A 72,089-nucleotide genomic window follows, 5' to 3' on the forward strand; every position below is an offset into this window, starting at 1 on the left:
TCAGGTAAAAAGAAAACATGAATCGTTATTACACATAGTTAATTATGTGATGAATTGAATTATCGAGGTAATGATATAGATTAGGTGTAGGGCTGGACAAGCATTGTTGCTTCTCCCTACACATTTTTGGACATGATATGTATATTTAAGTTTCTCATTGAAAGGCTGTTTATTATTCATTGTTGTTTTGGTCTTTCTTTATGTTTTTCTACATATATATTTGATGGACTTTGATGGACTGTAAAATGCCACAAAGATAAACCACATGACCAAAAACAGACAAAATCACCCTTAACAGATGCAGACATTACAGATTATACAACACAAACCCCTAAAAAACTGCAAAACAACCAAAAATACACCAAACAAAGGAGATTCACAATGATGAGACGTAAATAACCACACAACAACCACAAAGAGACACTAAATTACTACTTTAGCATCAGCTCTAGACTTGTTCTGCAGTAAATACACTTGCAGAGGAACAAACACAGTAACTACCATTTCTTTTTTTCTTATTTCAATTGTGCTGGTCTGTTTTATACTTTTTCCTGCAATGACACTCAGGATTGCAGTGAGTCTGTGAATATAATACAACTTGCATTGTTTTGTTAGGGATTAGGGATGAGGGTTGAGGGATGTTCGAAAAAATTGAAAAAGCAAGAGTCACCCCTGGTCAACTGTATATTTCCAAACATCAAATCCAAAATTTGAAATTAGAATATGGTGGGCTACCATAGTCTAGATAGTTAATGGGAAACACTGTCACAACAGATGCAAGCCTACTTTTCCCACCTGGTATTAACATGTGGAATTCACGCCATCGCTGATGTGGTCCAATAGTGCCGGTATCGGCTCAGGGGCCAGAGGACCTTTGGACTAAAGCCTCAAATCCTCAAGAACTCATGCCGGGGCACCATAGCGAGTTATCTGACTGGATGCTTCACCACTTGGTATAGCACCTGCACCATCATGCACCGCGCAAGGCACTGGGGAGGGCGGTACACACAGCACAGCACATCACAGCACATCGCCCAGCCTGCAGGGGAAGTAGACACCCAGCGGTGTCGCAGGAAGTCCCTGAGGGTCATAAAGGACACATCACAACAGCCTGCTCTCCCTGCTGGCCTCTACAGGACTCCCTGGACTCGCACCACCAGACTGAGGAATAGCTTTTCCCCCCAGGCCGTAAGACTTGAATAAATAGTGCAATCAACCCTGTGCAGTTCGACAAACTATGTTTGCATTCAACACACACAGACACACACACACACACACACACACACACAATGACTGTCCAATATCCTAGTCAGCCTTTCACTGTTATTACATATTTATTGGTTTGTTATATATTTGTAACGAGATTTCTTATTCTATTGTTTATTGAGTATGTAAATATGGACTTATTCTCTTACAGTATTTTTATACTATTTGTTGGTCTTTTATAAAATTCCTTAAAGCTTTATTGCAAACATTTGTATTGACTGTACGTGTAGAATTGCATTAGTTGTATTTATGAAGTTTTCCTATTTTAGATTGGAGCTCAGCAAAGAAGATATATCGATAACTCTATATAGAGAATTAATAATAAGTCCAATTAATGTACAGAGAAGGAGTAAATTGCCCTCAGTAAAAACACATATGTCATTTGTGTGTGTGTGTGTGTGTTCATTAGACTGGTGAGACTGTAATGATTGAAATTCTCTGTGTGACTCAGATGAATTAATTACCTTTTCTGCCTCTTTTATTTTTAATCATGGCCCTACCCACTTAACCAATAATAGTATGCACTTGTGACAAGACAATTAATCTCACTGATAAAAGATGCAGCGATGAGGATCTGACTTTGTAATTTCTAATTACTGGAGTGTAAATATGTGAAGTAATGTTACAAGACTGATCCATTCCTCTGTGGGAAGGCTAATGAGGCCAATGTACGTCAGGCTGACTTTGACTGTTGATCACTCTACAGTATCCTGGGAAGCGGTGGGAATCAAACACAATCACATGAGCCCCTCGTCTACATGCCTGCAGATAAACAGTATCCTCCTCCGATCAGCAAACTGACAGCCAGAGAATTGTCGGCCCGAAATGTTCTCTTTGTCTGGCGCCGTGTGAATAGATTGCTTTACATAACGCCCTGTTATCACTCAAATGGAATTCACATGAAGGGAAATATAATTTGCAAATATCAACAAGTCCCCTCCAAGGCACAGACAGAAGGGAGCCAAGACTGAGCTCTGCCACCACGCAACACTTTCTGGAGCTGTTCCATTGCCAATGACTGAGCTGGCAGACACAGTATCCAAGGTGATTTTGTGGGATGTGTGCGGATTTTGTGCTTCACACTAACCAGCTGCGATGAAATGAGGCTCATTTGAATGCGATAGCTCGGACAAATAGTAACAGTTTACGGACTAAGTACTCCGTTTGTTTCAGTGGAGGAGCTCCAGACCCGTCTACGTCGCAACATTGATTAAAGGAAAAGTTCAAAATTTGGTAAAAGATCCTCATCGGGTGTTCTGTATGCTAAGATCATGGTGAGGGGCGTGGTAAGAGTAGCTTGACATAACTACTGGAACCAGGGGGGGAACAGCTAGCATGGCTCGGTCGTGTCAAACTGCAACGTAATCATAACGAGACTGAAAGAATACAACTTACAACGTAAGTGATTCAAAGACGACATTTTGCTCTCGCGTCTCTCCAAGTCTGCTCCCCTCCCTCCTGTCCCACGCTCCAGTCTGCCTCGTCCCTCTGTCTCCGGACCCCTGTCCCGGTGGAAGAGGGTGGTGTGGAGTGCACGGCTGACTCTGATATCGTTAGATCTATTGGCCAAATTTGCAAACCGAAGGAGCAGATGTGGGATCTGACCAGTCTTTATTGCTACGGGTGCGAGCGCTACTGGGCTGTATTCAATTGGGAAGAATGGTGGAAGGTTTAGGATATATGGGAATGATGCTTGACTTTTTGAAGCAGATGTTTACAGTGCACTGTGTGAGGGAGAGGTGGAAGAGGGTGGTAAAGACTGGGGATGTCTCTTCTTGTATCTCCTCACATCACGCTCCATAATTATGGCTGTGTCTCCCTGGCAAAGCATTTTTTTTTGTACTCAGTGGGTGGCGATTGTCCCCGAACCTTGAATAGAAGAAGTTGAGTTAATTAGCTGTGGTATTACTGACAATTATTTACCGTGGGGGTTGGGCTCTGCAGTCTAGTTGTATTCATGTATTGCCATGGGCATCTGGTGTCTTACGGATCAAAATGGGCTTCAATTCAATTTCAGTGGGTTTCAATCAGAGTCGATCAGAGTCGGAAGCACCGAGAAGAAAAATTCACTCTATGCATCACATTGGAAGCTGCATAATGTTAGTGTTTTGGTTTTTTTCAATATATTTGAAACACCAGTGATAAATGGTGATAGAAATCTTTGAAATACAATTGCCGTCTAGTCTCACATGATCAGATCAAAGTATACGGCTGGACCGTTTGTGGTCAATGTGGGAAATTGAAGTTGTTGCTGGTGAAAGCTATTTTACTGACAAAACAGTATGTTGATTAGCATTACCATAGGCATTAGCATTGTGCCTGTGTGTCAGCCCTTTATCTGGATCCCTACTCATCCTACATATGTGCTCACATATACACTTTTTTAATAGAGCTAAATTCCCAATGAAGCTGTCCTCAGTCATTTCTCTTCTCTTGTTGTCAGACAACGGAACAAGTATGAAACAGAGCAATTGAGATGCAACATAATAATTTGGACAGAATCCGGCTAGCAGTTGTCCTCTGTGTCTAGTTTTTATGCTAAGCTAGGCTAACCCCGCCCTGACTCCGGTTCCGTACGATTCTGTGCACACATGGGATCAGTATCCATTTTATTATCTCACCCTTAAAAGGAGAACAAAAAGGGTATTTTAAGAGAATGTTGGACAATTTTTCTTTTTATAAGACACTTTTGTCCAAAATGACATTTGAGGGACAACACTAAAACTTCAATACAGTAAGTTCCAAGTGCTAAATTTGTTCAATAAGACATCAGGTAAAGAAGTGCATGGAAAGTGCCAGTTATACCAGGGTGTTGGAAGTGTTACGAGAGAAGAGATTCGTCTTTAAGAGGTTCTTGAAGATAGAGGGACGCCCCTGCTTTGATACCACAGTGATCTCCAAACACACTCGGTGGAACTTTAAAGGACGCCACTTACATTTACTTTGAAGGCCAGTGTTTCTGTAAATAACAGGGAGTATGTGAAGGGCTGCGGCGTGTCCCGCACAGATATGAATATTTTATTGGGCTGTTCAGGGGTCACTGCACGTCAGCCATGACAGCCACATAAATCAAGCGCCATATCAAGCAGCAAGATGTTCCTGAGGTGCAGCAGACTGTTAATGCGGAGCAACTGTGACCCTTTCCGCTGGTGACACAAACACACAACAGGAATGCAGATAATAGGACTCATTTATCAAGATATTTATGCACTAATATATGTATAAAGTGAAAGAACTAAACAAGCGAAAGCATTTTCAACTGGTACTGCGAGGCAGGATGTGAACTCACCTTGAATTGAGAGCAGCTCTATTATACTAATAACCATCTACTCCTTTTCTCTTTTTTACAACCAGGTTTTTCTTTTGTTTTTTGTGACCATAAGCACTGCCACTTCTAATTTCTTGTATAACGTTAAATAGAGCTCTGTATCTATATTCTATGGATCTATTACTATATTCTAAATTTCTGAACCAATTATTTTAAAGCAAACAATGATATTACTTTATAAAATGCAGTTGACAATAGAGATTTCGGGTTCCTCTGCAGTATAACCATCATACCCAGCAAGAGATTACTGAGAATGTCCAATGGCCAAATGGTAAAATCATATACCACATAATATTAATGTCTCCATATCTGGCTCGGCGAACCTATATTGCATGTTATAGTCTCTCTCTGCCCTTGGTCTCTCTCTATGCTTTCAAAAATACAACAAATATGGAAAGGACATTGTCCAATTAAGTGTTTTCACAACACAGATTATCTCAGATTTTTTTAATCACTTCTAAAAAATAACAATTCCTTACAAACAGCTAAAAGATAATTAAATCATTGTGTGGTATGCATGTTGTGATGGCCTTAATAATCACCAGAGGAAACAAAATTCTAAAATAGCTATTTCTCGACTTCATTAATTCTGCATATTACTTGATTGTTTGTCATTTGGCTTAACATCTGTGTTCGGGTATACTGGTCGTGTTGCTGTTTAATTATTACTGCTTGGTCTCAGGAGGAGAAGAGGAGGCAGAAAAGATCTTGATCTCAATGAGACAAGCTGATTAATTGAATTTACTATAATTGCTAAATGACGGTAATAAATCTTTGGGTAAAAAAAACTCATTCTGTTGTGCATCTTCATGATAACAAATACAATTGAATTTTATATATTTGCTCTTCAATCATTACCCAGTAACCCATAATAACAAAGGGGAAAACGTGTTTGTAAGTATTTTTTCACTGGGTAAAACTATAATGGAATTAAACACCACACTGGGACGGCTGTGGCTCGGGAGATAGAGTGGGTTGTCCACTTACCGGAAGGATCGATTCCCCTGTTCCAAAGTGTCCTTGGGCAAGATACTGAACCCCGATCCTGACGACTGTCAGCTGTGCCAGCAGTGTGAGTGATGTGTGATAGAGAAAGTATGAATGTGTGTGTAAATGGGTGAATGGGAAAAACTACTGGAACGAGTTTTGAGTGGTCACCAAGACAAAAAGAAGTGCTATATAAATACAGACCACTTACCATTACCTCCTTTCTGACATCCTCGCAAGCTGTGTCAGACATCTCAATGAAGGTATACAGCCTGAAGATTGATGACACATCACCACTTCCTTCCACTTTACAAAGGTGAAGCCAACATATCCTGGACTTGGGAGCCACCATCTTGTCCTCGTGATGTCATTTAGAGCTAGAATCTGTGCAGTAGTGGTCATTGAGTATGTGTTTATGAGGTCCTGCCGATACACCTGCCTGAACGAAACCTTCTCCCAGTACTGACCAGTCTCCCTGTCCCCACTGCTGAGAGGCCCCCCAATAGCACGATGCTACCTCCCCCATGCGTCACTGTAGAAATGGTATTAGCCGGGTTATGAACAGTGCCTGTTGTTCGCCAGGCAAAATGGAATTGAATGGTCATGGCGTTCATTTTGGATAAAGCCTTAGTTACGGCTGGATCAGGTGAGTCCTGAACCATCCCTTAGTTATGCTGCTATAGGTCCAGACTGCTGGGGAAATTCCCATCCTGCACTGAGCACTTCTTCCTGTCTCTCTGCCCCCACATTTATTTATTTCTCACTCCAACCGGTCACGGCAGATGGCCGCCCACGTCTGGTTCAGCTAAAAGTTTCTTCCAGTTAATGAGGGAGTTTTTTTCCTCTCCACAGTCGCCAAAGTGCTGCTCATTGTGGGAACTGTTGCGTTTCTCTATAATGTTTTTAAGGTCTTGACCTTCTATGCCTTGAGATAGTGTATATTGAGTTTTGGCGCTATACAAATAAAATTGAAGTGAATACATTCTGAAGCTGCTGTGAATGATGGCCTTGCTATAGAAGATGGATTTATCACAAGTTGTCGAGACAAAGGTGTGTCTGCAGAGGAGTGCTTCTGCCATGATTTTCATAAATTCATCTCATGCGTGTACGCCGGAGCAGACACACTCCTTTCAATCAATCCAGCTGTCAACTGAGGCTTCATAGCGGTTCACATTTTGCTGATGGTATACGCACATGAGCGTAACTCGAAACTTCCACTCGCCAAGTTTTGTATCTAAGTGATTCTATTTTGAGCTCTGAACTCTGCCAAAATGTGGGTGACCTACAACTCAGTAGCATGGGATGTGTTCATGCTTACTACTAAGTGAACACAGTGGTTGTGCCCTTGTCGGGATCTTTTGAGGTGAAGTCTTGGACCTTTTTGTCAGATTCTTTATTGGGATTTGTCCTTCTGTTGTATGGACTTTTTATGTTGTTAACTTTTGATAGGTCTCTGATTTGATTTGGTCTTGGAGTAATATTTGAATTGGTTATAATAGTCTTCTTGTGTTCAGACTTTGGTTTGGGATTTTGGGATTTATATCTCTGTTTGCATTTTGGATTTGTTAGTTCTTATTTTAATTTGAAGCTTCTTTCCTCCTCCTTCACGTTCTTTCTTTGTCTGGTTTTCCCAGTCCTGTGATTCTCTGCAACTGCCTCCTTTATCTATATAGTCTCCCTGTGCTCCCCACTCTGCTTTGTCAGTTTGTTAAAATGTCCCAATACTTTTGTTTTCCTGGTTTGATCCTTTTGCATTTGCACTTTCAGTTTCTTTGCTTGCCTGTGTTATTAAATTCCACACCATACCCACAATGCCATTTGGTCTGATCTGTTGTCTGCCACAAACCAAACGTGACACAGAACGTCCTGCAGCGCCAGTTAAACACTTCACCAATGTTGCATATTCAGTAACACAGGTGATGTAATATTCATGGTGTTAGTTCAGTGATGTGCCATAATCTAACATACATTGGAGGTAGAGGAGCTTTTCAGGAAATGCTATGTTTTTTTTGCCAATCGTGATGTGGTTGGCATCCTTTATATCCTTTGTATACACAATGTATTGCACACTTGCTACCAAACTAATGTCAACATTAAAATGATTGTCATGACCTGCAGGCCCAAGGGGTAACATCCAGCCTAACCCTAAACCTGAGAGAAAAGTTCACACAGACAATTTCAAAAGAGGTGAATAAGTAAAATGCAACTGCTTTCTGTTTCTCCTAAAAAGAAAGGATGATCTTGTTTGCAATATATTTCTCCTTAACTTTAAAACATTACTTTAAACATTACAAAACCAGTAAATGAAGCATCGTTAGTTCATGCAGGACACGGAGTCATGAGCTCAGCTGACATAAGATGTCAGCTACTGATAGGTTTATGTTTAAATACGACCTCCTCCTCACTGATCCCTGCTCAGCTACACTACCACTCATGCTCTGCTGCAGGCAACTTTCCTCCACCACCCCAGCCTCCACCTTTTAGCACTAAGTCCAAACATGGTTGTGGTAAATGGTATTCATCTTGAACAAAATGTATCTTGCCTGCTACACCCACTGGGGGGGTTTGCATGCGTTCCCTGTTTTATCTTAGCATGCTGCGTGGCTAATCCAGGGAACATCCAAAAAAATGGAGCCATCTGTTCCAAGCATAACTGTATTTCCATTTGTGCAATAAAAGGTTAAATCATGGCAAAGTGTTCCTGACTGAACTGTTTTTTATGTTGGGGCTGTGTAGTCTATAGTATGGAATTGCACACTATTTGTATTGCTGTTTACTGCACATACTTAAATACAAACAGGCCCACAGTCGTATACTCACTGTTTAAAGTGAAACACAGAGCACAATCTTCACAGTCATGATATGACTTGAAGAAGGTTGACTGAGTAGAATTCAGAGAGGCGTTCAGCTGATTAGAATGGAGAACAGAGGGTAAAGCTCAAGTGCACAAGTAATCCAGCACACTTAAATTACGCCTTACAACCCAGACGCTTTATGAGCAACACATTCATTGGAGAGTAGTCATGATGTCATCGTGTGCTACATTGACCTGCGGGGACACACATTTCTGTGACTAACAGCAGGCCGCGGTTCACTTTACTGAACCTGGTGTGTGCTTTTTTTACCAAGGGCTCTCCAATAAATAAGTGATTATGACGATCATCAGCCCGAAATGCAACTGGGCCACATGTGCAAGTGGCAGATGGCAGTTGGAAACAGGGTGGGAAAATGGAAACAGTTTGTTTACACACAACGTGCTCAGGCAGAGTATTGAGTCGCCACTTTGGGCACACTAAAAACCCCAAAACCCAAACATTTGAATATCATAAATCGACGCAAGGAGTGGCACTTGTAGTAGGAAATTGATTCAAGCAACCAAAGAGAAAAACACAAACAAGTGGATTTGAAGTAAACAGTTAGGTGAGGAAGCAATTTTAGACACAGAATACTACAAACAACTTGTGTTTTTTGTTTATAGTCCAACATAATGTAACTTACACTTCCGCAAAAACAGATAACGTCAAGCATATAACACATAATGTAAATAATCAACTTTTGGAAATATCACTCACTGAAAAGCTCAAGTATAAAGAACTGATTCAATATTGTAGCTTTAAACAGTGTGTCAATTAAAAAGATGAACGTGAAGTGAAGTAAAAGCACAGACACACAGATTTTCGTTTTGAATTCTCAGCCGTGGAACAACAAGCCTCTCACTGCCCAGCTTCAAAGTACCCTCAGTAAACACGGCAAGCTTTTGTGCATGCCGTCTCTAAATGGATCTCTGCATCCAAACTTGAGGCTGCTGAAAACTGGGTCTCCTCCGGTTACATTTGTTTAGCACTCGAACAGAATCACAATGTCATTTTGCTCAACTTAAGTGAGGATTTCACAGATTTGCCCAATCTAATTACGTATAGTCTGGTGCAAATAACAGAAGATGAGGTAGAGCTGCTGATGATGCTCATATAAAATTGAAGACAACAAAGATAATGAAGGTCGAAGTTATGCAGACGGAAACAATCAAAATGTGGAGGATTTGCTGCAGTAATTCTGCAGCATACTTTGCATTCTCAAGGCCGAAACGCATCGATGTTTCAATTCAATCTCCAACAGTGAAACACAAGCGAGCCACTGCGAGGGCTAATTTGTACAACAGAAACCAAACCGTATCACATTGCACGAGTTTGAAGAAAATGTTAGGATTGTAAAGAAATAGTCTAGACCAAAGATTAGACCAAATCTGTAGATTCCTCTTAAAATGCAGGTGAAAGTCCACCCCCCCCTCAACCCTCTCCTTACATCTTGATTTAACAAAGATTTTAAATTAATTTAAGTGATTCTTATGTGAGATTTTTCGGTACACCATTTGCTGTAAATAATCAATAACTTGACCACTGTGTGTCTGTTCAAGATAAAAAAAATTGTCCCATGCTCTAAATGACCATAAGTCAAATATCAGCAAGGAGCCCTCTGCAATACGTGCAACCAATTTATAGATTTTATACAGATACTGTTTGTGTCGGGTTCAATTGCAGGTAATAATGACAATTATGTATTGATAGGTATCCACATGGGAACCCCGGCCAACCTCTTGGCTTCCCAATCAATAATCATGTACTTCAAGGAGCCTTTACCAATCGTACAGGTGGCAGTTTGTCAGGTTTACCTTTAAACACGTTTGAGGATCTATCTAAGCTCAAGGTTGTTGTCTAAGCCACCAAAGATCTGCTAAGTAGCAACAGGTTGTCAGCAAAGACAAGGGGAACTTTCTGAATGGGGATATCCTGGGAAAAAAAGTCATGTCAAGCAGCCATGCAAAGGTATGTGAAGTGGACGGCCATTTGTGCTAACTGGACAAAGCCTTTTCCACTCTGGTCTCTCAATATCTGTGTTAAACTAGTCATTTGCCTCCTGGTTTCTATGCAGTCATCATCATCAGAGTTGATTTAAGGGGCCAGTGGCACCAGCCTGTCCACGATTTCATCAAAAGAACCCTCATCCCGGTCGAGGGTGGTCATCAGGGGTGGATTGGGGTTTGTGGCCTGGGCAGCCACTCCAGAGCTTTATTGCAGCCCTCCGTTTCGCCTCAATCACCATTGCAGCCCTCTGCTAGATTGACAGCTCTGTATGCAACTGGCGGATCTGTTCAGCCAGGTGAGCAGATAACTGCAGCCACTTACTGGACAGGGTGCTTAAGAGAGACTGAGGAGAAGTCTCCTCGTCATTATTTATCACACCCTGCATGTTTTTAAGGTATTTGTTTAAGGCACTTTAGGTTAATATAAGGGTAAGTAATCTATTAAATGACTAAAATGCTCAAGAATGGTACAGGTCCGGAAATGAACATTATTACAAGAACAATCAATTTTTTAAAATCGATTACAGATATGTATGTAAAAGATAGGCACACAAATTAATTCAAAATGGTGAATCAAACAAGAGAGAAAAAATGAAACAGGCTTTTGAACCCTACACTAACCGGATTTGTGGCACCTAAATTGCGCCATAGCCAATCGACCCAATGGTCTGTTCGTTAAAGCGACTTCTCGGGGGCAGGGGTTGGCTAACCATGGGTAAGGGGTGAAAAAGGACCACATGTGAACACCCCCCACCATATGGATGAAACCTGAGGGTAGCGGCCTGCTGCCCTGTTAAAGCCCAACGCTCCTGTCCAGCAAAGGAAAGAAACACACATCTATTAGGCTGGTAGGGGGAAGAAGAAAAGCCCCATTGCTATACGCTGTGTGAGCTTTTATATACAGGGCAAACAGCCATTGTCAGTAATCCTTTCAAAGTACCACATCATAACAACAACAACATTTAAAAAGGAACTTATAGATGCAAAATCCCACAGATCAAAACACTAAACTCCTCCACATAAACTCACGTCTTCTTGTAATCAACCTGCTAATTGAAAATGGAGATGCCTGTAAATGAGTGCCATAATTAGCCGAGCATTATCATCAGCGAGGGGAAGACTCTTCATAAACACTCCAGTCTCGAGTGCTTACAGCCTCCCTCTGGGTAATTTGGTTCCTCACAGTAAAAGCAGAATGGGAGGGATTTTGCTCAGCACTATATTTACCGTCTTCACCGTCAGCCTCATCACCACCACCATCATATTACCACGAACACATTCGTTCAAGTTTATCAGGTTAATGAGGCCTCTGATAAATCAGATTCTGAATTGCGGGGCTGATGAGACCAAAAGGACACCTTGCTTCACACTTCAAACAAACATGTCCAGTTTACGAATTTTCACAGGCAGTCTTGTGGAAAGATTTGCATGAACCCGCCTTGACTTTGAAGTGAATTCCTTACAGGGAATCAGAAAGATGGAGGATGAAGAAAACTTGTGCAAAATGTAGAAAGCATGTCGCTACAACAGCATTGATCAAATGTCTTTTATAAACAGTTACAGTTGAGCTGCCATTTGTGCTAAACCAGTCTGCATAATGGGACAAGTGAAATTTCCATGAATAGAAAAAAAAAAAAAATCATGAGCAATGGTTCAAAAGGCTACTCTGCAAGGTTTTTATCTTTGCTGATCCAATGGATCTCTCTACTCTGCAGTGCATGAGTAGAGAGGCTCATCAACTTGAGGGTCATCAGTGGTTTGATTCCCGGCTCTTCCAGTCTGCCTGCTGAAGTGTCCTTCGGCAAGATGCTCAACCCGAAATTGCCCTTGAAGGCTGTGTCAACAATGTATAAATGGAAAAAGGTGCTGCATATAGTGGTGCTATATCCATCCATCCATTATCTATACCGCATATCCTTTTAGCTGGAGCCAATACCTGCTGACATTGGGTGAGAGGCAGGCTTCACCCTGGACAGACCACCAGTGTAACACAGGGACAACATATAGACAAAAAAAAACCATTCACACTCACACCTACAGTCTTGACCTCTATCTGCGTTTGGACTGTGAGAGGAAGAGCAGAGAAAACCCACGCAAGCACAGGGGAGAACATGGAAACTCCACCGGGAATCTGCTTGGTGTGAGGCGACAGTGCTAACCACCGCATCACCATGCCGCCCCGCTGTACGAGGTTGTACGTGTGCATTAATGCGTGCATACGAAATGTGTAGGGGACATTAAAATCATATCTTGATGTTAATTTTATTGAGAAAGGTTATTAAACATGAAAAGAAGTGGTGGACTTATGGTGAAGACCCTCTGGAAGTGAACAAATCACACGATACATCAACTTGATCCTCGGCCTTTCAGAAGGATGGAGTTACCTTGTCCCGCGACTGAGTGGAGCACTTAGCTTCCTGAAGTACACAATTAGCTGCAAAAGGTTGTGCAAATTAAAGGGAAAGATTTGAAATGAAATAACCATTGCATTAGAAAAATCCAAATAAGTCTGCTCAACGAAATAATGTCCCTGTGCCCACATGAACAACAGCAGGCCCCCGGAAATGCAACACCTTTTTATCCTAGGACAAGGTCATATGGACGCTGCTAAAAAGGTGATTTTGCAGACAGAAATTTTGTCTCAGTCAGAAATCGTGTTGCTTTCTCTGTGTCTTGTAATGAAATGTAATGTCTTCCTCAGAGTGCTTAAGGACAGCTGTCTGTACGAGGGCGCTCTGCCTTTACTTGGTTCCCCCGAGGTGAACGGCATTGATTTTAGTTGCTGAATTTGCATTTCATATCACCTCTCCTCATTTAAAATGGTGATTGCCGATATCTCGACCAGGACAAATGGCCGGCTGGGGAATTGCTGAGGGCGATACTGATCAGCCACAGAGAGCTAACGAGCTTATCATTGCAATGTAAATAGCGGTGTGTGTGTGTGTGTGTGTGTGTGTGTGTGTCTGTGTGCGCGCATTGATTGCTTTAGGGCCCGTCCCTCCTGTGCAAGTGTCACAGTCAGTAATCAAAGGATAAACTGGAGGAGAATTACAAATGACGGTATCATCTGTGAATGTGACAGTGTTGGCCTGAAAGACTGGGGCTCCGCTGGTGTCGTAATAACACAGAACAAACTTGATATTGATCCCACTTTACTAAATAAAAGTATTCATTTACTAAGCGCACCTACTTGATAAGTCAATCTACAGCATAATTGGGAATAGGAATACACGTAAAGATGATAAACAGCTTAAATGTTACAGTAATGTTTCATCAATACATGCGTTTTATAAACTTTAAGCAATATGTGAGGCAGCAGAAATTAGAACCCGTGCTATACAGTAGCTACTGTTACACAGGGCTGATGTTTTTAATTGAGTAGTAAACACTCATTGTTTAGCGTTGAACAAAAATGTTAATTTTATTGTAATTACAGTGGAGATAGCCGGTGGAATCTGTTATGGAGATTTAAATGGTCCAGATCTGTTTTATTCTCTTTCCCATAGCTTCCACTCTTTTTTAATGACCCTCTTACTCAGGTTGACAGTACACAGAATAAGAACAGAAAAAGATTGCTTAAATCCACCACTTTGTACTGTAGGTCAGAGATCCCCTGTTCTCTGTTTCAATATCTGCGGGTCCGGAGGTTGAGCGAAGAAGCCAAACAGATAACAACCAGAAGAAGGTACAAAATGTCTCTGTTGGATCTTTAGTTAAAACTCATGCAAAAAATGTTGGAAGCAAATTGATCAAGTTGTAAAATGGTGCTTCATGCAGCTACGCACCATTTCCAAACTCAGATAATGTCTCAGTACTTCCAAACGGGAGAAAGTCATCCATGCCCTCATATCCTCACGCCGTGATTACTGCAACTCGTTATATTTTGGCTCAGTCTTCATTATCCCATCTCCAACTGGTTCAAATTGCAGCAGCAAGAGTTTTAACGAGGTTAATAAAAAACACATTACACCCTTTTTCTCCTCGCGACACTGGTTGCCTGTCACCTACAGGATTGATTTTAAAATGATCATGTGTGTGTACAAGGCACGAAGCGGTCTCGCCCCATCCCACATGTCAGGGCTCCTGACCCCATACCACAGTGTCAGGACATTGAGGTCATCTGAGCAGAGACTGCTTTCTGTCCCAAGATTAAGGTCTAAGTGTTTTGGGGGACAGGGCTTTCTCCATCGCTGCCCCAAAACTCACTTCAATGTGCCTAAATTGTTGTGTTGTGTAGTAGCCTATTAGGATTGTTGTTGTTATCTTTATTATTGTTATCACTGCTTATCAGTTATCACTTTTTTTTTTGTAAAGCACTTTGGATCAACAAGGTTGTGTTTAAAGTGCTATTTAAATATAGTTGAAGTTAGATATATTTGTCCAATAGAGAGTAGCTCCACATAAAATATAATGGTATAAGTCCAATTTATGAGGTTAGTTTGTAGTACACATTTTTGCATGGACAGCTCAGAGGGTGGCAATGCAACTATCAACTTGCAATAGTTCTGCCCAAGTTATCATCCATCTCCAGAAATATCATTCTTTCACCCTGCAGGATTTCACTCACAGAACCATCTGATATATTTACCACTGCCAAGGAGGTTCTTTTTTTCTTCGCCGTTTGTCTGGCTCTGAGCAAGATCATGCAAAAACGATGAAACCGTTTTTATAAAATCTTATGTAAAGTATAAAAGCCATTGAAATAGCCGTTCATGTTTTATTTATTTTTTTATTTCTTTAACATTAATAGGGAGTTAGCCTTGTTGCTAGGATGCAGTTGACCCAGCCGCAAACTGAATGAACCACATCCCTGAACTGTTTGCAGTTCAACTTGTCACGTTCAAACTCTCTACCATGCTCAGTTGGAACTGTGTGATCTGTTCTGAGAAGCTCTTAAGTGAGGGCAGTCACACTAATACGAAAATAGTGGGTCCAAGTTCCCCAAAGTTGAACTCCACGTGAAGCCAGGCAGCTTCGACTCAGGAAGGGAACGTTTTATTCGACCCCTTGCACGGATTGGAAGTGAACGGGAGGTGATGGTTGCCACTGCTACGTTATGTGTGACCGTGCATGTTATTGCACAGAATTTCAGGCAAAACAGAGGAAGTGGAGGAAGAGGAATATGAATCAAAAGTAAATAAAGAGAAAGAAATAACGGGGCCTATCCACATTGTTAGCCGGTGAGCCCTTTTCATGTATTGACTGAGAGTGAGCTGTGTGGAGAAAAAACTCACCCATACAAATAACAATCTCATTGTGCCATGGGGTTTACAATTTGTGACTATGTGCTGCAGAGAAATGAGTCCTGTAGTTCAGTTTTTCTGCACATCTGCGAACACAATGCAGCCGGTCGCTCTCTCTCCAAACACCTTGGGTTAAGACCCACTCAATTGTCCTCATTTTCCAACATTGACATTGTGACCTGCCGTGCCACCTACCTGACGGCGCTCGTCTCGGATCCCCTAGTATTTCATTCCACCAATATACATAGAATATCTGATATTCCACAAATAAATCAAATTGTACCTGTATAGCCCATATTCCACAAACCCCAGTTTGTCTCATAGGGCTTTAACGAGGTGCGACATCCTCTGTCCTTCTTTACAAAATTGATGAGAAGGAACAGTTTGTAACATAATGGAAAGTAAATGAATTGAGGAGTTATTGTGTGAGTGTGTGAGTAGGCATATTGTATATCAAGCAGTCTTTTTCAAAATAATAGTCCACGATCAACAGCAACCACCATCATGATCCACCATAATTGCAGACATAGGAAAGTTATAAGAGAAATAACTGCAGTTTAAGAGCATAGACTGAAATTAGCAGTGTCTTCATCAGTTCTGCGTTTAATCAAGTAAACTGTCTTATCTACCGCACCAAACTTGGACCACACTGACTGCTGATGTCTGCATTGTATTAATTAGGCAGCAAAGATAAAGCATTGAATCCAAGCATGTCTGAGTCTAATTGTAGCAGTGTCTCTGCCGCAGTCCTGCTCCAGAGGGAGACGTGGAAACTAACTAACTGTGTTTCTGTGCTGTGATTTTTACCACCCCACTATTTATATCTACAGACACACTGTTCCAGTCAGACAGCAAAGTGTCGCTCTGGGCTAGCATCATAGCAATCTCCTGCTACTTCCACCAGACTGTCAGACTCTTTCTGTTGCTGCGTTGATTTGTGGGATTGGAGGCATCGTCAGGCTCCTCGTTTCCTGAGCTATTTCCTGCTTGAACAAAACAAAAGTACTTATCTTGTCAGAGTTTCTACATTAACTGTACCTAATGTGCGTGTGCGTTTTATCAGGAAACTGCACTTTCCTCGAGAAAGACGCGAGGTTGTTGCTCCTGTTTAGTGTTCCAAGCTCCCAGTCAGTCCGGCCAATTCCCTAAACTACACAATTTGGCACAAAGCACACTCAACGGGACTCAAAGCCTCCTTTTCACACTCGCAGGCACCCAATTAGACCTGAAAGCCATAGGCTCATTAGATAGTCCAGGTTACAGGGTTCTCTCAACCCCCTGACATCTCTGTCACACTAACAAGACAAACTCTGTTAACGCAGGGCTTCCAATTATTCAGAAAAAGATGGCAGTGCTGGTAACAATACAGTGAGCGGCCTCTCGTCAGTAATTTGCAGTGGCCCCTCTCTGTGGACAATGGAAATGTAAGACACCGAATTTTGACTTAATAAAAACACGTGTTATTTATCCTTTTGAAGAGGAGCCCCTAGATATTGTCCGAAACAATCATATGACTTCACCCATGCACGCAGCCCACTTCACAGCTATAACCATGTGCAACTTGCTATTCTTTTCTGTTTGATTGAATACTTCCCTTTTGATTTCTGTGGACACACTGAAAAGAATTTGGTTTGCTCCTGTTGATAAGATCCCTGAAGTGCCTACAGAGTGACATTGCGCCGAAATAATTCCATTCTCAGCACACAGTGATGGCGCACGGGTCAACTCCAAACCCAGACATTTATAAATAACGTATTATTCAACCGGCTGTGATTGTAGTCTGTGTGTGTGTGTGTGTGTGTGTGTGTGTGTGTGTGTGTGTGTGTGTGTGTGTGTGTGTGTGTGTGTGTGTGTGTGAAGAAGGAGAGACAGAGAGAGACGGCTGGCTGTTAGTGCGTTCAGGTGTGTGGGTGTTATGCTTCCTTGCAAATTGTTAGCCTCCGTGGCTTCTGGATGCCTACGTTTCCACACTTGGAAATCACACACCGGAAAAAAAAAGCCACAGCCTCATGGGTTTGAAGACAGCATTCAAAAAAATAACCTTGACCCTGCCCATCACCACAGTCTGTTCTCTTTTGATTTATAATAAGACCAACAAGAAGTTCCATGATTATTTTCCTCAGCCTCTTTTGGTTGGATCCTCTTTATCTCTGAAAACTCACTGAATATTCTGTTTAATGTTTTTAAAGTTTTTATTTGAATGTTTCTTGCACAATTGTTTGTTGCAAAACAACTGCCGGGCGTGCATGTGTTAGTGGATTTGTAAAATAGATGAAAAAGTTTGCTAAATTGTTACTCCTGTGATTGTTGAGAGGTTTGACAATATGCACCATAATAAGCTTTCAGTATGGACTTCATTACCCAGCAGCCATTGCACATTGCCGACTAAAAAGTATCCCTGCGTTCTGATGCTGCTTCCCAAACCAACACATTCCACTTATAGTGTGTTTTGTTTTAACCGAATTTACAAAGAATGCTGAGAAATGTTTTAGATGTCATTCTTGTTGCACTGTTTTCTATTTTTAATACACTTCACTCGTCTCTGGGTTAGTTTCTGTTCGTCCCCTTCCCGTCATAGTCAACGCGGAAGCAAACCGGCTGTCTAAACATGTCCGTGTCCAGCAGCTGCTACAAACCTGTGAGCCATGTCCTCTTCGACATGGACGGGTTGTTATTAGGTGTTTACACGGGTTCTTTTGTGTGTGTTTCATATCTTGTTACGCTGTGTCACGCGAGGTTGCATTTACGCTAAAACTGTGGCGAAACAACTCATTCACTCATCCGGCACTCCGTAGGCAAATACGGAAGTTCAAGACTCCTCCGCACATATCCACAAGTTGCGGGTCACGCCGAACATTGTTGTGTTGAGCGTTTGGAACATTGTTCGCTGCTTGTTAATTCGGCTTCCTTTTTAAAACATCAGCATGTGCTTCATTTCTCTGAAAATACACCAAAGTCCACGGTGGCTTAGCCTGATTTTGACAGTGAATCAAATACCACTAGTGTTTCCACTGTGATGGCAAGACGTTTAAACTTGCGTTTTAATGACAGTAAGAACTTGCTTTATAAGTCATGCGTTTGCCGAATTAAAGATTATAATCTATTAAACCGTTTAAATGGGTTGGGGCATGCTTGGTGATCATATATGTACCTTTTAAGTCTGGCAGCTTCAAAATACCTTTATTTTTTAAATGATGTCAGGTTTGATGGGGGACCTCTGGCTTACCATCGTATGCATATTTAACCTTTTATAACGCAAAAACACCAAAAAAAAAATGCTGTGCTTTTTGAGACAAAACACAACAGTACATTGGATTTTAATTGCAGTTTGAGGTCACAGCCAAAAGTGAGTCTCAGGCGAAAACATTTTGGAGCTGTGCACCAAAGGTTCCATTCATTTTTTGAATCCTGAACGTCATTTCTTTGAGAGCTCCTCATTCTCCTTGTGCGTTTGTCTCACTTCAGACACGGAGCGGCTCTACACCGTGTCCTTCCAGGAAATATGTGATCGCTTTGGAAAGCAGTACACATGGGACCTGAAGTCCACAGTGATGGGTAAGAAGGCTCTGGACGCCGCCCAGATGATCCGGGACTCTCTGGAGCTCCCCATGACGGCCGAGGAGCTCCTCGCCGAGAGCAGGCAGATACAAGAAAGGATATTCCCCTCTGCCAAACTCATGCCAGGTATTCTCGATTTTGCCAGTTTCATTGATGAATTTTAAGCCCTCCTCTTGCATGTGCATTCAATATGCAACATTCCCCTGTGTTATTCAGTACTTCAACTATATTTAACAACTTTTTCCCTGTAAAAAAAGATAGTAATAACCAGCTACAGTAGGTTTTCACTGTGACAACCTAAAGATGACACAGTTAAGGTTTTAAATTTTATGTTGTCATAAGTCAGTCGATTCTCAAAACCTGTGGTCTCCGTCTATACGGAAATCAGAAATGACTCCTGGAGTAAAAAGTGCATCTGTAATAATTGTGTCCATTTGCATTGCATAATGGCGGGGCAATTCAGCAGGTAGCAGTCTCTCATAATTGAATTCATCATTTCATCCTTACGATGTCATGTCGCTATTGTTATATAATGAGAGCATTTCATTTACGTCGGTTATGCTATTGAACAAAGACAAGAGAATCCTGATTGTCAGGGTTAAGCAGAACCATTATGCAGATATCCGTTTTGCTACTCCTTCCCTAAAAAGGCATGGGGACTGTTGTTCGGCTGCTGTGTGCTGTGTTGTACCATTGTGCATTTGCGACGCACATTTGTCAGGCAGACACTGAAACATGGTTCCTGTGGGCAGATGTGATTAAGAGCGAAAGGCTAACAGCCCAGGTAAACACACCCTCTCTCCAAGCTGAGCAAAGGTTCACCGAGAGCCTCACATGCAGTGCATGCTGGTACATTTAGAGTTTGCTTTCTTAGTTAGGGAATTAGATTTCTTTGTTGATAGCAAAAATAGGTCGTGTGAGTTTTAATGGGTTACTTACAGTACATTGTATCTGCAGATCTTCATATCATGTTAATCATTATTCTTCCACCGGCAAGATTTAATCGGTCAAACCCTACATTGTTTGTTTTTTTTTGCCACCTTCCTGCTCACGTCCAGGCCATGTTAGCCGATAAGCTAAATTGGGAAGCAGGTCATATCGCCACCACAACACCAGACATATATCAGATGTGATAAAACCAGATTGCACTTTAATAATATTCAACTAAGCTGAGGGTTATTTCAGCCTCCTCATTGCTCAATAGGAGAGTATTCCCATACTAATTGCTCCTGCCAAGGTCGGCCCACCTCGACTATAAAAGAGTGTGGGTCTCATTTCTAAGACCGTCCCCCTGTTGGAGCCCGTCTGTTTCCCCTCCTGTTATAATGGGTTTTCCAGTAATCCTCCTCCTGTGGTTGTGGTCTGGTCTCAGGTTATGGTTAGGCATAGTTGATGATATGGCTGTGTTCAAATCCATCACCCTCCATTGGAAAAATTGTTACTTTGACATAAGTAAGGGCTCTGAATACTTCTTCCACCACTGAACGCAACACAACCACTCCAACAAAAGAACCGTTTGAGTCAGCGGGACACCAGCAACTAAATTGACTGTTTTTTGTCAATTGAGTCTGGTGGCTTTAAACACTGCGGCTTTTTCTTGTCAGACAAAAAGGAGTCTTACTCTTTAAACAGAAAGGCCTCTCTCTGCGGGAAATCTGTCAGTGGCAAAAACCAGCACTTTGAGTGGACGTTATTGGATGTAGACAGTTACCCTGGTGACTCCATTGCAGCAGCTTGTATCTAGTTGCTGGTATACTTTGTCCCTTACACTCCAAAACACGGGGAACTTTGTTTATTTAAACAGTTTCCCAGTTTATAGCCAACTAGATGTTAGACACATTAGAGTAACTTCTACTGAGCAGTTTGTGACATTTCCCTGTAACACTTTATGATGATATACTTTCAAAGCTTTATTGCTTTATTATTAACAGTATAACCAGGCCTCTAAGAGCCTTAAAAAACACACACATATAGGCAATTGTGGATAATCCCAGCTAGGTTTTAACTTCCTGCTTCTTTTCTTCACGTGCTAAAATACTGCCTCCATATTTCGGGGGGTTTAAATGCATTTTGCAGAGGTGTACTGTTCATTTCTGAGCGTGTGCACCAGGGCAACGCAGCAATCTTCGGGGCAGCAACACGAACAATGGAGTTGTTGCATGAACTCCTTTGCCCACGCCTTGCAGTGGCCTTTCTATTGGTCAAAGTTTAGCGATCTATTTACTTTTGACTGATCCTAATTTGAACAAAGTAGAACACATTCTCTTGGCTGCCTTTGCAATGGGCCGGCCTTGTCTGGCAGCAGCACTGTTTACAGGGTGCACAGGGATGTATTCAGTGTCTACATGTTCTCTCTACCTAACAGGTTAAAGGTGCGTGTTCCTTGAGGGAGGTTTTTATTACAGGTTTTATAGACTCTCATCCTTGAAACTGGAGATTAAAAAGCCTCCCACATCTCTGCTCTGCTCTCCAGGCACCATTGAAATTAAAAAGAAGAATAAAATGTTGTCTGGGACTGAGCTTCACATCAATAGGGGTTTTTATTGAAAACGTTGGCCTTGTCTAGCTGCTATACAGTGTTATTCTAACCGTAAGCCTCGCTTTGAAACATGTTGTACAACCCAGGTGTGGAGAAACTCGTGCACCATCTCCAGAAGCACTCTGTCCCCATTGCTGTGGCAACCAGCTCAGCTGATGTGACGTTCCAGTTGAAGACGAGCCGACACAAAGTCTTTTTCAGTCGTTTTGACCACATTGTCGTGGGTGATGATCCTGAGGTGAAGAACAGCAAACCTCAGCCGGACTCCTTCCTGGTCTGCGCCGGCAGATTCAACCCTCCAGCTCCCCCAGAGAAGGTAAATACCACCGATTACAGACGGACCACATTTTCAATTCATGTGTGATCAGTTCTCTCTGTGGTCAATCCACATTGTGCGTGGTTTTTGAAGTGATATTCAAATGATGTCCAAATGCATTTGGCGTCAACGGAGTTAGTGGCTGTAAGTAGATGTAGATTTCACACTTTCATACAGCATGAAGCATCACAGACCATCCAGGTCCATTTCAAAGTTCATTCCAATGATGTGGTGCCATTGTAAAGGACACTATAACAAACGGCATACATCTATAACAGTATTAGAGGGCCATTTTCACTACTCAGGCTCCATTAAATGAGTGTTTGACAGCCACTGCAACAGGTTAAATGTTATAAATTGTTAACTCTTAAACCATAAATGGGCAAATGGTGGATGGTTTGAGGTGAAAAATGCAGCTATGAAGCAAATCACCCTCAAAGATTTAGAATCTCAAAGATTTAGTATATTCTATTAATAACTGATTCAAAAAAAGGAACAGTTTATTACACGGTTTAACATTTAATAGAAAATTACAAAAGAACAGATTTTGATTTTTAAAATGATTTCAGTGTTTATTAATTAACTCTTATAATGGGAGAGGGATCCCTCACATGTGGCTCTCTCTGAGGTTTCTACGTGTTTTTTCCCCCTGTTAATAGTTTTGTTTTGGGTAGCTCTTGTTAAGTCCTAACAGACAAATTATGATTTGTGAATATGCGCTACACAACTCAAATTTGATTGGTTTGATTGATTGAATTAGCAGCATCCCCTGCTCTGTGTCAACCTATCTCCCCGAGCAGGAACGTGACACAATCATATATGGTGTAGGAGTGAAGCTGTTAAGCTGAGGCACAGGCTCATTATAGACCGATTTTGCTCAATTTTCTTAAAGTACCTTTAAAACATTGGTAGATGTGCTCTTTACTTTATGGTATTTATGCATTTGCAAATGTCATTGCTTTTTTTTTTAAACCGGTCTGTCTAATGCACTGCAAACTCAGTGAGATCTCTGAACTCCAAGCTGTCAGTCATCTTCACCAGCCTCGCCGCCTAAATTACAGCACACACACACACACACACACACACACACACACACACACACACACACAACTACAGTAACGTTACTGCTCACCAACTGTTGTCACTGTTTTCTCTTCCCCCTCTCTCTCTCCCTCCCGCTTTTGGCTGCAGAATTTAGTCTGGTTTTTTTACGATGGCAATAACGGTCCCCACTGTATACCTCGCATTAATTCGCCAGTTGTGTTTCTGAAATGAAACTGAGATAAAAGAAACACACAGTAATGACCGAGAATAATCTATTAAAATCGAATAAATACTGTAGATTCACACTTTATAGCTCATATTCAAATAGCCCAAAAAAGGCAGGTCAGTAATACAACACAGTGAATACCTTCCTACGGCTGCTCCTGTCCATTTTTTGTGATTGCTGTTTAACTCCCATTAATGCGACTCAACATTTTCTGCAGATATATTTCAAATTGAAGTGTACCAGAAATGAGAGCAGTGCTTTGTCCTAGATTAGATCACTGGAAGCTTTCAAAATGCTTTTGTTTGCTGTTTATCAAATGGAAAACAAAGGAATGTAGTTTAGATCCTCTTTATCCAAATAATTTCATATTTCATTTTACTATAATTTATTTTTGTAATATATAACGGCATTCTAGTTTTATCGACCAATCAAACCACTTTACAGTACAAGTTGCAGTTACTCACTCACACTTATACAGAACCTCAATATACAGCGGGTTTTCTATCACACACCATTCCTACACAGTTGGCACAGCCATCAGTGACAATCTGGGGTTCAGCATTTTGCCAAAGGACACTTTGGAATGCAGAGTGGAGGAGCGGGGGATCAAACCACCAACCTTATGGTCGGCGGACGACCCTCTCAACCCCCTGAGCCACATACAGTGTTTGTCCCAATGCTTTTATCTTTAAACAAACAGAACAAAATGTAAAGTTAAGTGATTTTGTTGTTGGTCACTCCCAAATGATGGTGTTTTCTGAAAATGTTGTGTTTCCAATACAACATGTCCTCCACATATTCTACCTTGCAAAAGCTCATGATAGCCTGCTTCTGTTTAAAGTGTTTACTATGCTGCATATTGAGTGGTATTGTTGTCCTGGAGTGCATCGTTTATACATTATTGAAATGAGTAGCTAATATTCAGACCCCCTTTGTGTTTGTGAATGTGGTGAGTAAACAGCAACACCTCTCAGTATAATGCAGTCCACTCCAACACCAATGCAAACTTCCACCTCAGAAATAAACATGTATTTAGAGTATGAAGAACAAAGTGTTGTTCTCTCTGGAGAGATTAAATTATGGTTGAGCTGCTGTATAGGATTGAATTGGACTTTGTAGACGGGCCTTTTTACAGTGCTCGTTGTTTTATTTGAATTTGTTTAGATCATTTATCTATTTGCGGAGGCTTTTCTGTAGCAGCAGCCTGTATGTGTGTCAGGTCATGGGTTGGGATATGATTCACAGACCGTTGGAAAGCTGGGACTCTCTGAATCCCTGTCCAGAAGAGTGAGTCTATCATAAAAAGATGGAGACGCTGGAAGTGTGTGGCTGATGTCGGCTTGATCTGTCGTGCATGCAGCCCGGGCAATCTGATGGTGAGAGCTTTACTCACACTGGACAGTAATCACAGGGTTGACAATGATCTCAGAGAGCTACAGCAGGTAGAGGCGGCGGAGGACCACCTGTCAGCAGTACGTCAAACAACATGTACAGTATGTCCTATATTTAGTTGTATTTAACTGCCTGTATGTCAGCCAGTGGATTTTTACTCAAAGCTAATGTGCTCCATTTTCAGTTATAAGAGGCAGAGCCTGACGTCAGACTGACACGCACATCCACCCTGGCACTTTGATCAAAAGTGGTGAGCTTTCAGGGTTCATGGGCTGTTTAAGATATATTTTCAGACACTCAGGAAGCTTTTGGCAGGGTTGAGTCAGTCCAAAATAGCTGCCAAATATCTCACTAAAAGACACCAAATAACAGCGTGCGGCCTGACCTACTTTGGAGGAAACACTCACACTGTAGAACACGTGTGGAAAACGGTAGTGTTCTGATAATTTGAACAAATCGTTCCTCGGTGCGTGACTTGCCAATTAGACAACTGATTTACATGACTTCATTCTGTTTGAAACTCAGGGTGAACTGTTCTAGTGTTTTAGTTGTGTATATATATATATATATATTTTTGTATGTAACTTTTTCCTTACCCTAGTCGAGGATTAAGGGCGGGAGATGCTGCGGTTTACACCTATTGTGAAGTCCTAATAGGTAAATTCTGATTTATGAATATTTATGTAGAAACAAAATTAGATTTGGCTTTAACAGCGTCACACAGAAGACTGGGTGGTTTTAGATTACACAGATATTCCAGCTAAAATGTAAAAATAAGGACTATGTGTCAACAGAGAGAACCTGTAACTATGATATGACAAAAGTTCACGGTGCTGCTGTTCTCGTAAACCTCCATGGGGGGGCTGTAGTTTATTTGCAGCTTAACAAATGAATCGTTGTTTACCTTCATTAAAATCACAAAAGGGTTCAGATTCAAATGGCTAGTGCTGCGGTGGAGTCTCATCCATCATTTATGGACGGTAAACCTCGGGAACAGGTCTCGCCTCCTCAGAGAGACTGATGAAATAAATGCTCAGTGGAAGATTGCATTGAGTTACAGGAGCGAGTGGAGCAGCAGGTAGCATAGGGGTGATGTAAGGACTTCAGCTTTTTATAACACCTGACGGAGAAGATGGTTCTTCCTTTTTTCGTGTGAAATTATTCCACCTCCACCAGTGCAACAGTTACATTTAAATCTCCCCAGTGGTGGCAATAGGAATGTTGCAAAGCTTTTTGTAAACATTCGGTGCAGAGTAAGTTGGAAAACTTAGCGATTATCATACTGAAGCATGTGTGTGGGGTTCATATGCAAGTTTGAATTATTTACTTAAATGATCCGTGTGTAGAATTTAGTGATGTCGTATGTTCCAGTTGAATACTCCTCATCTCACCCTCCGCTTCCAAACATGAGAGAGAACCTGTGGTACCTTCAGTTGTCATAGAAACTCAAAAGGTGTTTAGTCTGTCAAGTTTGGACTACTCCATAAGGAGGTGATTCTATGATTATTGTTGCCATGACGGAGATCAGCATCCGGAAGACCCCTGAATGTCCGTGTCAGTCAGATATGATCAAATAAAACAATCAAGTGATCTGACGCCAACTTTTTGACATGCAGTCTGACCCAGTTGCAGACCACCGCTGTAGTTTATCCGAAAACGAAGACAATTTAAAATACACATGGCGTCTGTGAAGCCGATCAGTTAAACGGTCTCTGCGTAAAACTATCTTTTGATTTAAAAGTTTGGTTTCTCAGCCGCGCCTCCTGAACTGTGATATAACTCTGAGGTTCCACTGGGTGACCCCTGCCAAAAGGTGGCGGCCCCTGTTTGTGCTTTTAATGCAGAGTGCCATGTAACAATAGCAAGTCTTAAACATAGGCAGAGACGCGACATCTTGTATGAACAAGTGACAGTAATTACAACAGTGTAATGTGAAGGAAAAACCATCACACCCCCACACAAAGTCTTACATTGTTTTCATTCTTTTTTTTGTGTATAATGGCCATAATCATAATCCGTAGTATGCAGGCTTAATTGTTTGCTGATGAACATATCTCTTAAATATTTCAGTTTGTGTTGAGGATTCAGATTCATTTTGTTCGGTCTACAAAAAAAAAAAATGTTTAGAAATGAGACCGTGGACTTCCCATGTCCTTTTGTGAGCATCGCCTTCAGCTATCACATCATCTGTATTCACTCTGGGTGAGGACAGCTTGGCACAGCAATTGAAATAGAAACATGCCCTCGGTAACGTGAACCCTGTCAAGAGAAAGAGCTCTGCAACAGCAGCTCTGCAATAAATCTGTTACAATAACGCTCGGTTGTGTCATTGTCTAGACCATTGTCTAGATATTGTGTTTTATAGTGAGTGTTTATAAGTCTAACATTTGAAATAATTTGTAGTCACTATATGCTAGATTTAGCCTTATGATTTTAATAACAGGAGATGTCACAAATAGAAAACATTTTACTGTCATATACCCTTTTATATATACAGTCTATATCATAGATTTGAGTGCATGGACGGGAAATTCAAAGGACATTTTGATGATGTCCACGGTGTCATTGTACCAGATTTATGATTATCTTGGCCAGAATTATTCATGATGACAATATTATTACAATATCTATATAAAGTTATTATAAATAATAATAGTGATATCAATTATTAAACCAGTCAATTGCATTTTTACTTTGTGTGTTTTATCATATTTCTGGCAAATAATGCACACGTTATTCCAATGTGTGTCTAATGATAGCTGTTGGACTTGTGAAACATGATGATGATGGTCAGAGAGATCATAGATTAACAGATATTTCTATTACATGTATTATTATCATAACAGTAAATAGTTGAATAAAATTCATATTTAAGTTCATTGGCCCTGCTGTAGTTTCACATCTTTTTCTCCCACATACAGACACACATACACAATCACCACTCTGGCTGCACCGTTAGCGTAATGGTTTCCCGCAGATACAGAAACAGAGCGAGGAACATCTTAGACAGAACATATCGGTTTCTAGTTGCTTGCTTTTTGTTTCTTGGGGTGCTACATAAAACTTTCACTCCGAACTCCAACTGAGATGGACAGAGAGAGAAAGAGAGCTGCAAGCTGTAAAACAGCTGTTTCTGTAAAACCCCTCTGCCCATCTCGCAGAGAGAGAGCGAGAGATTTTTGCTTTCAAGTTATAGGTTATAATATATATAACTTATATTATAAGTAAAGATAAAGACGAATATCGAGGATTGCATATTGCAGTCACAGTTGGTAGCTCCAGCAAGGAGGTTGTGTTTGTCTGTCTGTGTTAGTAAACAGGATTATCGTATTTTTTTTATTCCCGTCTTTCTTTAAAATTACGAGATTGGGCATTTCAAATATCTATGTGTGGAGTGGACACAGAAATAACCAGGAAAAAGACAGTGAATCTGCATCTGTCCTGGAGATGGTTTTACCTGTAGTATGGATCCCTGTCAGCTAATATCGGGGTTACAAGGAGTAAATGCATCGAGAGTAACTTGTCACCATGTCTCACTCTCATCCTCCGCTAGTGTCATTTATTTTTGATGGACTCTCATAAAAGATCAAGCACGTAGATGGCAGGACACATCTGATTTAATTACTTTAGTCGTCAAGTGGCCGTAAATACAACTAGACTTGTTGGACACAAATCCGTGTCTCTGACTGTGAAAGATGGTGTCAAATCGACTCCCCATTTACCACCCACACACACTGCCACGATAAAATTCGGACCAAACACTGTAAATAATTACTGGTTTTGTGGTGAGTACCCGTCACATGTCAGTCCTTCTTCGTCTGATACGGTGAATAAAAACAGTCGAGTTATCAAAAATGATCTGGCGGTGATTTTGACCTGAGGTGAGGTTTCACCCAGTTGCAAATCCCTGCTGTGCCCTGCCCACACGGACTGCTACGGAGCGCCGGTCGTCAGTTTGTTCCGTTTTTATCCATGTTTACATATCGCGTGTCCAAATCACACCAAACTCGGCATTGCAATTCCTCCAGCGATTTGCAATAGACATGCAGAGTATCGAGACTACAAGATAAGTGGTTCATAAGATATGAGTTCCACGGACAGAAAGACATTGGAGGAATTAGCAGGTAGATGAAAATGTTTTCAACTTGTGCCTTAGACAAAGTTTGGCGGCTACTACTACTACTAATATACTTTATCTCAAGGCACTTTACAAAGAAGAGAGGAGAGAGATTGACCAGGAACAATTGTGTACCATCATGTTTCAGCTCTGACAAGTTGTTATAATGAAAACAACGAGTTATAATTATGGATGTAAAGAAGTAATTAATGATAGCAGCAACAGTTCATATGATAATAATAATAGTTGTCTGAATCCTGCAGCTCTGGAGTCCGTGCCAGTTTTAAGAGCGAATGTAAATATAAGTGGCAAGTGTAAACTCCTCCTTTTTCCCCCCCCCCACACACTGTAATATCGAGTGTTCATCAATCAGCAGTCCTGCCAACCCTGATGTGATAACCCTTCACCTCAATAAAAAGGGATGGGGGCTGCATATCACAATTTAACTCCAAAATACTGCATTTGTAATTGGCTTCTGGATCATATCATAACAAAGGGGGCCGAGAAAAGAAGACATCATTCAACAAGGGAGCAATGGTGGAATTTTCTTTGTGTGGCATTTGGACATTTACAGCCTAATTTAACAGGGAAATTTGAAGGCATCCAATAGATATATCCTCACTAACTCCTCTGCTCTCACTTTAAAGGCTTTTTTCGCTGCAAATAGGTCTGCCTGTGGCACGGCACACCTGATTTTTTAATCTGCAGCCAGCCACGGCTAGGGCTGGCATTTTTCTTGATGAGATATGAAACCGCGGCTCAGAGGGGGAATCGACAGAGTGTTCAGTGGAATAACGAATGATGATGCGTCACTCCCTGGCTCCCGCTCCGTGACAGAGGAGTGGAGGAGGGGAGGTGAGAGGCAGAGACGAGACCCGGTGCGAGAGAGAGAGAGAGAGAGAAGGAGATCAGACAGGGAGGGGGAGGTAAACAGAAGAAACACTTGTATGGTAATAACACACGCATACTCACGCACAATCTTCCTGCCTTATTCCACTGATGAAAACCCCACTTTTGTTTGTTGTTAGTCATGAAGATGTGAGAAACAGGCAGAGAGGCAGATAGATGTCACACGTTCAGTCCACTCAGACAGACCTAGATTTTGTAATCAAAGGATTTTCTGCACAAATCACAGACTCTGTAACCAGCTTCTCTGTGTTTCCCAGCGCCACTGTTTAAATTATGACTCGCTGTTGGCTAGAAAACAGAGTTAAGGTCAGAGAAGGCACAAGTGAACAAAAAAAAATACAGCACACCCTATTTACAGTAGTTCTGCTGTTTCTTCGTCTGTGGGTTTAGTTGTGTTAGTCGAGACGGGCTAATGGGCTAAACGTGTGACGAACACTTGAGCTGCCGGCATCTTGATGGTCATGCCTCAAGAGACCCTCATGAACTGTGAAGTCCTTCATTAATCACTGTGGGTCCTAGCAAGACCGCAGCACACCAGCTTTGTCTGACACATAAGACATACATGAAGTTGAAAGCAGTTAACGTTAAGTAGGATATGCTGGGAGTTGAGTGGGCTTGCATTGAAAACATCACGCGATAGTTACAAATGATTTTGGATGATTCTGTAAAAGACAGGGTCACGTTCAATGACAACAAATTATTTATTATATATTATAAAATATATGTGCATGGTGGTGTGGTCAAGGTTAGTGAAATATCTTTAACACCCCAAACTCCACATCCTTTGTGTTTACACTTAATACCTAATATCTAGCATTTTGAACGAGGCAACTCGAAGGCTTATTGATTTTGGTTTTATCCCCAGACATTTCCCGCTTACATTTCTAATCAGAATTGTAAATCTATCTCTTTGAATATTTACTCAAATGTGTGAGTACTTCCTCAACTACTGTTCAAATGACTGTACAGGATCTATGGTCATTCCAGATGAGCTCCAGCGATGCTATGAAGAGATGGGAGAAAGATTTTCAGTCTTTACCTCTCATATAACAATATAACTACTGTATTTGCTAATGGTAGCCAGAGCTAGTTAGCTACCTGTTGCTCTGCTTAGGAAATAGAGAACTGCAGATTCTCCCACTCAAATGTCATTGTTATCATCCAGTCTGCAAACAAAGTTTCACTGAGGCAGAATGAATTACACACAGCAATTCCAATATGGTAATCGCCATCAGAAAGAAAGAGAAGAGAAAGGTTAATTGCATCAGTGAAGGGACAGATTTATATCTAATAGATTGTGTTGGTGGTCCTGGGTCGTGATCTTGGTGGTGGCTGAATCGTGGATTATAATTTCAACTAGATTTTGATATAGAAATATGCCTGCTCACATATAATACCATTACTGGCAGTACCTCTACCATTACAGATGTCATTACGGCTCCCATCATCTCTTTCAGACATTTTCTTTTGTGCAAACATTGAATAACCTCTCCATTTATGTTTGACACTGTCTTTTCTCATCAATGTTGTAATGATGCTATTGCATTTCTGTCTCGGAGGTCGCTACGCTTTTTATTCTTTCTACGGTTTAATAGTTCATTACTCTTGCTGAGGGTTAAGGGCAAAGGACGCCGCACCTATGAGACAAACTGTTATTTGTGCATATGGGTTATACAAATAAAATGTTGTGGATTGATGGATAATAATACCTAAAAGTATGCACAAATACAAAAGCATTGGCTAGTAAAACGTTTGCGTGACCTCTTTACACACTGCAATATAGGAGGAATGTGTAGTGTCTCCTATTCAGAATTATGTTCATGGAAAATGTTCCCTGCAGCAAAACAAATACATTACAAAGATGTGATTTAATGTGATACTTGGGAGGCCTGGGGCAGAGCAGCGAAAGCCTCACGTCCCTCACTGTGAACACCGCAGTTCACTGGGCCCCCACAGGTGAGTAATGTGGTGTCGACGCCGCTGTCTGAGCTGACCAAAAGTGAAAGAAAAAGCACCGCTCTCTTTTCCATGGAGAGCCGAGACATTTTTCATAACTCCAAAGTAACGCCGCTGATGAGACAGGAGATTTTACCAAAGGTGTGCTCGGCAGCCTGAATAAGATTAATGAAACATGAAAGTGAGCTAGTTCATGCTCGCACTGAGAGGGAGGGAGAGAGGCAGGGAGAACTAGTTCTTCCGTTGTCATTAATCATACAGGGCATTACACCAGGGGAAGGCTTAATAATCCAGATATTCAAATCAGGTACAATTAAGACATGAACTTTTCTATCTGAACATTAAATTAGCCCATTAAAACCCTGCCAAAGCTTACCATATTTAAAGCTTACCTCCAAATGGACACCGGTCCATAGATTTCCAAATCTGTGAATTATGTGAATATACTGCAGGTGTTTGAAGTCAGTTTAAATTCAACAAGTTTGCACAGAATCCCTAATTTTACAGTTTTGGGTTGTAAGAGTAGGTGTTGTCCAAAGTGTCCCCACGTTCCGTCCCCCGTGGCTGTGGATTTTTTTTAAATGAAGATCTTTTCTTTTAGGATTAGAGATTAGATTTGACCAGATCTTTATTCTTTACATTTCAAATAAAACCCTTTTTCCCATAAGACATGTGAGATGTATGAAAAATGCATGAGAAAGCGAGACAATGTGTCCTTGAGATTGTTTTACAAGAACATTTCATTTTAGTGACAGGAGTGCGGATACAAGTGCACTTAAGCAACTGTGGTGCTAGCTACTGGTGTATGAAATGCTGGTAATGGGGCTGCCAAAGCATCCCTTACATCCACACCTAGGTAAATGGACTGCATTTATGTCGTGCTTTTCTCGATGAACACTCAAATCCCTTTGCACTTCAAGTCATATTCCTGTGCTGTTATATGCTGTGCTTTTATAGCAGACGTGAAGTTTAAGGTTCAGTGTCTTTCCCATGGACATGGCATGTGGACGGTAAAGGTCAGGGAATTAACTGCCAACTTGCTGGTTAGTGGATGACCCGCTCTTCCTCCTGACCGTCCTCTCTGCCATAACAAGCGTTAGGTGGAGTGAGGAAAAAAGAAATGCTTTTGTCCACATTCACTACTAACCGCTCTCCGCCATGATACTGTTGCAAAAGACAGGATTTTTTTTCTCCCTGGTGCCGTCTTTTTTTCCATACAGCAGTCGGACAACGCACGTGTACAACTTCAACACTTATTTACCACACTGCCGTAAAGCGGAATGATGTCATACCTCTCTATAAGCAACAGTAAAAGCAAAAATATATGAGGGTCGACCAAAAGAAATAAAATAAATATAAGTTCATCTTCTGCTTGTCCGCTTTTCTTAGCAAAAGTTCGATTTTTTGTGTAGTTTTGAATCCAGCCCTTAATGAGTTGATTATTTTTGATTTGCATTGAATATGGTTACATCATTTTGTTCTGAACAAATTATACAATGTACATCAGTAAATGTTGTTTACTTGAATTATTTGTAACATCAAGATCTGATATGTGATTTAAGTGTCCCCTTGATTTTTTTTGATTAGTGTACATCTTATAGGATTTGAAATATGTATTTTATTTCATAAAATTAGTTTCCCATTTCACCAAATATACATACTAAACAAGCTTATGGTACTTGCAAAACTAGATCTGTCAAAATGCTACTTGTCGTTTGTAAGTGTCAGAAGAATAAATATTATATTTCATTCCAGACACTAATCAGTGAACCCCAAAAGGGAATGTTGTCCACTAAAGGGGGACAAAAACTAAATTATTACACATTCATTCAACTGTGATATTATCATTTTCTAAATTTCCATTTCATTGTCACAACAGTTGTATCACTAGCCCATTTCAAACCACACAGTTTTGGTGCAGGAACAGTACATTAAAGAAACGCCTGCACTGAGAAATGAGAAAGAGAAAGAACAGGATCTCACACAGGGTGGATAAGGTCTGTGAATTCCCTGTCGAAAACAGGAGCTTTGGATGTGAAGATAATGATGCTGCAACAACATGGCAACTATAATTCAGGACCTGCCCCACCCCCCATGCTTTTATTGGCTTTCATCCCTCAGAAATCATCGAGGCTTTACGAGGATACAGATTCCAAAGTAAAGGTACTCCGCTCCAAAATGAGGCGAAAACAGTGTTTCCAAGCTGCAGCCAGCAGAATCGTTTAATTTATCATTTTAACAATCTAATTTGTCTCCAGTCTGGTGCTTGAACGTGCAACATGGCCAGGGTCACTCGCAGAACAGCCGCAGCTGTTGTAATGGAGAGGCTTTGGGAATGATGCGAGGTATCTTAAAAGGTTTCCATGGAACACAGAAACAGTCCTGAGAGGTTTTAAACAGTGCAGAGGCTGAAAGGTTCCATTTGGTTAGCTTTTGGAATAAACTCTGACAAACTATTATGGGTTGCTGAATGGTTTAAAACACAGTGATGGCCAAGTTGATTTAAAACCACTTAGCCCACACTCTGCAGCCCTCTGTATTCCTCTTATCTACTCGAGCGTATACGTTGCTCGACTTGCATCCGGATACACTGCCCGGTCCCTTCTCCCTGTTTGTATTTTCCTGGCTGGATACTTTATCGCCGCAGACTTCAAATGTGTGGGTTAAGCCTGCTGCAGGGTCCTCCTTAGATCACAAGCAAAGCAAAGGGAGGCAGGGTGGCTGGGAGATTTGCAGACACTCATTTTGGCTCAATGGTGATTTTTTTTTGATTAGGTCCTTGGGCTGCCTTCTGGCTTTTCTTTGAGGCAATTGCAATCTCTTTACACACAGCACAGTGTTAAGTTATCTCCTAATGAAAATGTGCTCAGTAATCGCTGCCTCTGTTGTGATTACTTTGTGTCAGTCAGTAAACATGTCCGGCTGTGTTTCTCCTTTGCCCAGATTTCACAAAGAACCCTTTCAGCGGAAAGTTCGAGCAATCAACCCCAAACAACGGGCGGATTGAAAAATGTATTTGATTCATTTGCACTTTAGAAGTCAATAAAATATGATCTTAACATTAATTTCCATAATTGGGCAGTAATATGATTTGAAGAAATGCAATGGGAATCGCTTGATTTCATGCATAAAGAAAATGGTTTCATCCATGTCCAAATGCAAAAGACCATTATAATTATTTTCTAAACGCGAAAATTGCAAAAATCAACAAACTTGTACACGTCTTCCTTTTGACTGTTTGGAAAACCTACTTTGGAATATAAACTCTTAACTATATAGTTCGGAGCAATCATAAAAGATTGAAAAACATTTAGGTCGCCCTGATTTGAGCTTTTCAGGCTCTTGTAAGGTTTGGAGCTATTGTATTTTTGCAGACAAAACCATTATAGATAAAGCGTTCTTTATCAAATTATTGTTTGAACATGTAGCCTCATAGTTAAACCTCACTAATTAAGTTTGTTGAATTATTTCTTCCATACACATTTCTGTAAAAGACTGGTACTGATCCACAAAATGAGCCACATGCTCAGTATGTCTCAGACAAATATTTTCTCAAAATAATATAGAAATACAGCGATGTATTTCTATATTATAATGTTGGACTTTTATAATTCTACATACACGGTTTTCCCTCATCTTTCCCTGTACTGCAAGTAAGTTGTGCAGATACCTGCCTCTGAGTTTTCTTCAGTATCGTAGTAATCCAGTGATGTGTCTCTTTACAACCATGGTTCATATAGGAGCCTGTGAAGCCAATGCAGCACATTTTCTGTGTATTGTAATTACTACACCAAATGCCTGCATGTAAGGGATTAATACATAAACCATTTTATTTGTCTGGGATGCATACCTCATGTTTCATTCCTGTCGTTGTGTTATTTCTCTTTGCAGGCAGGAATGATTTTGCTTTTTAGTAGCCGTCTTTGGCAGACACATCTTCTGTTTTTCTTGAATCCTGATTCCTGAACACATTTCAGCCAACTTTTTTTACGTTGAAATGCATCTTTGAGAAGTATAAATAAGCCATCAATATGGAAATACTATTGGCAGAGTTGCATAACAGACATTACAGCTTTTTATTCTGGGCATCCATCTCATGTTGATATACCATCTATCTGTTTAGTTGCTTATTGCGTTCATTAGAATTTGGCCTTAGGTAGGCATAGGCCTTGAACCATGTAGGCTGTGTGTGACCTTTTGACATACACACACACACACACACACACACACACACACACACACACTTGCGCTTCCTGAGTTCTTATCCTCCACTGTAAAGGTCCGTCTATCATCAACACTGGTTTCATTTCTGCTCTCCACAACAGAGATGATGAAATGTTACACATCCCTTGCTCAAGCCGCCTCAGGCTCCCGGATCATTTGGAAGATGCGGAGGGCAATCTGTCACTGTCGCTTATTCACTCGCCACTGCACGTAGGACAGAAAAACATGCATGACTCACAAACACACAATTTTATTGGCGTGTGCTCACATGTTATTTTTGACATGCACACGAGTGTGCCAGCTTGGTAACGTTTCCCATCATTTATGAGCCACGCATCCCAGCTGGAATTTTATTGCAACTTTTATTGTCTTACTTTCTCGGCTCTGTTGGGAGCAAAAGCTGCAACAACTGGTAAAGCACAGGATTTTTTTTACACACAGTGAGCAAGTCAATCATAACATACTACGAAGGGTGAAATGTACTGCTTAACAATAACATGATAGTAGTGCCACAGGCATACATTATATCCTGTTGCATTGCAGTACAAATAGAACCATGTGAAAATACTCTTTTCTTTAATGGGTCTTTATTGTTCACCAAACTCCAGACATTTTACTATTTACTATTTTTGAAGACCGGGGGCCGTAAGAAACCCAACACAGTAGCATAGAAACTATACAGTCACTAGCGTTTGGGCTCCACGCCCACTTGCACCTACGCACAACTATGAATGCTCACAATGGCGTAGGCTACGTGCATTGCTCATTCATACTCTACTTTTGTAAACATGTACGATCTCCTGCGAGAGGTAGATGAGTACAAATATTTCAGAACAATCCTCTGTGTTAAATGATTCTAGAATTCCAACACAGATGGCATCTATAAGAAAGTTCACAGTGGCAGACATTTTGACCAGAACTGTGCAAACTTTTTCATGCCACTGCATATTGTTGCTGGGTTATTATTGTGAAGAAATGAGCAGCAGATGGACTTGTTTATAATGTGTAACAAGGCTTCCTATGTCATTAAGGGACCATATGTTTGATATAATAATGTTATTCTTCAAAGTAACCGTTAATATCAGAAAAGGAACAGAAGTAAAAGAGACAATATTCCCCCCTGTTATGTGTTGTGTTAAAAGTATACGATACGTTAGAATGGAAAGACTAAAGGGACATTGAAGTATCTACCTCAATAGATAGATAGATGGACAGATACTTTATTGATCTGAAGTGAAATCCAGGATTTAAGTCGATGCACTTTATCTGACTATCCAAGTTAAACTCATGCAAACCACTTCAATTATTGATTCACCTGATTTCTCCCAGTGGACCTGAACTGGTTTCAAACATCTCAATGAGATGTTTGAAATGAGCTGGGCTAAAACAAAATGCCACGAATGTGTACAAATTATGAATATCTTTCAAAACACCACTGAGCACGTGTTCATTTCCAAAAGCACGAGACGTCAGTAGTGTTTCCTACACAGCACACACTTTAATTGTTTCCCTGGTGGACACGATGACATGTTCAATCTACAGCCATGTTAGACTGTCAGACATGTGGTTGATACATTGCCTTCACCTAAGTGCCACATGCTGACAAAGCTGCTAAGCTGAACAAGCCACAAGTGAAGCGCGGCAGATTTGTCTGTTGATAGTGTAATTCAAAGGGAGGGATTCTATTTAAGACATTATTTTCCCAGTGCTGTAACAATGAATCCACCAGGGACTTCTTGGTAGAGCAGTGCTCACAGCACTACACTAGCCAAGGCCATTATTAGAACAACATTGGAGAGAGAAAGAGTATTGACTCTTCTGCAGTCACATTTTCCAGCTATTGGATGCATTCAATAATTGGTATTGCTTAAATTAATAGATACATTTGATTTCAAATTAGGGTTATACAAGTTAGCACTTGCAGCGTTTTCACACTTGGACTCTTAGTGTGATTTGTTTGGACAGGTGTGAACACTAGTTGCACCCAGATTATGACTAAATCAAGCTCTTGAACAGTTTGGTTTCGGTGGGAGCACGATCCAACCTTGTGTAGTTGTGAGCAAATAATGTTTCGCAAGTTCTATCTTATACTAGCATCAAGGAACAAGGTGCCCTCTTCCTGTATTTGCTTTCTTCCTCATGCCCCAGACACGTCTGAACAATAACTTTAGCAAATACTTGAACATGTAGGTACTTCGCCACCAATGTGTGTGTGTGTGTGCCTGGTACTGAATTTGCTGGGATGCATTATCCATTATGTGACCTGGTATACTTTTGGTCTTTTATCATCAATCACCCGTAAGAGTTTTTATCTAGTTATGAAACTGTCTTATTTTAATATAGCTACAACAGCGGATGAGACAATCAGGGAGAAAATAGGCTTTTTCCATGAAGTATTCTCAATGTCTGTGTTCGGGGGGCGGATTGCCCGTGAGGTCAGAGCAATGATTTACGACAGTCAGGCTGCAAAAAGCCTATGTTTATGCAGAGGGAGCGCGAACAAGCAGGGGAAGCGAGCGGGGCTAGGCGCTAGGCTAAATGCTAGGCTAACCCATTCTGTTCCTCGCCAACTCGACATCTATTACAAACAAGATGGATGAGATCAGAACGAGAATCACGATACATTACCTCATCGCTATGCATCTTGCAAACAGCTGTGTGTAATGGGTGTGGTTTAATATTCCAGCCAACTTTAACCCCCTATACGTGGAATGAATTGGTATTGTCTCAGGTAGGATGTTCCATTTGCCCACAGTAAGATGAGGGGGGGGAGGTATGGATTTCTCATACCTGTATAAATGCATATAATACTTGATGGTTATGTTAAATCATTAAATCAGGTGACAGTGGTAACACTACCGCTTTTATCCACAGAGGAGTGAACATGAACGAAAATGTAAAGTTCCTTCTAGGATCTTTAACCAGGTGAGTCGGATGGGGTTGATCGGGGCCCAATTTGTGTCTCAGCAACAAATGGTCGTGGATTTGTCCTCTTAATCTGAAATCTCCTAGTGGCTTCTTCTTCAATCTGCTCACATATTTAATGCCGCTCTTGTAATGCCCAATCAGTTGAGGACTTTGCCGAGCGAGTGTCCTACAAAGCCTCTTGAGCTCATAGTCCGTCTTCCAGCCTCTGTCCTGACAATTCTCCAACTGTTACTGCTACTCAATGATTTTTTTCTATCCTTGGCCTCTCTTCACTGGTCGCTGCAGCAGATTGTTAATATGCAACGATGCCCCCCCCCCCAACATTTTTAGTGCCAGATATGCCAAAAATCACCTGAAAACTTGCACCTGCTAAAATAGTGCAACTGATGTCAGTGCATCAAGCTTCGAAACCACCTCACTGATGCAACATTGTCTGTAAAGTTGCAATTCTTCATTTTCTTTCTTCCGCAGGTTTTAAGAGTGGTCAAGCAGACTGGATTGTTGATATGCAAACATCTAAATAAGGATGTGTGTCCATGCACTTACCTTTGAGTCTTTAGAACTTAAATCATACTTGGGCACGTGCCAACAGTTTGCAAATTGAGTGACGTGTTAAACAGACAGAGCTCTGTGTGTGTTCCTCTCACTCCATGTACTGGTTTATCATTTGGCTTTAACATAGCATGTTTTTACAGATTCCAAATACAAATATCTCAGCACCTGCTATTCCAGGCCTGGTCTTTATATTCTCTATGGGTCTTAGCGTATTGTGAACACAAATTGAGCAAACTATATATTTTCTTTTTAAGCATAGAAAACCTTCCCTTGGATTTTTTTCCATCAGTACATATAATTACTGAATCATAGCACACTTTTAAATATGATATGAAAATTCATCTCATCTTGTTTTGACTCTAGGCACCAACTATCAATTCCCCCCCACCCCTACATTTGGTTTTAAGCTCTGTAATTCCCAAGGCTGCATCATTAATTGTATACAATCAATAGAGTGGTAAGTGGTTCCCATTCCTTCACTTAGACTTTAACACGGCAGATCAGAATTGAAAGAATATGAAAGGTTTTAAGTGAAAGCAGGATAATATAAGGTATTAAAAAGAAGAATAGGTTAACCAGGGACTGCTAACAGAACTACACAAAATAGCTGTGATTGTATCCTTTGATCAGAATGTTGACTCGTGTCCACTCATCGGTGGAGTAAATAACTCAACACCATGCGACCGCTCAGGTTCAAATCCCGTGTCTGATCTTTTCCCATGAACAAATGATCTTCCTGATGCCGCAGGAAGATGACGCAGCTAAAATGTAGAAGGACGCCGCTCAATCAGGGCACAGCCGCTCATTGTAGAGGCGTCCTTATTCAACTCCACAGCCAGCAGCACTGTTTGCAGCCAAACAGGGCCTGGATCCTCTCCAAATCACAGCACGCAGGCACTGGCTGCTGTCATCTGGCCACAACAAGCTCCCCTCAGGGAGTAGACAGTGTCTGTGTTAGTGGGCCAGTTGTTTGTGGAGACAATAGCAAAAGGTGTGCATTTGTATCTGTGCACACCAAACACACGCAATTTACGGCTCTTGCCTCACCCTTCATCCCCTTCGTCTGGCCACATTCGCCTTTGGGTCCACGGTGAATCCACATACGCTGGCTCTGCGGAATCTTGCAGGTGTTTGGGTGCGGGCCTGTGGATACGTTTCAAACCCTCTATGGCACCTTATGAAGCCGAGGACCAGCAGGTGCTGCGTCTCCTCACAGAGGGAAGTAAAGGTGTTTTTTTTTTGTATACCCCTCCCTTCTTTATTTGAAATAAGGCTGTTTATTCCTTCAATCCAAACAAAGGAGTGATATATTAAAGAGTGGCGTTTAAAGCCCAACTGAAACGTTTGCGGTTCCCATTTCTTTCGACGATACCTCTGCAATATGCCATTTGGGATGCAGGTATCTTTTGTCCACACAGAAAGAGAAATTATTTGAATATAGAAAATCTTTTCTTCCTATAGCTTTTAATGCCTTTGTGTTTGAATTTTGCAATGAAATTGACAAAAATGCCCGAAGCCTCAGGAGGTTCTTGGTGGTTTAGATTATCCAGGTCACTTGGTTTTGTAGTCCAATTTCAAAAGTGGAAAATTGTTTATTTTGGAGAGGTGTTGTTTTGATCAGTTACCCATCAGCCCCACAGAGCTGCAGTCTTGGATTCAACACTCCGTCCCCCTGAGAGTTGTATTATCGATTTGAGGGTGTATGCACATTTAATGATGAATGATGGCTTCTGAGCGCTGACTGAATCTACATTGGATTAAGAAAATGAGATTAGGCTGTGAATTAAGTTTGGGTCTCATATAAATGGTAAATAATGCTTGTGCTTTGTTACATCAAGTTATTTTCCACCTAGTGTGATGGTGTGTCTGTGCCACAACTAACAAACATCATGATCCATGAATTAATGAATTATTTTTCGATTAATACATAGTTTCCTCTGAAAGTGGTCGGAAAGTAGTGACTGTTGCATTTTCGAAAAGCCCAAGGTGACTTCTTCAAATGTCTCCATTTATCTGACCAAACCTGGAAGATCTTCAGTTTACAGCCGGGGGCGGACAGGGGCAATAATTCAGGCTGGGAATTTGACTCCTTTCCAGGCCAGCTTTTTAACACAAAGCACCAGTACTCTAATGTTAGGCTAACCCTATTTGTTGATGTAACTGTTACCAGACTGGTAACCAAGTGGGCGGCCCAGTAACTTACTGCCCTCTGCCATCTTTTCAATGTCTAATGCCATAAGAATCTCCTTTACTGTTGCTACAACCAAAACAGTCACAATATGATATTTATGTCATAACTCACATTACAGGATATGCATACATTTAAGTTAAGCAATGCAGCTTTACATGAGCACAAGCAGGGAAATAAACATTAAAATTAACATACAAAAACATAAACATTAAAAACTGCAAAAACTTAATTACATTATATTTAGCTGTGTTGCTCTGTGGCTGGCTGTTTAAAAGCAGAACACCACCTCTTTGTGTGACAGCCTCTATAGGGAAATGGTTTGGGGGCCACAGTCAGCAGTGCTCAGCTACTGATGCTGCTGTGGTTTCTTACTGCAATGTGGTCAGCTGTGGTAGACGTGTGTGTATTTCAGTGTGTTCTCGCACATCAACAATTGGATTCATTTGTTTCCCAAATAGACCGGGGCGCCGCTCCAATAGTCCATTTTGCTCGGGCACCTTCCTAACTAAGTGAAATGACCTGGACGTTTTTCAGCCACCACCATAATAAGAGCAGTTCGAATTCTCTTAATTATAAAGAAAGGAGGTTCCATGCTTCCTGACTTATCTCCTTTAGCATAGGAAACACCAGGCCATCCTTTGTAATAAGAAAAGGAAATAAGAAAATGCCACCCCACAATTCTTTGCGGCAGCATTTAAAAATGCGGCACAACCTCGTATTTGCAGTGGGACACACCCACATACATGCTGTTTTATTCTCCTGACACACCAAATCCCTGTTATCCATAAGGAAATTCAAATCAGATGTACACATTCAGACCTATATAATCATCTCTGTAAGCCAGATCACAAATCCAATGACAATCCGTAGTGTGTTTTTTGTTTTCATGCCAAATCCAAATTAGGGTAAGCCCTACTAGTGTCCACAAGCTGTGTGCACGGCACACACAGACAAGGGGGCACGCACCCTGATCAGCAAATGCACAAAAGAGCTTGTTGCAAATAACAGTACAAATTCTCCTGTTGTGTGTTTATTTTTGCTTTTAAATTGGCTGCAACTGGCAAGCTGAGAGACCTAAGTGAAGTAATTTGTCGTCTTTATAAACGTGATTGGTGTGGGTTAAAAACAAATTAGGTTGTTTTCTCCCAGTCTGAGTTTACAGTATGTGTGCGTGATAAGAACAAGCAGATGAAGTATGGGCTGAGTGATGAATATGCAGCAGTTTAATAAAAGTCTCAATCATCGTGTGGTGATCAGTGTTGATATTGTGGCAGTGGCTACAAACAAATTAGCCATGAACACTTAGAATCAAAAAATACGTTGAAAGAGTTGTTGGTGAGAGACGTCCGCTGAGTCTTTGCCTGCATGTCAGCAAGAGAGGGGGAAGTGAGCGATGGACTGACTGAATGAATAATTATATATTCATTTTGATTTTTTTTATTGAATAAAGTCTCGAGGAGGCAGACCATTATATTAGCAAAATAAATATCTCCTGATCAATTAACCAAGAAAACAAAACAACAACCAACAATGGCCCCCGCACCACTCGCCGATAAACTATATATATATATATATATTCGTCTCATCGCCCAACCCTAACATGTATTGACCAATCACAGATAGATTTTTTGCCTTCCAATAAAAATAGGTTATTCTGTGTGTATGTGAGCGGAGAGACTGATGCTTTTTGTTGTCTCTGTGTCTCAATCTCTCCCAACAATAACTTCAAGTCTTCAGTGACTGCCCTTTGGTTTTTCAGTCTGTTTCTGTAGTTTTATATTAACATCTTTAGACAAATCAATCAGACAAAAGCAGGTTACTTCTGTGTGAATGATTAAAGTCGCCTAAACCCCTTTCTGTTGCTTGAAAAGAATGTCTTCAATTTCGCTGGCAAGCCAGCGGCCATTATCACAGGAGGGAAAGCCTGTTAGCACCTTTTACCACAGTAGGGGCTTAGAATGTAATGTGCATTAAGTGGCAGAGGTTCTGATTTCGTATGCACTGTTCTCCACCAACTCTAAACTAAATTAGGACTTCTGCTTGAGGAGTAATAATAAATGCAAGTTCCAGCAAAAAACACTACTGGAATCTGTCAGAATTAAGGACATAACACAGCCTGAAAATAATGTTGAAAATACAAAAATCGCTTGCTTATTTCATGCTTGCTGATGATGGTGCCCCCAACTGGCTTTTACTAGCTCCAGCAGTGCCACGAAGCTTCTTAATGGTTCCGGGAAGTCACTGGTTATGTATTCTTGCGTCTCTTCAGTGGAAAAGCGCATTAATTTGATACTAAACCAGATTATGGACTACATCTTACTGATGTATTTACTCTTGGGAGGAATAAAGAAGATGCCTGTCAATTATTCAGACAGTTTATGACGGTTGTCTGATTGTCATGGTTTAATACAGCAACAAATTAAAGTGGGGGAAAATCCTGAAAAATTAGTAGAGAGGGGTGAAGAGGTAGAAAAACCCAGTTAAACTGAGAGACTTTGGAAAGCCATGTTATATTGCCTTGTGAGACTTACTCCGTATATCAACATATGACGTCAATGGAGAATCAATGTGGTGGCCCACCTTACAAAGACACCGTTCATCCTCTAAATTTGACTATTTAATTCAATTAATTTTAAATTTGTACAGAGCATATTCACAAAATACATTATCTTAAACCACTGCACTTAGTAAAGTCAAAACCTTTGAGGAAAGAGAGACAAGGAACAGTTGTTTAACTTTTGCATCTAAGCACTCGCAGCTTTGTTGCTAATCTATAGTTTCAAAATGAAAGTGGTTTCGATGTTAGTGACAGTCCAGCAACAGGATCATGCTCCTCATATTAAACATAAATGAAAAGCATTGGGGGGGGGGGTGATGCGTACCCTGCATGTGCCCTGTATATACCCCTATCAGGTATTGTTCACTTTTCATATACAGTAGTATCACATGATGTGGAATATTCTTCTGACACACACATAATTATGACAATTCAACTCTAAAAATGTTGTTCTTACTTCTGTAACTTCCATTTATAATCCACCTGAGCTGTCGATGTGCGTCCATCCATTTCAATACAGCGCATTGGAGGCAGATTAAAGGGTCATTTCGCCAGCTCATTGGGTAATTACTAGTTTTAATTGCTCCCATTCAAGGGAATTAGCGAGAGCCCTCTGTTGTGAACTCTGTGTTTCCGCTTGCATTGTTCAACATCATCCAGTTTCAGGCTTAGTGACATCACAGAAGTCAATTAGGATTTAAAGAGACTTGAGGAGCCCCCTTTATTCTACCTGAGTATTAGAGTTGAGATGAACAAAGGTCCTTGAGCCTTTCAGGCTTGAGCTTTTGCTTTCTTCTGAAGGGCTTTAGACTCAGTTTACGGCTGTTTCCTTTATTCACACTGAAGTACTGTTTCAACCACAAAAGGTTAAAGCCTGTGTTTTAACCCAGTAATGAATTCACTATGCAATGTTGGTAATAAAGAAGGAAACAAAGAGGCATTTCAAAGTCAAGCTAAAGTCACTTTGTGGTTTAATTATTGCTGAAACAATGGTCTTAGACCTCTCTGTGAAACACTTCTGGCCACTTCAAAACTATAACCTGTGTGGACAAAAAAAAGCAATGAAAATACAGCATGAAAAGACAAATATACAGATATAGAACACCACAATTCTGTTTATATATACACACACTGTAGGTTTATCCAGGGTGTATACGTTAGTCATTAGGGATTGGATACAGCACACACGAGCAATCCTTGAAGCTAATGCATGGATGGATGGATGGTTTGTGGATGCCCGGGCATGGAGGCAGGCAGGTTTGTTAGTGACAGATGGATACGCCAGCAAATCACTTCATTCTGCCCCAACAAAATGATTGAGCATGTTTAATACAATGATGTGAGGGCCAGAGACAGTGGAGGATGTGGGGAGGATTTCACCAACTAAGATTAAGTGCTTCAGAAACTGCGTACCAACCCTGCCTCTAACTTAAGACATCAGATACTAAAACTTAATAGATGTACAGTACTTGCTTATTTTCAGCTGATGAAGTAAGTGTCATTTCTCAGCAGCTATATATCGGTATACCTATATCAGTTACAATATTAGTATGATACTCACTCAGTGGGGAACTGAAATGTGACATTTTTGTTCTCATGACTATCACATACATGATTCAAGTGTGTCTTATTTTGGGTTAAGAATAGTTTTATTGCGTTCAGTCCACTTTACTTTCACTGTGAAGACCCTTGAATGAGATATTTGACCTATAATACCTACTGTCCATATTTTGAATGCCACATACTGCAGTGGCAATTTCAATTCAACATTAAATATAATGCACCAATTTCATTTTGAATAACAATTATTTTCAGTTAATCGAAATTTTGCCTATAAACAAATGAGTTTGCAGCTCATGTTGTTGAGTTGCTGTATGTGTAAATATGAGTGTTCTTGCTTCTGTGCCTAGCTTTAAGGGTTGTGAAATACTTGGTATGAACTAAGCCTTATATCACTCTGTCTTGGCGCCTTCCCTCTTCCTTTCTGCACACTTCTGAATGCGATTATTGGATGCTGAAAACTGATTAACCTCCTGGTGAAGGTTCAGCCGTATTACTTTACTGCAGCTGTTGGAATGTCCTTGTTGAACATGTGCACAGAAAAGTATTTCAGACGCAAATTAGCCGCGCGTTTTCCATGTTTTCACTTGGCCTGGCATGTCACCCTGACACAGGTCTACCTCACAAACAACATCCATTTCCAAAGACTTAAAAAGTTGTTGTAAGTCTGTGTTGTGAGGAGCACAGCAAAGTTAATAAGTCTCTGCCTGCCTCTGCCTGCTGCACCCGGCTGCTGCACCCGGCTGCTCCACCTCGCGCCTGAATAACGCGGAGGATCTGTTGCTGTTGTGAACATGTCTTTGCAGAGTACCTCTCGTTGTTGTGCATGTGTGAAAGGCAGACTGCGGGTAAAATCTGAAGAATTGGCTACAGTCATGTCTGAAAACAGCCTAAGTGACAATTGTGCAAAATCGCTCCTTCGATTTCACAGGTCACAGTGGGGATTTACAGTTGTTGACGAACTGTTTAACCGTTAAACAAAAAGTGTTTTGACCACTTACTCCAGTGAGGTGTTATCTCTGCGTTCCTGGGACAGCATTACCATCGGAGCAGGTTTTCATGGGTGTGACAGCTAAAAGACTGCACACAGGTAGGCCTGGCCTATTTGTAAAGGGATCATTATTGTGATCGCTCACTGAACGTACACAAAGTTCACTCTAATGCACACTGGAGTATGCTGAGGTCTGCCTCCCTGCGTGCCAAGGATGGTAAAAACTTAATGGATGTTTTGATGGCCAATCGGGCCACTAATGTGGCAGGACTGATCCCTGTGCTGCTGATGGCCAGTCTGACTGTGACAGATTAGGTCAGTTGTTCTGTGAGGGCGATTCACACAGCTATACAATGAAGTGTAAAATATTCGGATTATGATGAAACTGTTTCGGGGACAAATTAGTTGATTGCTGCCAAACATCAAGGTAACTAATGGTCCGTACAGCAGACCAGAATATGTTAGGGCAGTTCTGCTAGCATTAGTATCTGACAGCCGTGAGAGTGCAGGAACTTTCTTGGGTCCTGAGGGGTTGTAGGATTTATTTAACAAAAAAACCCACCAATACATTGTGCTGGTAGCCCATGGCTGTACTGCTAATTCTCTACTCAGATGCCAACATCACTGTATAACACCCACTCTCGAACTATCCCTTAAAGTAGCTGCACCGCTTGTGTAACAATGTTCTGTCTTAGACTTTTTGAAACTTACTGCGCATCTTCCACAGAGAAGATCAAGCACAGACAGTGTTATTTGCTTGTTTACCTACTGCTGCCTATGAGATGTGAAAACACAGAAACACGGTATCGTGACAAATTGTAGAGCAGTAAAACTTCTTTGTCCACCTCGAGCAGCAGGTTCAGCATAAAGGGGCATGTTTAATGAAGTATTTCTATCAAATTGAGTTGGTGTGAATAAATCTAATTACTTCAGAGTGATTTGATTAAATAAAATGATATGTATACATAAATATGTACATTAAACACAAGTTTCATGTATAACGATCCTTATTTAATTAAATATTTCTCAGGTTATTTGATTTACCCACACTAACTCAACATGATAGGTAACACTTGTATATGACAATATATATGACCTTTTATATTGAATTCATGTAATGAAGTTGCATACAAATTTAGTAAGTCTATGTTTTAGGCATATTTAGTTTTTGAGATGCACTAAAACAGAGTAACAATGTTACCTATGACAAAAATAATAAAAATAACAGATTTATATTAATTTGCTGAATTAAAAAACATAAAAAACAGTTATTTCTACCTTTTTACTAGAAGTTTGACTAACACTAAGTTTCTTAGTGGGAAGATGGGCTACCAGAGCAGCTCCAGTGATCCTTAGCATTCATCCTCCAAGTCTCTGGAGTCCATTGTCTAAAACGTGCCTGTTCGATGGGAAAACTAATTTCCTTCTTCTTTTTTTTTCATTATGAAATCAAAAACACCAAACCAAAGCAAGTTTTGATAATGAATTGATAAAGTAAAGTAACAAATGACAAAACAAATCATATCTTTCCAGAGTCACTGGTAGGAATATACCACACACACACACATTTCCCAGGATGAATGGAAAATAAATTTAACTTTTGTGTTACTTGAGTGAATATTACAGGCTGCATCCACGGCCTCAGGAAAAATCTTTCACGGTGTAATAAAAACAAAGAATGTGTTTATCAACCTAAAGTGTGTCCAGCCTCTTGATATGCACAACAGCTCGTATCAGTTCGGGAGTCAAAGAGCATTTCTGAAACTGTAAACAAAACCAACGAAGCAGGGCTGCAGGGGGCACCCTTCTTCAAATTGTAGATTAAAATGGATATTTCACCTGGCAGGGGTAAACAATACTGCTCGGGGCAGTGTCAAGTTCATCACATTGAAAATGGAAATGGTGGCCTGTTCCCCCCCGTTTTGCCATGTTTGTTTTTCGCTCTCAGCTCTGCAGCGTGTGCAGGGGTGGAATCCTGTAGACCTAATAGGCTTATAGGATAATATCACTTTGTTTTCCTCTCTCTCTTGTCCTTGCTCAGTGCTTGGTGTTTGAAGATGCTCCCAACGGCGTGAAGGCAGCACTGGCGGCGGGGATGCAGGTGGTGATGATTCCTGATGACAACCTAGACCCCAGCCTTACCCAGGAGGCCACGCTGCGACTCCGGAGCATGGAGGAGTTTCAGCCGCAGCTCTTCGGCTTGCCGGCGTATGACTGAGCCAGGCACCCCGTCAGAAACCACACCATACAATTCAGTCTGTGTGTCCGACTCCTTTCTTAATCCACAGTGATGATCAAGTCGAAAAAACAAGCCGACTGCGTTCCTGCATGCCTTACCCTGCTCTGGGTATAAAGTGACGTTTTTTGTTTTTCTTCCCAGTTAATGACATTCAATCGTTCGAACAGATGAGACATAACGTCACTGAACAAGACCTTTAAGCTGTTAGATCTCAGGCCAGTTTATTAGCAATCTATTTCAGGACTCCTTTCTGAAAGCTTTTGCTTGATATATTACACATATTGTGTCACTTGGCAGTAGGGGTATGCAGATATTTAGATCTGGTGAGGTTTAGATATTTGTTTCCTTATCTTCTTCCGCCATCTTGCTACAGTGAACAGGGTTATAATGTGTGTTGCTTAAACTTTACAGATGTATTCAACAACAAAAACTACAACTGAAGCTGTAATACTGTAAATAGCTGACAGGGGGGTCCTTACAATATCCAGAGGAACAGGGGCACTGGATCTAAAACGGTGAATGTCATTTTCCTACATTGTACTTTAAAATCTCCAAAAGACCCCAACATTTTGGCACACACGCATATCTCACATTTAGAAATTCATTTTATTAATCATTTATTGTTGCCCTTGAATTGTTTTCACAATAAAAACTGGTTTATTCTCTATAAAAAGCCCCACTGTCTTGGATGTCCGGCACTGACAATCATATGTGTGCATTTCCAAAATAAAACGAGTCCATGCTGTGGTCGGGTATCATTCAAAATGTTTGCATGATTGTTAGTTAGTCTTTCAGCACGTTGCCGTTTCCCCCATTGAGTCAGAGACATTCAGGTTAACTAAATTTGGTTAGAAGCATTTTAGTTTGTAGGATTAAAAAAAAGTAAACAAACAGCATTTGACCACCTGGTTTGTTGACATAATATACACGAGAGTTTTGCTACCACAACCCAAGACCTAAAGCTTTGTTGCATTGTTGGCTTGCGCTGGGTTTCGGCTACGATGTGCTTGAAGGCCTCAGGCTTGGGTTGAGTTCAAGTTTAATTAATATCAAATGACATTTTTTTTGTTACTCTCTATGACTGTACCACCAGCCTGCGGTCAGTGTGTGTGTCATGTGGTAGATACACACTAAGGTCAATGGTGGATTACAGGAAAAACATCATTACATCTGAAACCGGATGTACCCATCAGGTTCAGTGACTGCCATTCAAAATGTTGTGCAGTTTAGTGCAGTCACAGGCTGAACAAATAACATTTTTGCCCTTGAAATGATGTGTGCTTAAACTTTTGCAGGGCTTTTGTGTTAGACGACAGCTATGGTGCGTTTACTCTCACCGCAGGATCATTTGTGTTAAATGCCATTACTCGCACTACTCAAGTTACTGGCTACAGTTGCTGCATTGTCCCCTTTATGGAAATGCCTGATAAGTCAGCATTGTCAAGTGTGAGTCCACAAGGCCATCTGCAAGAGCCGGAAATTGACAGTCCATCTATACAATGCTACGCGAGGCTTGTTGGTTTCATGAAATTCTTGCTCAATTGTGAGTTTTTTTTGCTCTACTTCAAATATTTCAACTCCCAAATGACACGAAATGTAGGTTTATTTGCATTGTCTTTGTATGTGAACTCAGCATTACAGCAATGTGCCACAATTAAGTGCTGCTTGTCATAGCGCAGGTACCAATTTTAGCTGGTCATTTGGATGTTTCCGTTTAAATGATCAGCTCCTGGAACACACACACACACACACTCACTCACACACACACACGTATACAATGGATCAGTTTGGAGTTGACACTACCCTACAGTGTAATCCAGTACAGAGGCCTTGAGTTGCCTCCACTCTTTCATCTCTGCTCATGTCTGCCTCTGCACATACTACGAATCGCATGTACCCCCGTCCTCTTGCTGAGCAGGCTTTAACGGCCCGCCGGAGGATCCTGGTGCCGCGACTCCCTCGGGCCGCTGAAATCCCCCCACCCGCCACCTCCCCCACGCCTTCCTCGCCCTTCATCCTCACGGAGCGAGTTTATCTCCTCAGCCGTTTCTTTCTCCCCCCCCCCCTTTTCTTGCTCACACCCTCATCTCTCTGTAGTTATACATATCATTCACCCTCTCCTGCCTGAGGTGAAGTTCCTGTATTCGCGTATATGCATGCGGCTTACAGTCTTATCACACTGTGGTATAAGTGTTAAAAAGGAATGTATAGATTTAAATTGGAGGCTGCCTGAAAAGAACACCAGACTAAAATGACTTCATTCAAAAGATCTTAGATTTAATCCGATTTAAGGATCTTGTCAGACATAGTGGACCTTCTGATGTTCATGTCACCATTTTTTGGGGATAATGTAATATAAGTTGTCAAGTATGTCATGTACTTCCATTTCGGTATTGTCTAATTGTTCCTTTATTCTATTTTTAGCTCTATTTTTAATCAAGCACTGCTTACCTTGCTTGCCCTGACGCCACTGCTGCTGTTGAACATGTTCACAAGGGTCAGTGTCGGTGTTTCGATTGACAGAGAGTTTTGGGAAAGTGCATTTTGTCTACAACGGTGTCACTTATGCCTTTCAGCATGTTGTCTTCTTTGAAATTGAAATCCGGCTTGTGATGTTGAGTTGTTGAGCTTTGGCGTCTTTCCTCTCATTTTGAACACGCTCTGACCCATTTCAAGATAATGGTTTCCAGCTGATGGCAAAAAAAATAATCACCTTTTCAGACTGGCTTTTTGTCATACTTTATAAACAGCTACCTCTGGGACATTTGGCAATCTCACTGGGTCAGCCGTGCGATGTCCTCACATCTCAGGGTGTCTCCGGATACCTGTTTAAAATACATACAAGTGTGCTTGAGGCGTCGCCCTTACGTGCCATTCTTTTAACCAAAAGGGAGGAAAAAAAAACAAAATTTGCATTCTCTCACATCTCTGCCAGTCACCGTTCTCTTTTATCCTCGCCGCAAACCTTTTCAACTTTAATTCTGCCTGTGAGTGAGGAGGGGGCAAGGGGAGCGGCGGCAGAGATAGCTCCCTGACACGTTTCCCAGGCCCCTGTCCTCGGCTGTGTTCACGACTGATAGGCGAGAGTGGCTGCGGGACACATCCATCTTCAATGTCAGGTTTTATATCCGGGTTTTATCAGGACTCAGACAAGCAGCTCCTGTACAGGCAAAGTAGAAAAAATAAATAAATAAATAAACTGGACGCCAGGGAGAGAGACGTTGTATAGATGATCTTATTTTAAACAGTAAACTTTTTTATTTTTTCAGCCCTCGGGGGGCTACCGAACGGAATGTGGAAAGAGAAGCGTGGGAGCACATCAGATAATGCCGATTGGCCTCTTCCTGAACATTTTCTTCAATCTTGTCCCAGATATGCAGAATCAAAAGATCCTGACTGAATGTCATATCTGTAAGGACGTGAGGAAGCAGTATTTGTATTTTTTTTTTTTCCCTCTTCAGGGGATTTGGAAAGACAAGAACTCACCTTACTGAGGAGAATGAGGGATTAAATACACGGGGGCTTCTGTGTTAAAGTCAGGAAATCCCCTGAAGCAACTGGGATTTAAGTATTTTAATTGATTCGTCTGACAAAAAGGGTTATAATCCAAAAGTTTGCATTTAAATACTCAACAGTGGTTCTGTGTATGCAAACTTCTTTATGGTAATAGTATTAAGAAAATCCTCCTTTTCTTTTGAAGACTTGGCTGAGACAAATATCTCCGCAACGCCACGAACAAGGTGGGGGAACTTAAGATGGATTTCTCTATTCTCACCACTAAGCAAAAGCATATCTCAAGTCTGCGTATCTCCAAAGCACAGGCCACGACTGGATTGCCAAGGAGGGCAGGGCACAGAAGAATGCCAAGATCTGATGGTGCTAGGTCCGCTGGATGCCATTTTGTATTCCGCTGCCAAAGTGTGCAACCTCGGCGTGAACCAAAGGGGATTTTATGGAGATGAAGATATCGAGGCCCTCTGACCGCGAGGAGCACTTTGTCCGCTGTGAGATAGGATGCAGACACTGTGCTTTTTGCACTTGCTCTGAGACTCGCCGCTTCCTCAGTGATGCAAATAGACCTCATGTTTTATTCAGCTCCGAGTGATGAGAGAATAAATTTGATTACAGAGGCAGGTGATGGCGAGGACAATGTTGGCAAGCAGATTTGCGAACACAAAAGGGAGTTAAATGTACAATTAAGACCAGACAATATCAGATTAACGCGTTTTGCAATAATGCTTTGAGGAATTAAACAGTAAGATCGTTGTTATCTTTTGGTATCATGGGGATTTGATTCCAAGGAATAATGAGGATTTATCTAGATGTTTTTGTTGTTCTCGGGCATTGTAGTTATGTCGCATGAATGAAAACACTTTTTTAGAAAACCTTTTCTCTCTATCCAGATGGAGCCTCACTGGGGGGGGGGGGGGTTGGCACACAGAGGTTCACCACCCATCAAACATAACAAAATTGCACCTAGAAAGCAATCGACCTGGATTTGGTCATTTTAAATGAGTGGGAATCATCCCGTCTTGGGTCAAGCCTCCTGTTGTGGCACGGCTACGCTCAGGTTGTTGGAAGAGGCTAATTTCAGAAGGAGGCTCTGAAGAGGGATGGGGAGCGTGAATGCAATAAAAAAATATGAATTGCTCGATTGAAGAGGTCATCCAGCTGTAGCCAGATTTGAGTTATCAGGTTTACTCTGGAAAGGCCTGTTTTCAGGTTGCTTACATTTTTGCTGTATAATGAAAAAACAATATATGCACATTGGGTCTGTTTTACCACGTATAATTATTAATAAATGGGCCTCTGTCACGAAACGTTCTATTTCTGCCGGGTCCCAACGGGCTTGGGTCAGGAAACCACACTCAGCTTCAGTGTCCACACGGGGGGGGGGCATTCTTGACTTCTTAAATGTTCTTTTTCATTTTGTGTAATTTCTGTTGACCTATATGCTAATTAGCAATAGCTGTCAGAGAGAGCCTAACCAAAATAACAAACAAAACTCATCCCTAACTAGAACCAAACATGCTTCTGCCTAACAAAAAGAAAGGTACAACAACTAAACCTCCCTGGCAGCCCTTAAACAGGAGAAAACTCTGTTGAAACAAAATGGCTGCTCTCCCTTACAGCTTCCTGGCCAAAAGTCGAACAAAGAATCCCCAAACTAACCACAGCAGTTAAGGAATAACAACAAGTTCACTAGTAGGAGCGGGCAAACAGCTTTCTCCTCAGCTTTATACTCTCCAGTTTAATTGAGGCTCCAGGTGAACAGAGGCACCGCCCACTGCAGAGGCGGAGCTGAGGATCAGGAGCTGACTGAGGCCTAGGAGCAGCTCTCACACACACAGCAGCATCAGAAAAAAACGTTTATATTCCTCAGGGGGATGTAACAGTAAGTCTCTGAAGAACCCTTTTGTCTTTTACCAAATTTGACACCATATACACAGGACGTCAGACACTGTCGATCCTGAACATCTGTCTCTGGCACTTACCATCAGCAGATTGGCACAAAATGTTATTTGGACATTTATGGGCTCCCAGGTGATGTCACAAAAGGTGGTAATCCCTGGAATTTAACTCAAGTGTCTCCGTGAAACTCACATTGGTCATTTTGAGGACACGAGAACAGGATGTGATGGATCAGGCCGAATCTGCTACCAACACTCAACACGCTCATCAATTGGTTCTAATATCATTGCAGCTGTACTTAGTATATACAGCTGTCCCTGGTCTATTTCTATTCTATCTCTCCTTGCTCTCATCTCTCCCCATCACACACCTCTTATCCTATATGGTATAGTTGACCAACACAGAAGCAGCGTGAGTGTGAGGAAAAGAGCTGAAGCTGGAGAGCAGGACATGCAAGCGCAAGCAGGGTACATTAGAGTGAGAGCATTACGAAACCTGAACATCGAATCAATAAGAGAGGGAAAAAGGCCGTAGCCATCCACCTCAACCACCTCCCTGTGTCTCTGCTGCTTCACTCTTTCAGGAAATATATCGCCTCTAATCATAATCCAGCCAACGATTATGTTTCCTGCAAAACACATTTGCCCTTCTAATTCCCCCATTACCCCATCAAACAATAACATTGTGTGCTTTTAATTTGAGTGTGCACTGCTCCGTTAAATGATTAACGTCAGGTATTGATTCCTGCTTTAAATTCGTAATCACATCTATATCACAATCACATTCATTTATTCCACCTTGCGTTCCACTTGTTTGACACAGCCAGTGTTGATCTGGCAGGGGAATAGCCGCTCTGGCAAGCCTCGGCTGTGATATCACACTCAGGCACATCGTGGCTGTTCTCTCATAGATGCGCTGCTGCGGAGGGGCTCAACAAGAGTCAATAGTGATCTCATGCAGGAAGGAAAATGTAAAGCAAAAGGGAGCCCATGAATACTTTACACAGGCTTTTCTGTGCAGAAGAACAGTGACAAACGAGCTAACAGTGCATCAGCATCTCATTTCCACGGTCCTTACACCCTCTTCAGTCTTTTCTCGTTTCTTTTTATCGCTCTCTGTTAATCTTCTTCTCTTTTGAGGCATACACTATGTGGCTTAGAGCTCCTATTGAAGCCGGTCGAATGTTTGCGAACAAGTGTTCCACAAAATGCCTCTTCCATCCCCTGTACATCAGCAGAGCGCTATTAAGATGACAGCTGCAGCCTTCCGCTTTACGGAGACGCCTCCCTGTAACGGCTGCAATAAAAGGAAATGAAATATAAATGTATACAGTTGGGAAAAATGCCACGGTTTGAAGAAAAGCAAATGATGCGGGAAAGGTCGTCTGGGTTCAGTAAAAAGTGGCTCAGACTCCACGGTGAACGCCTCGGGAGAGTTAGTCGCCCTTGATTTTCTGAATTATGTATCAGGCCGATGTGAGAGGAGCGACATTTCCATCGCACAGTGGATTCTGCAACACACCAAAGGGACGGGGAAACGGTTGAGCGACACAAAGCTGTTACTGTCTGTATTTGGATTTCTGCCAGGGGAGGCCTGCTGTATACTCTGAAGCTATTGTTGGATTGAACTGCTCACACTCTACCTACCAATGCCTACAAACGTCTGTCTGTGGAACACATATATTTTTGAACCATTTACCATCGGCTTCACACTTGGGATGGGTGTTGTACATTTCCAGAGAAAGCGCTCTGCCGAGTTTGGTCATGCAATGCATTCTATCTTATTATTACAAAAGATTTTAATGAAGCGGCACTCTATAGCAGTCATAGGGGCGAGGCAGTGTGCTTTCAGTCTGTGGAGCAAGTTGAGGTGTCTTCTTCTACATCCGTGGACTCAGATGGACTGACCCGTGGGAGGTGTTGATCTCCATCATGGCAACAACATTCACAGAATCACTTCCTGTTTGACGATTTGTCTTCAAAGTAAAAGCAGAATGTTTATTTTGTTGCTGCAATGCGTTCTATCGAGCTGAATTACGGAGCCGTTTTATTTTCGTTGGTCCAAAGATTGTTTCAATCGCTTAACAGACCTCTCAAATAGCTGATATGCAATGTATGGATAAGGAGCAGCAGTTAAGCAATTCATTGAAACGTATAAGTCACACACGTGAACATGAAATGGTAAATGGTCTGTATTTATATAGCCCCTTTCATATCTCGATGACCACCAGTACAGTTTATTTTGCCATTCCCCCGATTCACAAACACATACAGTGCAACTATGGGCAGCACATTTTCTACGGCAGTTTGAGGTTCAGTATATTGCCCAAGCTCAGTTCGGCATACAGAAAGGAGAAGACTGGGATCGAACCACCGACCCTCTGGTTAGAGGGCACCCCGCTCTCCCCACAGCAAAAAATAGCAGTAAAAGTAATTTCAGAAAACACTGACTATAAAATGAAACATTAACAAGTGACAGTATATTGTAGAAGTGTTTGAGGAGGATTCACTAATGACAAGAAATAATTCTGAAGTAGCCCCAGAGCATTAACACAAGCCAAGCAAGCTGACAGGTCCAGAACAGGCACTCTAATGCTTTTACACAATACTTGAACCATGACTCAGAATGCCTACTATTCATGTTTAGGCAAGTTTATCGTCTTGGTAACACAAAAGTCTGTGGGGGTTAGGCTACGTGTGTGTGTGTGTGTGTGTGTGTGTGTGTGTGTGTGTGTGTGTGTGTGTGTGTGTGTGTGTAGAGAGAGAGAAGGAAAGATGGCAAACAAGTTCACGTGGGGGACATTTCATGCAATCTGAGGGGGACGGGCTCAATTCCGAGACTGGAACAGGCAGACTGAGAGACTAAAGGGGGAGATTTGATCCGACAACAAGATGGCGGTGCAGCAAACTAGATTATCCTACCGTGCTATTTGTGCACCAAGGGTGTTTGTGCATCGGTGCAAAAACCAAGGAGATGTGGTTTAGCAAATAGAAATCGTATATCAAGCATAACAAATTGAGGGAAAGCAGTTTCAAAAGACGAGGTGGAAACGCAAGCGCCAACAATGCTTTGCCTCGTGGCATTGTTTCCAACCAAATCTGTTTTTGTCCATCCATACTTACACAGGACATAAGCCATAAATGTAGCAACAAAAATGCATTTTAAGATGAAACAAATGTCTTTCAATCGGGTTAACTGATAGCCTTACCTGATACATCTCTAAAATAGTTTTCCCTAGCTTGATGAGGTATGATATTGACAGGGCAGAGAAACAATGTGTTACAAATTGTCTTTAATCCCATCTGATGGGATGAAACAAACAGTAATGCACATATTATACCATGCTAATGGCTGGAAGATGCCCTCATATTTACAGCAGGATAAATTCCAGGTCATTTGACACACGGGTAACTCTCCTCCTTCCAGACCACCATTAGACCCCTTGTTTACATACCCTTTAAGGACCCATGGGCCAGGCCCCCCCCTTAGGGTCCTAACGGACAGTGAGGCATGTCCCCTGCTCCTCCATTTGAATGGTCGTATCAATGTTCTGCTGAGTGGCCAGGAAAGGCCCAGCAGAGCTCTGTCAGTCGGTCACAGAGCCCGGCTCTGATAAGGCACCAAGCGGCAGGTCGGCGCTCCGGGCATCAGCCGGGTCGATGGAAGTGTTTCTCTTCCAGGCCGTCAACTGCCAGAATGTCAATAGCAGTCAAAGACGGCAACACATCAGGATAAACAACTCCAGCTGTTTGTTTTAGAATTCCCTTTGGAATGACTTTCAAGGAGTAGTGGCACTTCAGTTTTATCCATATTTATTATCGACTTTTTTTTTTTTTTAGTTGGGCAGAATGAGAGAGGTGACCGAGCGATGACAACACTTGGACAAAAAGAGTTGTGTTTATTTTTATGAAATGTCAATAAACCGATATCATGTTTGCAAACAGTGGAGGGTGTGCACGCTGCGGCGAGGTAGAGAACACATTTCTACAATGTGGTAATCACCAGAGCCCCAGATTGGCCAAAGCCAAAAAGGCCCCATTTTACTACAATGAGCGCTCAAAATGTTATTGTGTGCGCACAAGATACAATTTATTTCCATGGTTTGATTAATTTGTTCCCACGTTTTAATTAAGCCAGAACAACACACCGGTCTGTCTGCTCAAAGCCTGGTGGTGCGCCTGAACTCATTATTGTAAATGCTTTGCCGAGATGCAGGGTCAGTTACTTCAGTTTTACAGTATAAAACTTAACTTTGGGGGAAAAGTCTCAGGATGTGGAAGAGAAACAGGAAAGATTTATTTTGGGATAATGTTGACAGTGATGTGTTGAGGTTGTGATGTAGCAGGTGGCTGCATGCACCTCCTCACTCACTGCACCATAGATTCACTGTGGGGTTACATATTGACTTAAGCTTTCAATATTTCCACCGTGCTTTTGCTGCCCAGAAAAAAAAAGTGGAATCCATCATCCAAAGGACAAATTGTGTTGCACAGCAGGTACTGTGCCACAACACAAGTCCCTGTGATTCCATATATATGATTTACACTTTATTTTGACAACTATACATCGTGACATGAATCCTTGTTCTAACTGCACCAACTCTGACGACTTGATGAATTGTATTTTATGTCGTTCAATTTAGATTTCATAGCCTCAGACTTTCATGCTGCCACACTTGTGTTTGGAAAATGAAAAGAATGACAGGATAAAGTCGCCAAAACAGAGTCGCTCACGGAAAGGCGGTTCTGCCGTGTTGGATATATAGACTTAACTTCTGCACACAAATGAATCAAAACGTGGAACAAATGAATCAAAATGTGAACAATCTATCAAAAAATGTGGGAACAAATTGTATCTTGTGAGTGTGAAATGGTTTTAGTTATGGTAACAGCAGCTAGCAGGAGTGATAATGCTTCCACAGACCAGACCAAGTTAGCGCCACAGGTAGAAACAACCCCATCAAATTTCAGCATGGGCTAAAGCAGTGAAGTCTCCGAAATTACAACACTGTGCTGCAAAAACCCGAGCCCACAGGTCGTCTGTGCAAGCGGCTCGTTATGGCCCATAGTTTGGTTTTATTATTAAATGACCTCGAGTGGCTGTGGTAATTATGATGGAAGCCGAGGAGGAAGTCAGGTGACGCAGTAAAAAGTGTGACAAGGTCCGTGTTAGGGGTTTTGGGTGGATGGGCGCAGTGATACATTTTTACCTGAGATTATTCACGTTTGGAGCTGATCAGTCATTGCTGTAGGTGTGAGGGACCGAATCCCTTCAGTATAAAATTGTCTGCTTTTGCATGGATGCTGAATCCTGCCTGCTGAAGACAATAAAATCTTTATGGACGGCCTTCCGACCACCAGCCACTGATGCTGGCAGAATTTCTCCTGGTGCTGTTTACGGTCAATCAGACGCCAGAGCGCTGTCCCCTTGTTCTTTTCAATGTCATTCAGTTTCAATTTTTAAATGAAAACTGTGGATCCCATGATTTATTTTGAAGCATCACACGGGAGATCAATGTTTTTTTTCTCATATGAAACCAAGTCAGTGTTGTTTCTTTAATCCACGATTGTTGATTCTTAACCTATATTGGGTTGAATATTGTTGACATAAGAAAATTTTAATTAAAACGATAAATAATCACATGTTGTTTGTCTGCTTCACAAGTTAAAAGCCTGTATGTGCTCATTCTGATTCAAATATGAATATATAAAAATAATTTTCCTTCCTCCCATTACTGATCAGTCACATTGAAACTGTTATTGAAACAGTAATAATAGGATTGATAACATTATTATTAATAAGTCACATGGGATCAAGCGGACCCTGTACGCCTGTTTAATGTTTTATATTCAAAGCCACCAATCGGCTCCTCTGTCAGTTGTCGCCGAGCCGCACACTCAAACTCCGACGGCACATCAAACGCAGAGCTTGGCTCGAGTGACTAATATTCATTAAAAACCCATGAACTCACAGTAGCAGAGTGAACACTTTAATCTTTAAAACGGGTGTTTATTCCTGCAGTTTCAGTGATCAAACCGTCTATAGCCCTCCAAAGAAATCCAGGGCTCGGACCAGATTGCGAGAATTTGTAGCCGGATCTGCACCCGGGGCTCACAGGCAGGCTCCCTTCTGGAGAAAATGAACATTCTCCACTCATTATTTTTGTGATTTTTGCCGTTTTAGACTAAAAAGGGTATTTCATATTTATCTCCTCAGAGCTGCCTGCCTGTGCTACAATCATATCACGGACATGGCTCCGAAAAGCCATCAAAAGGAGCACCAGTGACATTAGTGGCATTTTCTTTAAAGTGCTCTGGATGGCCTCATTCTGGCCCTGCTGCCTTATTGTTAATATGAATATATGAAGATGATGATGATGATGATGAAGCCCATTACACAGGTAGCTTCTTATCACATCAACAGGATGGTGCAGCACCTGGATGTTAGATGTAGTGCAGAGCAGCATTTCCTCTCCACTTCAGCATAACCAGTTAACCTGCATGTCTTTGAGGGAGGAAACCAACCCAGGCAAGAGGAGAGCATGCAAACTACGACTGTAACAAGCCCGAGAACGCCACAGGGGTAAAAGTAAGGAGTTCCATTTATTCTTGTTACTGTAGCTAAGTGGTTTTTTTGTGTATTTGATATTAAACCAGTGATTTCACTCTCACATATATGTTGATGTTAAGTTTTTTACTTTTTTTTTTTTTTAAAGCTATGTGCTGCACTTTCTCTATCACACATCACTCGCACACTGCCGGCACAGACGTCAGGGGCAATTTGGGGTTCAGTGTCTTGCCCAAGAACACTTTGGAGCACAGACTGGGGGAGACTGGGATCAAACCACCAACCCTCTAGGAAGTGGAAGACCCACTCTACCCCCTGAGCCACAGCCGCGTGTATGCAGCCATGATTAGCATTGCCTCAACGTAGATACCACAGTAAGTGTTCCAATTGGGACTGCAGAGCTTTTTAAGCTCAGGGTTTGAGAACGTTGAAGGGGGATTGCTAATATTCTACAGTGACAATGAATGGAGAAGTCGAACAGCCGTGTGGAGGAGGATGTTCATACAGTATGAGCATCAAATGAAATATTTTTGGAAGTGACTGCACAGACAAGAACATCAACTAGTGTGTTGCCTGGCAACGTAGTGTTTCGTCAGCCTTTGTCTGCTGCGTCTCTGCGTATTCTCCTGCTTTGTTCTGATGTTAATTCTGCAAGCTCTGTGAATTTCTGTATTGCCAGATAAAGTTCACGGACACTTGTTGTTGTATTCTGGTGTTTCTTTTATTTTGTCCGCCCCATTTGTGTCAATAAAGGTTGGCTAAATACACAATCTTATTTGTAGCTATAGGTGTAACTAATACTCTGACAACTGAATGCGTATTAGTAATCAGTTGTGTGCACAGGCTGCAAAGTGCTGGAAGTGACTGGAATTTATTGATTGCTAGAGTATATGCATTGATGAATATATACCTGGAAATCTAAAGATGCTCTTAAATGTATTATCTATCACAAATCACTATTCATGGCCGTATAATTTACCCATCTTCTTCTGACCTTTTAAAAATGGGTTCCGCTTTAATTTGTGTCACACGAATAAGACCTAAGAATTTGTACGTTGTATCAAATTACACAAAAAACTATAAATATGTTGGACAGTTTATTAGACACCCTTGTTACTTCAATGCTATTTCCAAAAACGTAACATAGTTACATGCTATTATAACACGTCTAATTAGAAACCAAAGAGAAGACCCTAACACACACACAAGACAATGTCAAGATCAGATCTAAGTCTAATTGGACATTAAATAAAATTTCATATAAGATCCAGGAGTGAAGTTCGTCTGTATTGCAATAACGACACATATAATATACGGACATTATACGATTGTAAAAGTGCGCAAATGGGTAAAATATATGATTTATTTTGTGATTGGATTCTGAAAAGTTACAAGCAATAAACTAAATATATAAAACGGCTTTATCTGCAGTACATTGTGGAGGCTTTGGATTAAACAGAATACTGTGTAACTTATAAAACATTTATTGTTATTGTAAAAAAAAGGCTCAGTGTTTCTGCATGCCTACCCCATGCTCACAGACACGGCAGAGTTGGTGCAATTTTAACCTTGAAAACTGTTTTTTGGATTTAACTGATTAAACCATTTCAAACGTGTGTTATCTCGGCTGTATTAGTGCATTTCCAATTACATCGGTAAACACAGTTTGTGTCAATTCGTAAGAACATGACCTCAATTATAGACACATTTTTCCCACCGTAGATATGACAACAATTTGTGTCCAAATATTCTCTCAAGGACCAGGGGTGCCATCTTTATCAGTGGATAAATTGGAATATGAGAATTACTTTGAAAAGCTGTCGAACAACACCAGCTAATAAAATGACCTTGAGTTGAAACAGGTCCGAATACATTATTTGTCATATTGCCACACAAAGGTTTTCTCAAATCCGACACAGCAGAATGGCATTATACGCCTGCATGTACTGTATCTTTGTTGCTGCACTCTAATATGGCAGTATTGTAATATTTCTTAAGCAGCATTGATACACTTACCCTATCCCTTGCTATAAATTGTTGCATCTGAACCCACCAGTAGTTCCACCTGACCTCAGACATCATGAATAGTTTATAGAAAAGGCCAATTTTCTCCCTGAATGTCTCCTTTGCTGTTGTGGGTCATAAAGAGGCAGCAATATAAAAAATGAGACCATTTCATAACCACTTACTTGCACCTTGTAGTACGTTTCAGATTTGGTAATGTTTAGGCTCAAAACGCTGTTTCAGTTTTGGTTTCTTTTATGATACTATGCCTACTAGCCATTACACTGTCAGACATTTTCTTTTGTATCAATACATAAAATATTGAGACACTTCTCCATTTATGTCCGACGCTGTCTTTTCTCATGACGGATGTAAACATGCTGACCACCCGATGAGTTTGATATATATATATATTTATAGGTCACAAAACGTGCCTCTTTTAGGTTGGTCGATACCAAAGTACAATTCTTATCACAATGAAGTGCTCATTTTTTATGAAAGTTGGGTTTTTACTACTAATTTGATGCTATATAAACATGGTGAAACTTCATGATTAACAGCTGAGACTGACAATTGGTCGAGCATGTGTATAGGTGAGACCTGGCTATAGTGGCTCCATCCCCAATCATTACTGTCGCCACTCTGGCTCCAAGACGACAGCATTCGTATATGGGGCGTCATTTTCTGAAGTGGGAGGAACTCGAGACACATCCCATGGTGTTACAGAGTGGCGGTTCTTGTCTCCCAAACTATCTTTGACAAGACAGCACGTGCTGAGGCCTGTTATCCGGTGAATTGGTTACAGTTGTCATGAAAAACACACACCAGCACATTTGTTATTTTAACTGTGAAAAAGATAAACGAGAGGCACCTGTATAAAAGTGCCAGTGTTTATGTTAAAATAGCTTTCCAATAAAAAGAACTACTGCAATGGACTTTAACAGGACTCCCTAAAAATACAATCACACACTTGCAACCCATCCAGAGTTCATCTACTAGAGATCTGACTAAATCCAAAAAAAGACGGCCCAGATCACCCCTGTTCTTAAACCTTATACATGTCTTTTAAATGTCTTAATGGAGCTGCCACCAAATACACAACAGACATACTAGTGCAGTATAACCCTGGGAGACGCAGCACAGCACTGGGTTTACTGCCTGATGGTCTTAGGAATGCATCATCCATTGCAGTTTTTAAAACCTGATTAAAGTGCCTTTAACGACAAGGTCATTGCATTTTATCACATTCTTATTTGATTATTTAACACAGTTCTATCTACTTTTTTGAATTATTTTTCTCCTTCAACTCACTTTTACATCTCTATACAGATTCATCCGTTTTCTTCTACTCTTTCAAATCTTTTATTATTTCTATTTTGCGTGAAAAACTGCACATTCTGATTTTAAGTGGATTTCCAGCATCTCGAATCCACCTCGGTATATGAAATGTGCTTTGTACAATCTATTTCAATACAGGAGGAGCAGACGTGGGCAGGAGGTGGTTGCATGGAGTATTGCTGGAAAGGTGGCCAAAGCAGGGAGAAGTCCATGAAGACAGTGAACTGCCACCGCTGCTAATCAACCAGTGTATGTACTGTATACTCTATATGTGTCAGCAGGTGCACAACAAACACAGCATGAGAGCAACAGACACCAGGATGCTGACAACAGGGGGCCCTGGCCTATAAACACTGTTTGTTCATTTATAGACAATTGGAGGATCCCCAGTGGAGGAGGAGAGAGTTTCAGTACTGATGGCACACGTGTTCAATTATACACGGTCTGCTTTGCTTTGTGACAAAATAAAACAACGACAGGAATGGAGCGAAATCTCCAGGGTGCCTGCCACAATAAAAGTCTGAGCACTGTTTAAGACTTTATGTTGGACGGCCAAACTTTTAGTTACCTATTTCCCTGTTGGCTGCGAAATGGGTACTGCACAGCAGAAACAAATAAAAAAAACCCTGTCTTCTTTCCATACAGCAAAAACTCTCCACTCTCCTGTGTCGAACACGATTTCAGTCTGTGGGGGGAATTCATGATATGTAAATAAGCGATCTTTCATTAAAAAAAAGGCTGTTTGTGTTTGCCACTGTGTGGAATTAGGAAACCTGACAGCCCCGGTGCAGATATCAGAAACAACACCGTGGCAGATGGTACGCTTTTCCATCCCAATGTCACAGTTTCCCTGGGATCGTTACTGTTTTCAAAAAGTTTGAAAGATGACACATAATATGTTTCTGACACTGCAGCTTTATTTGAATTGCCTATATATTGGAAATTCAGGATGCACACAAAACTAACTTGCTGTTATTTTACTGCATTTTTTGCAAATGGATTGATAGAGCCCCACATCAAATCATTACTTATCCTCATGAGGCCAAACAGTCTGTGCAGCATACCACACCCTTTGACCTTAAAAGAAGGTGCGGTCCTTAATAATGCGTCCTCTCAACCGTGAAGACCTGGAAAGAGGACGGACCGGACAAACACCAAGAGCATCATTCACACATTTTGGAGAAGAAGACACACACAAAGCAGATTTCTGATTAGATTTTGGTGTCTGGGTGTCACAGTGATCCCTGTGAATGAGATATATCAGGACAGCCCATAGGGAGTTTCATTACATCCAACACAATTCACTTGGACTCATGGATGACCTAGAGTAGAATTTGGTGGACAAAGGTCAACGTCACTGTGACCTTGTCCTTTTGATCTGTGACCTTCAAATTTGGCACACATGCTCACGTGGACTCACTTATTAACTGATTCGATTTCGCTGGTCAAAGGTCGGAGGTCACGTCGGCCTCAATTAACATGTTTTTGGTCTCTTGAATCTCAAGACCACCTTTCGGGAATTTCTTCAACGTTTGATCAGTTGTCACTGGAACTAAACAATGAAGTGGTTAGATGTCAGTGTTCAAAGGTAAAGGTCGTATTAACCTTGTATGAATCCAGGGGGACAAAATTATGTAGAAATAGGTAGACGGAAACTGCAGTGGTTGGGAGAGGCATCATTTTTAAGTTAACCAAGGTGTCAGACCTATTTAACTGTCAAGTTATAAAAGTGCAACTGAATCAATTGTGTCAGGCACAACAAGGCACAAAGCTGCAATAAGACCGATCGTCTGCAAGCAATCTCGTACAGGAAACATTTGGATTTTGTTCCCTGGGAACACCGAGTGCGTATCTTTTGGTTTACCCGTGTCTCATCAAGACAAAGCCCCTAAAAGATGGTCATAAACAAACAAAACCATATCCCTATTCTCCATAGTGATGCGCCATCCTGCAGCTCGGTGAAATAAACCTGCACCGCTCATCATTACCTCCAACAGGTAAGGGACCAAAGACAATTACATCAGTGCTGACTCATCTATCTGGCAAACTTTGTGATCTCATACCGCTTCAACAAAATTGCTGCCGACATGGATTACAGTGTTGCTAAAGCTAGGTGTTAAACCTCGTGTAACGCAGTCACTGCTGAAAGCTCTGTCTACAGGTAGGAAGTAAACAGCGATGCTGGTGATGATAATCTTACAACGTCGATGATGGATTTCCATAATGTGTATTGTTTAACCCTGTTTGCATGAGTGGAGAAGACATGCAGGCCAACAAGGTGACTCTCAACGGAATGCCAGCAATAGCTCACCCAGATAAGGGACCAGACACTTTTTGAATGGGAACCCCTTTATTTTTCATGTACAAACACAGTCTCGGGGGCACAGGCGGTGCTCTTCTGGAAGGAAAAGCATGCTCACTAAATCCCAGTAACTGTTGTGATGTTGTTTTTTCCCCCCTCCTCTCTGATCAATACACAGATATTCACTGGCGTGGGAGCAGCACAGTTTGACAAAATCACAGGGTGCTATTTGCGGAGGTAAACACTTTGTGCAGCCGGCTGACAAAGCGGTGATGGGGATGTGTTTGTGGGACGCCACACCGGTAAACAAACCAACAGAGCCACAGGAAAGTCAGTCACCTCCTATACTTTTTGAATTTAACCTTTAAAAAAAAAAAACCCGCGAGCTGTAACTGAAGTACTCACTTACCTAGAGTGGTGTGAAATGTGTGTTTACCGGCGGTTGGGAGAAAGAATCACTCGGCACACAATGCTCATGACAAACTCACCGAACACTGTCGACCGAGAAGACAGCGTGTGGGTGTAGTGAGAGCCGTGCATGCATCAGTGCTGCAGCACCACTTTAATTATGAATTACCAAAATGATAAATTACTCATGTCTCCTGGTGCTTTGGAGCTAATGCATTGATTGTAGGCTGGGGAGTGGAGGAGGAAACTGAGACAAGAGATGTCACATTAAAGCACACGTTTATAGATTTAATGACTTCTGCTACTGTTATTACTGATCCCTCACAGCTCCATCCAGTTTTTTTTTTTTTGTATGTATATGGATTATATAGAGCGACAAAGTGAAAGGGGGGGGTGATTGGAGTGACTGGATTGGTCAACAAAACAACACACTTGGCCCCCAGGAGACGTCTCTTTGTTTACAGTGTGAAACCGATGAGCTTCTCTTCCTTTTTCCATGACCCTAACAACATCCTTTTTTTATTGTTGTTTATTCCGAGAAGATTGACTAAGCATTTCGCTGTGCTACAGGACGGACCTGAGATAACCTTCTCACAGACAACACGCAACTAACAGAAACGGCCATGACTCAGCATCAACAAAAAACGGAACTAAAATCTAGTAGTAGCTTTTTAACAATAATTTGTAGAGTGGGACATGTTTAATTCATATTCCTATTTCCTATTCAGGGAGGAAATGGGGGCATAACAATCCCTTTCTTGACCTTGTAAATGCCACATTTAGACTTATTTAAAACCAGTCCTAGATCCAGATTGCTCCACAGACAAGAACAGCATCATCTACATGTGAATGTGCTTTGCAGTTGTCCAGTGAGGTCGAGTCTGTCCGTCCGTCTAAATGTGGAACGCAGATCTCACAAAGCGCTCCAGACATATGTAATGATTCTGGACGCGCGTTACCTTCAATATTTATGAAACTTGAATCAAAAGGCAACCAGTGCTCTTTAGCAGACAGCGAAGGTTCTTTTACGTCCTCAGATAAATTCCAGCATAATTCCTAACATTCATAATTTGATTAGTTTGAATTCAACCCTGAAGACCGGTGCTGATATTTGCTATGGCAACAACATGTATAGAATCACTACCTGTTCGGCCGTTTGATATCGAAGTGAAAGCACAAAGTTGGTTTTGTTAGTTGCAATGCTTTATACTGAGCGGAATTAAAGTGCTTATATTTCTTTTTGAAAAGTTGTGAAGTTGATCTCAATTGGTAGGGCCGCAGAAATCAAAATTTGTAAATGACATTGTAACTTGAAATATTGTAACTATGACAATAAATGTTCTCTAACCCTAAGGATTTAAACCAGAACCGGAATACAGCGGCCCTCCTCTGACAAGAAGGTTGGCGGTTCGATCTTCCCCAGTCTGAATAACTGAAGTGTTCTTGGGCAAGATACTGAATCCCAAATTGTCCCTCGTTGCACAATGACTGCTGATATAAAACATATTACCTGCAATGACACAACTAACAATCTTAAAACATGGGCTCAATAAGTTTCCTTTACATTTGTCAGGGTTTTGTATTTGTCAATGTGTAGTTTCCACCGTTTCCAAAGTGTTTCCTCTTGACTTCCTGTTTTATTTTGTTGTCTGGGTTCTTGTGTCTCGTGTCTAGCTTTACTTCCTGTCTGTGATTGTCTGCACCAGTCCTCATGTGTTACACCTGTTTCCAATTGCCCCTGCCTTCCCTGTGTGTCTGTATTTAAGCCTCTGTGCTTCCCTTTGTCCTTGTCGGATCGTCGTCGTATGTCAGTTGTGTTCTCTGGTCTGTCGAATGTTTGGTGTGATCTCTGGTCTGTCCCGTCCTGGTATCCCGTCCGGATCTCCTGTATTGTCCGTATCTAGTGTCTCCTGAGCCTCTGCACCTCTGCGTCCCCTGTTTGTTTTGTCCGTTAAAGACACTTAGTTTAAACTCTGCGTCTGGGTCCAACTGCCTCACACACCCTGACAACATCAACATGTTCGGGAACGTCTTGATCGCTGTCTCAGTGCTGATTATTGAATTAAATCCACATTCGTTCTTTCAATTTGAACTTAATTTAAAGCATGAATAGAAATCAACACAAGGCTGCTATGGTTGGATTTATTCAGCATTTTCAAGCAAACATGGTTTAATATATCGGATTTGGGGGTAGCGGTGGAACAACCGATACAAATCCCCCTGTGTGTGTGTGTACCTAGGAGGATCAGTACATCATATCCTTGGAAAATGTTATTATTGCAGGATCAAATCAAAGTCAAGGCCCCCACAGACCAGGCACTGCTCTGGGTTTTTTTTTTTTTTACTGTTCGATTGCTTCTGCAGGGGATCCGCTGTCCCACCCAGAGAGCGCCCTGACCGTATCAGATACCACCTCCACTGGGAGTTGGAGCAGAATGGAGCGTTTACGCCGGCCCACTTCCCTGTGGACCCAGCAGGGGCAGTTATAGGACAGGCCACTTCCAGACTGGATTTGAATGAGACATCAGAAGAATTAGGGCTGGTTTAAAAAAAAAAATCCCAGTATCCCCTAATTTCCCCCCTCATTAATTAGACAGGATGTGTGATCATCAAAGGGATCCTGCTCTGAATCCTCTTGGTGGGGAAGTTGGCCAGAGAAGAGAGGAGCTTGTTCCAGCCTCTAGATATTATTGACCTATGAGTGAAATGGGTTGGCCCTGGTGCATATACTGGGGCCAGAAATATGGTGCAATCAGGTTGAATAGTGGCGAATATTGGAAATGTGTAAGAGGTTTTCAGCGAGAAAAATGTCTGACACATTTTAGAAAACACATTATTCATATTTTTAATTTTCTGTGTGAAAACTGACTATCCTAGACTCTCCTTATATACCATCTGTGAAGAGACATTGACAGTTAACAAAAGCTCCCCAGGCAATTTGACAGAGCTTGAATGGATCTGATGATGATGATGATGATGATGATGTAAATAGCCCAATTTATGTGTGCAAACTATTTAGATTTAGCCAAGACTTGAAGCTAAATCAATGGGAAAAGATGGCAATCCAGTTCACGATGAAATTAACACAATTCATTATTTTAAAAAAAAGTTGTGGATTCAGAAAACCTCCTAACGCCACGGTCAAACCAGACCAACATGGAAATCTAAGTATCTGTAGTGGGTTACTCCGAACCTGCTGGTTCCCATAAAAGCAAGTTGTTGTACACATCAACCTACTACTCACACAAACCTCTGTCTTTCTATGGAGGGCATATCTTGCAAACCGTTCAACAATTAATGTCACACTTAGCATGTATATTCTCAGCAGTCGTGAAAGTGCAGTGCTGGGTTTGGTGTGATTCAGACACGTGATACATTCAATATTAATACAAATTCTATATTTAAGCAACCGGCGCTCTGTAGCAGTTAGTGTGAGTGTGAGAGGGGGTGGGATGGTGGTGGTGGTGGGGGGGCAGTGTGCTGTAACGATCAGTCCATGGACCCAGTTGAATGTTATTCTATGTTTTCGGATAAAGTACATCAGTGGTAAGCAACTGGATCACCACATCGCACACAGGTCATGGCATCAAAGTAAAAGCACTAGATTTGTTGCTGCACTGCTTCCTACCAAGCTGAATTGAAGAGCTTTTATTTTGAAAAATTGTGAACTTAGGTCTAAAGATTGTGTCGATTGCTTAACACACCTTTTGAAAAGCTGATGTGTTTTGTATGAAACAATAACAGCAGTTAAGTAAATGATTCAAACTTATATATATAAGCCACACACATGGACGATAATAGACGTCGTTGCAGATGAACCAGGTAGGATGAACGCACACTTTTCTAACTTCACTATAAAAAAGCTCAATGTCCAACATGAAAACAATAACAAGGTGACAGTATATTGTACAACAACTGAGGAGGACTAATGACGAGGTATAATTCTGAACACAGGACTTGATTTTAAATCGTGACCTGGAAACTATGTTACGACAGTGGCAGCTCAGGAGCAGGATGAACAGTGCCTTATGTAACATAACCGTCTGCTCTGTATCTGCAGCTGCAGTTAACAGTCTCATTTCCAATCGGACTTTTGCAGGAGAGAAAAACGCCATGTATATGCTGAGGCAGCTGTTTTGACATTTGGCCTTTTTAGAATCAGTTAGCCCTATTGGGGAGTTATTGATTCCATAATCACTGCTGTGCTTCTGCCTCTGACCCTTACTGTACACAAGAAAGGCCAAGTCACCATGTTTCCATGAGCGTAATTAGAATGGACCTAATATCTTTTTTATATGCGTCGACGGCTCAACCGTAGCACACCGCACCCCCCCCCCACTGCCAGACCTTTATTTATCCGAGTAGGCCTGCTGCATTTTGATAAGAGCCTCTGTCTGGAGAAATTAATGTAATGCCTACCCGAGGAGAGGAGTTTCAACGAGGGAGCAGGACAAATTCAAATGGGATGAATTCAAGCAAAAATGCACCGGCACCTCATCATATACATGAGAAGAATATAGAATCCTCCACGTTTCTGAAACCAACTGCTTATTTCCGCCTCGCTGATTAGCTGTGTACACATCCATATTCAGAGCGTCGTCTCCACGCAAAGAGCATCCATCCTCTTTCGGCTTGATGGCCTGTCAGCGCGTACGGACTGCGGCTCATTTGTGCACATTACCGACTTACTCTTTCTGCGGGAGGTTCAAAGTGCCGTCCGCACGGCCGAACAAACTCGAGATGCATCTGTAGGAGGTAGCCGAGCTGAGAGGAGACTTGTGTCGCTCCCTGACGGATGGAACCGGCATTTACTCATGAATTCTAAATCGCCCATGGCTAATTGATGTGGAAAGGCCACGCTACAGCCAGACATCCTTTGGAGAAGCCACACACCAGCAGGCTGTTGGCAGGGATCGCATGACAACATATAGAAAATGAAAAACAAGAATTGTCATAGTGCTCAAAGGAGGAAGGGAAGTGCCCCTTAATATCCAGCCCGAGGCCCTCTCCACCTTCTTTCCTTTCTTCTTTTCATGCTTTCTTCTCCTCCTTTCACCTCATGTCCTCACAT

General features: G+C 41.4%; 1 protein-coding gene across 1 annotated transcript; it reads left to right on the forward strand.

Annotated features, from left to right (window-relative positions):
• Window positions 1–18,265: 18,265 nt before the first annotated feature.
• Window positions 18,266–49,732, forward strand: pudp (pseudouridine 5'-phosphatase). The gene is made up of 4 exons (XM_034613102.1): window positions 18,266–18,363; window positions 19,151–19,369; window positions 21,869–22,098; window positions 48,790–49,732. Exons 1-4 carry the CDS (start codon window positions 18,294–18,296, stop codon window positions 48,964–48,966), a joined length of 696 nt encoding a protein of 231 aa, XP_034468993.1. The 5' UTR covers window positions 18,266–18,293; the 3' UTR covers window positions 48,967–49,732.
• Window positions 49,733–72,089: the final 22,357 nt, after the last annotated feature.

Source organism: Hippoglossus hippoglossus, chromosome 2 (assembly GCF_009819705.1).
Source record: "Hippoglossus hippoglossus isolate fHipHip1 chromosome 2, fHipHip1.pri, whole genome shotgun sequence".
NCBI classification, from domain to species: domain Eukaryota; kingdom Metazoa; phylum Chordata; class Actinopteri; order Pleuronectiformes; family Pleuronectidae; genus Hippoglossus; species Hippoglossus hippoglossus.

Excerpts from the sequence above, each read along its gene's own strand:
- pudp (XM_034613102.1), top strand. The coding sequence starts at position 18,294 with ATGTCCGTGTCCAGCAGCTGCTACAAACCTGTGAGCCATGTCCTCTTC. Across the intron at positions 18,364-19,150 it reads CATGGACGGGTTGTTATTAG|ACACGGAGCGGCTCTACACC; the intron begins GTGTTTACACGG and ends GTCTCACTTCAG. Across the intron at positions 19,370-21,868 it reads CTCTGCCAAACTCATGCCAG|GTGTGGAGAAACTCGTGCAC; the intron begins GTATTCTCGATT and ends TGTACAACCCAG.